This window comes from Ipomoea triloba, chromosome 7 (assembly GCF_003576645.1).
Source record: "Ipomoea triloba cultivar NCNSP0323 chromosome 7, ASM357664v1".
In the NCBI taxonomy this organism is placed as follows: Eukaryota; Viridiplantae; Streptophyta; class Magnoliopsida; order Solanales; family Convolvulaceae; genus Ipomoea; species Ipomoea triloba.
In genome coordinates this window covers 18360956-18433044 of record NC_044922.1, presented here as the reverse complement: position 1 = coordinate 18433044, position 72089 = coordinate 18360956, and the positions used below count along the sequence as shown (strand labels likewise).

Here is a 72089-nt window from a genome sequence, read left to right as displayed (position 1 = left end):
AAGCAACCAATCCAAACAAAGAAGACTTATATCTTAGCCCACTAGCCTAAGGCGGACTTAAACCAAAGAAGGCTAAATGGACAACCAGTTCAAAATATATTGTGGCTAGACTAGTTACCATTCGCATGAAGTAAAGTAATTCTAAAGTAGAGATTCTCACCTCTGGGAAAGCAGCTGACAAGCAAAGACACTTAATTACCTCCAAATGAGCAGTAAACCATCTGGGTATAGGATCAAACGAACAAAAAATAAAATATAACTGAGAGAAGCTTCTAAGTTTTGGAGCACTTATATCAATCTTCTCAATCCCATCACAAATTTGAAAAGCCAGTGTCTCTAGTTTAGGAATACTGTAGACCACATTTCCTTTAACATTATTATGCTTAAAGGAAACAGACTCCAAAACTAATGAAGTGACGCCAGGAAATATACAACCACCATTTACTGGCAAATCAATAAGGAAACCTTGAAGTTTGAGGTGTTTAATTGTGTGGCACGACACTATACAAAATGGCAATTTATATCTGTGCTGTCGAGAACAAAAAAAAAAAAGATAAGTTAAGTTCCTGGACACCATTTCTTGATAGTAAAAGACACCACCTATCTATGTCAGACTGCTGCGGATGAACACCAAAACGGGAGAGAGTAAATTTCTTGACGAGTCCAACACGGAGCAAGAGAATATTATTAATTATGGTGATAACAGTTGGGGAGTCATAAAGTTTGCATTTTCGAACCCATTTGTCGAATTCCCCATCGAACGCTAGCCGACCATGGCGCAACCAAACATCGTTCCAGTGAGTTGAGAGCAAAGCAATTCTGGCAACGTCTCGAGTGGGCAAACACTCCAAAATTCTTTCCTTTAAATCTACCGGCAGTTCACTTATTAAATCCGACCCGGTTTCCATCCGCTCACAATTAGCCATTAAATGCTAGCTTGTTCGTCAACGAGAAAAATTCACCGCCACTACTAGATCAGGAGATCGATACTTCTTATAATGGGCTCAACTAAGAAGGAGATAATTCCAGTTTGTGTGGGAGGTTCCGGCTGGCTGTTTCTGACCATGTCCTTGCTATAATTTCATCACACTTAGTTTCTTTGAGCCACCCATTTTCGAACCTATCTACATTTCTTTTTATCCATATATTTGAACTAACGGACTAATTGCAACAATAATAATAATTTTTTGAATATTATATATTCATTGATTAAAATCGTTTCCTACCTACTCCAAATGTGACAACTTAGCTTGTGGTTTCAAGTATTGCAATTAAATATCATGACAATAATCAAAATTTAATTGAATTAATATTATCAGGCTATGTGAATTGTGAAAATATATTAGTATAACTTGGTACGGGGCAAATTATTTTGTGGGGTATGGTTTACATAGCTGTGTGGATCATAAATATAATATATATTTTTAATATACTAAAAGTACATTATTTTTATACTGAATGTACATTATTTGTTACTATATAAAAATAATGTACTTTCAATACTCAAATAATATATTTTACATACACAAATAATGTACTTAGGGGTGTTAGCGAACAGAGCTTTCGGCAAATTACCCGTGTTCGTGTTCGGTAAGCGTTCGTTTAGAGCTCGGTTAATAAGCGAACAAGGTTTGAACAATGGTAAGCTCGTTTGCTAAGAGATCGTAAACAAGGTCGTTTGTGTTTGTTTAGTAATGTTTGCGAACAAGCTCGTTAAGTGTTCGTTTAATAATGTTCGCGATCGAACATGTTCACAAACATATATAGTTGTGTTGTTTGTTTGGTTATTGTTCGTGAACGTAAATTATGTCTTGTTCATGAACGAATTGTGTTCATGAACATATGCAGGTGTTCGGTAATTAAGTGTTCACGAACCTATTCATGAACGTACACAAATATGTTTTTGAACATGTTCAATTCGCTAACGTTAACAAACACTAATGAACACTTAACAAACGAACACGAACAGAATTTTCAAAAACCTTAACAAACGAACATGAACACTCCAAAATCCTTAACAAACAAACACGAACAACCTTCATTCGTTTATGTTCGGTTCGTTAATAGCCCTAAATGTACTTTTAGTATATTTAAAATGTACTTTTTATTTATGATCCATACAACTGTGTTGACCATAGTCTATGTAATAATGATTGCTTGCATGGATACTCAAACTAACAAATATACAGAGGGTATGAAATCAACGCAAAAAATCAATTCAATAGAAGTACAATAAAATTCTTAGTGGATAATAAATATTTTTGCTTTTGTGGAGGCACAAGGAAAATGCAAAAGATCCTTCTTGTAATTTTCAAAGTCCTCATTGTGCTCGCACATTTCTGAACGTGTAATGACAACCTCCTCAAGTGCAGGAAGAAAAGCAAGTAGCCCCTTGATGAAAACAATATCATTCTCGTATGCAACAAATTCCATCAGATTCAAATTGTGAAGCATTTCAAGTCCTTGAGCTACAGTATGAAATTGCTCAGAAAGTTTTCGCAAAACATCAGTTAACTTCATAGAAGAAAAAAAAAAAAGTTAAAAACATATACACAACAAAATTGTATTAAGGAATGCAAACAAAAAAAAAAAAAACAACTAAAACCAATAGAAGGATTAATACAGGGAAATTACCGATAAATCTATATCAAGTTGGCATAATTTTGGGCATATTTTAAGCAAATGAATGAATGCAGAAGAAATGCCATCCCCATAAAAAGAGTGTTCTGATACTCTCAAGCATTCCACATTTAGTGGAAGTGGTTGTGGTTGTAGTCCCCTTCTAGTACATCGTTTAACAAATTCCTTTAAAACCAAATAGAATGAAGTTAGATCAGTTCCTAAGTGCTAACAAATACTTTAAATAAATAATTATTCAAACAAAAAGTCTGGCTAAAATACTTTGAGAGCATAATTATCCAAATTAAGAGTACGAATAGATCTCAAATCCGAGTTAATAGAGAGTTTGAAAACACTGCAATCGTCGATTGTTAAACTTTTGAGTTTTTGAGCAGTAATATTAAAATTGGACAGGTTATCACAACTTATAAATGAGAGATTCTTGAGCATAGGAAAATCAACTGGAACCGGAAGATCAACACCATCAAAGTCAAAATTCTCAAAACAAAGTGAAATGACATTTGGTAATGTGCAGTAGGCATTTATTGATTCAACAGAGACTCCATTAAGATGCAATCTCCTTAGTGTTGGGCAAGAAAATATGCAATTTGGCAGCCTGTATTTATCTTCATCCATAAGAGTAAGATCGATTTCTTCAACACCCTTTCGTGTGACAAAAAGGAACCACTGGTCCAAGTAAAACGACTTCGACCTAAGTGTTTTCCTACAGTAACAGGATTCCCGAAAATCAATGACAAATTTGCGGATAAGACCATTGTGCTGATTGAGGACTTTGCTGATTACATACAAAGCCGCAGACAACCAAATATCACTTCTTTTCTTTTGCTCTTTTGTGGTTTGGGTCCTCAAACCAGGGGAATATTTTCTGATAATGTGGAAAAGAAACCTAGAGTTAAAGTTGAGTTCTGTAAGGCCGAACCACCTATCTCTCCAAAAAGTCGACAAAACAGCCATTCTAACAGCTTGTTCAATCGGCAAGAACCCCAAAATCTTGTCAACTATATCCGCCGGGAGTTCATCGATTCTATCTCCGCGTTGACGTTTTCTCTCCATAATCCAATCCAATTAACTTTAGTATATGCAAATTAAAGAACAAATAAATTAAAACAGTAAACAATGTTTCAACATCACTTTATTCAATTTCAATCGCTTTATAAACACATACATAACATGTATCCTTAAAAGTTAGAAAGATCGAGTTGTGTAAATCACAGTTTGAAGCAAGTTTCAGCAAGAAAATAAAAGAAAGCCGGAAGAATGTATACATTAATACATACAAACACGCTGGCGCACAATAGATTGGATTTGAGAGAAAGCAATTTGCTAATCGAAACGCCGAAACAGATAAGAGTTTGCGTTGGGAAAGGTTTTTGCAGTTTGCTAAACCCTGAGCTTCACCGCTCTTTTCCCCAGTTGGAAAAATTAATTCATATCTCCTAAGCTAGATTTACTTTCTTAATATCAGGGAATTAGATTTTTAATTGACTCAAATTTTCTTGAATTTTCTTGAGTTACAATTATTTTTCAACCTCTTCAATATCTAGCTATCAAAACTCAAAAGCCCTCTAAATCAAATTGTTAGGATCAAATTGTTAGGCTAGTACAAGTGATCAGACTAGCATGTATATCAATTCTAACTAAAAATTATCAAAAGTATATGAGTATTTAAGTAAGTTTTGAAACATACCGTAAAATGGATGAAAAGATTGACTGGTTAAAAAAAAAAAGTTTGTAGAGAATAAAGTTGAATAGTTTGGGATTGAAAGGTTGGACTATATATATTTGTAAAAAAAATCTATAGAAATCTATTCTGATAGGGTCTATAAAAGTAAATAAGTTTTTGAATAGCAGTAGATTTTAAAAACTTTTTAAAAATTTGAATTGGATACAATTATACTTTTAAAGATAAAGTAGATTTCAAAAAAAAAAATTTTAAAGTTTGAATCGAATACTAATTGATTTTTAAAAAAGTGTTTAAAAATCTAGATCGAATACCACCAAACTTTTAAAATCGTTAAAAGTTATTAAAATCGGATCCAGAAAGTGAAAATTCTCCTCATTTGTGACGTCCTATGAATCCCTAAAAAAATAAGGATGGGACAAGCATTTCATATTATTTAATGGACATATATCTAAAATCTAAAAATATAATAAGGGTGCGTTTGGTTCGCACATGGGAATCGGAATCGGAATGAGTATCAAATACTTGGTAAGGGTAATGGGTTTTGGTGAAAGTATTTAGCATGTTTGGTAGTTGGGTGGAATGAGAATGATTATTAATAGTTGGGGAAGAAATGATGAAGGAAGATGAAACCCTTATTTAATAAGGGTATGAGTTTTGCCATTAATGGGGTATTCCAAACCCATAATAGCATTCACAAAACCTATCAACCAAACACTAACAATCACTTTGATACCCATACCTTATGCCTAAACCCCCCAACCAAACACACCCTAAGTGTGAATGAATGTTATACCTTTCATTTATGTTCATTTTTTCCGTTAAGTTTTTTTTTTTTTATACATTATGCTATAAAAGTTGTACTTTACAATATTTTAGACAAATATACTCTTATCGTTATAACTTCTGATGGATAATACACTAGGCCTGGCCCACATGGATCGGCCCAAGAGAGCAACTGAATCGAGAAGGCCCAAGAAGGAGACCCAGCATAGAGCTACTGAAGAGTTCGATAAGGATTGGACTTAGTATTTGTATTATTAGTAGGATTATGGCTGATTCTTATTCCTTGTAGGACTCTAGGCCCAAAGTATGTATAAATAGACCCCCATTCATGGAGGATAGGAAGCAATTCTGAGCAATACAATACCTATATTCTCTCCACATATTTTTTCCTACATATTTTCTATATTCTCGCTATTCTAACAGGTAATGTTGGCCTGCCTTTGACTACCCAGAAGTCATAAAACCAACAACTTCTGTTATCTTTTCCACTATTGTTACCATGCACATGCATTATTTACCATATATTTTCTTATTTTCTTCAATAATAATAATAATATATACACATTATATATTGGAGTTATATGTTAGTTATTTCATAAAATATAAATATAAAATTTATAAAAATATTTTACATTATTATTATTATTATTATTTACAATAATTTAAATATCTAAAATCTAAATAAATTTAAAATTTTAACATAAAATATCAATATTGGGCACCTATTTTCTGTGCATCGCACATAAAAAAAAAAAAACTAGTAGTAACATAGTAAGAGATAATTATTTTATAACATTGTCACATCCTACAACTTTATCACATTTATTTCTCTATTACTATTATAATTCTCATTAAACTAACGTTAATTTCTAAAATAATTTGATATTTTACGTCTATGGGGGTATCATTTTAGACAATCATATCTTTTATTTTTTTATTTTTTATGAAGACGATGAGATCGAACTGTAGTGTTGTATTGAATAATAACAGTTACAAAGATACATAGGTTAGACTTTGGAGAGAGATATATACAAGAGAGAGTTACAATGAGGGTATGGTAGAGCACCATAATATAATTCAAATATATAGAAAATAAAATCTAGGACCAAGTAGAGCCTTGGTAGAAATGTCATCAAGTTGATCTTTGAAATAAAATTCACTTGAATCTCTCCAGATGCAACTCTGTCTCTAACAAAATGATAGTCAATTCACATGTTTTGTATGAGCATGAAATATTGGATTTGCACACATTTATGTAGCACCAATATTGTCACACCATAACTTGGGAACATATATATTGGCAATATGAAGTTCGCGCAAAAGAGATAATAAAATTGATATTACTTCAGCACATACATCTGCTAGAGCTTTGTACTCAACTTCTGTAGAAAATCTTGCAATAGTTCTTTGCTTCTTGCAAACCCAGGAAATAAGATTTGATCCAAGAAACACATCAAACCCACTAGTTGACTTACGGTCTTCATGACAGCCAGCCTAGTCAGAATTAGAAAAAGCATGCAATTCTCTAGACATAGATTTCCTAATACGAAGCCCATAAGTGATTGTCCCCCTAACATATCTCAGTACACTTTCAGTTGCTCCCAATGTGAAACAGTGATCATGCATGTGTTGGCAAAGCTGATTGACAGCAAATGACAAATCCGGGCGTGTGACAGTAAGATACTACAGTGCTCCAGCTAAACTCTTGTACTTAGTAGGATCATCATACAGATCTGTCTCAATAAGGATAGATTTCGAGAGAGAGATAAGAGTGGATAAAGGTTTGCAGTCTGTCATACCAACACGTTTTAAAAATATCTGTCATCTAACGCTATTGAGAAAGTAACATACCATCACCACATTTAACTGTTTCAATACCAAGAAAGAACCCAGGCTTCCCAAGATCTCTGATTTTAAAAGCAGCAGACAATTTGGATAATAGTGTATTCACTAGAGTCTGATCACTACCCATTACAAGAATCTCATCAACATAAACCAATATGAACATAACATCAGAATCCAGTGAATAATGAAACAGTGAGACATCTGTCTTAGAAGCTTTAAAATTAAACCAACAGATAAAAAGAAACCACGCAAACGATTAAACCAAGTTGTAGGAACATGTTTTAATATGTACAGAGAGCGTTTCAATAAACAAACATGAGTCCAAATCAATCAATCTACCTCAATTTTAAACAAAAAATCTTCAATAACCATTTCTTTATTAGAAAGAAATTCAACAATTATCAATATAATACTTACATCACATGCTAGTTCTCGAGAATTGGCGATTATAGATATTTACATTGCACATTAGGGAGCCTCAATAACCTCTCTAATAGGTTGACCGGATAACTGTTCAAGCTTTCCACTCTTCTAGAAACTTTAAGACCAAAAAGGGAAACACTATCTATCGCTCATAATAATCAACAAAGCCATAAAACTACATTGATGTATTTAGATTACAAGGAATGATAGACACATATAGATTATAGAGTTCTCTATTAATCTCGTTGATAATACCAAACACTATTCTCTAGAATGTAGAATTCACATCTAACTACAGAATACTCTCATAGACACACAACTATTTATACCCCTAACACTGTCATTATTAGATTTTCATCTGAAATCCATGCAACTAAGAAAAGAACAATAATAATCTTACATCAGCTAAGTAATAGAGCTACTCTTACATTACACATAATTTCTACAAAACAATATGGATGCATTAAAGTATATAATCTCTTCCAAATTCCAATATAAGGGAGATGGAAGATTAGATAATTCTACCTTGTTTATATCATTGAATGAGATCTCAGAAATTCAGAATGTCATGTATTTTGAATGTTGTCTCAGTAATATTCAGATTAAAAATTTGGAATGCATAAATCTAAGTTAACATAATAATATGCAAAATGGGAAGCCGAAGAAAGGAGCAGTTTCATCGGCTCTGTTTGGCAGAGCTTATAGCTTATTTTAAGCTACTAATAAGCTTATCTGTTTGGTAATGTTCTCAAAATAAGCTAGTAGCTTAAAATAAGAGCTTATTTTGAAACGCTATTTGAGGTAAGCTTTTCAAAAATAAGCTAGTAGCTTTTTAATTTTTTTCCATCTTTATCCTTATTATTTTAAATAAATGACATCTTTTATCCCTCTCAATTAAAACCCTTTTAACATTTTTCTTTTCATTATGTTTGGTTGTAATTTCAGTTTAACATTTGTTTTTGAACATTAATTTTTGTATGAACTAATCTTATGAGTTATAAATTTTTTTTTTTACTTTATATATTTTCAAATATATGTTCTTACTTTATATTTTATTTAAATATATTGATTTCATTATTTTATGTTTTAATATATAAACAAACATATTTAAATTTAAAATTATTTAAATTGTATGAAGATGCCCTTTTTAGTCTTTTTACATTTATCGTCTTATCAAAAAGCTAATTTTACCAAACACTTTAAAGCATAACAGCTAGCTTAACAGCTCTTTAGATTTCAGCTTCGAGCTTATAGCTTTTCAGTTTTCAGCTACTTTTCAACTTTCAGCTACCTTTTCAGCTATATTTGCCAAACATAGCCATCATCACTGAAAGCCGAAGACATTGTTTGGATTTTTTTTATAGGATTTGGGGTATCGGATTTAGGCTATATTTGACAAACCTAACTGAAAAGGTAACTGAAAGCTGAAAAGTTATAAACTCGAAGCTGAAATCTAGAGAGCTGTTAGGCTGTGTTTGGCAGAGCTTATTTAGGAGCTTATATCTTATTTTAAGCTACTAATAAGCTATAAGCTTTGTTTGGTAATGCTATCAAAATAAGCTAGTAGCTTAAAATAAGAGTTTATTTTGAAACGCTACTTCAGGTAGCTTTTCAAAAATAAGCTAGTAGCTTCTTAACTTTTTTCCATCTTTATCCTTATTATTTTAAATAAATGACATCATTTATCCCTCCCAATTAAAACTCTTTTGGCATTTTTTCTTCAATATGTTTCGTTGTAATTTTAATTTGATATTTGTGTTTGAACAATAATTTTTGTATGAACTAATTTTATGAATTATAAACATTTTGTTTTACTTTATATATTTTTAAATATATGTTCTTACTTTATATTTTATTAAATTATATTGATTTCATTATTTTATATTTTAATATGTAAACAAACCTATTTAAATTTAAAATTATTTAACTTTTATGTCGATGTCCTTTTTAGTCTTTTTACATTTATCAACTTATCAAAAAGCTAATTTTACCAAACACTTTTAAGCATAACAGCTAGCTTAACAGCTCTTCAGATTTCAGCTTTGAACTTATAGCTTTTCAGCTTTCAGCTACTTTTCAGCTTTTAGCTACCATTTCAGCTAGATTTGCCAAACATAGCCTTAAGCTTAAAAGCTTTTGGTAAAAATTAACTTTTTGATAAGCTGATAAATGTAAAAAAAAACTAAAAATGATACCTTTTAAAATTTTAAATAGTTTTAAATTTAAATAAGTTTGTTTACATATTAAAATATAAAATAATTTTAATAAAATATAACGTAAAAACATATATTTGAAAATATATAAAGTAAAACAAAATGTTTATAATTCATAAAATTAGTTCATACAAAAATTAATGTTCAAACATAAATGTCAAATTGAAATTACAACCAAATATATTGAAGAAGAAAAGGCCAAAAGGGTTTAATTGGGAGGGATAAATGATGTCATTTATTTAAAATAATAAGGATAAAGATAGAAAAAAGTTAGGAAGCTACTAGCTTATTTTTGAAAAGTTACCTAAGGTAACTTTTCAAAATAATCTCTAATTTTAAGCTATTAGCTTATTTTTATAACATTACCAAACAGAGTTTATAGCTTATTAGTAGTTTAAAATAAGTTATAATCTCCTAAATAAGATCTGTCAAAAGAGCCTTAGGGGGGTGTATTCAATCATGACTTTCATAGACTTTTAAAAACTTTTACTAACTTTAAAAGTTTGGCGGTATTCAATTTAGACTTATAAATACTCTTTAAAAGTCTACTGGTATTGGATCTAGACTTTTCAAAACTCTTTAAAAGTATACTGGTATTCGATTTAGACTTTTATAGAGTCTTTAAAAGTCTACTGGTATTCAAAAAGTTATTAACTTTCATAGATTATGTTAAAATAAGATTTGTATAGACTTTTTCTTCATTAATATAAATAGATGAAATCCGACCCTCTAACCCCAAACTTTTCAACATTCTCTACATACTTTTTTTCTCTATCTAAACCAGAACAAATTTTCATCAATTTTACGGTACGTTTCAAAATATTCAGAGAAAAAAATATTGCGATCGCAACAAAAAAAATTGCTGCAATCGCAGCAAAACTTGCTGCTGTTCGCAGCAAATTTATGTTGCGATCACAGCAAGGCTGTTCGCAGCAAATTTATGCTGCGAACAGCAGCAACAACTACATAAATATATTTTTTTTTTCAAAATACATAAATATTCTGATCTATTTAAAAATATAATTTATATTTTATAATTTTTATTTAATTAATATAATTTAATATAATTGTATGTTAATTAATTATTAATATATGTATTTGTGTTAAGTTGAATTTTTTGAGAGATTAATATAATCTATTTTTGACAATCAATATTTATGTTTTATTTTTTTACAATGCATTAATTTATTTATGATTTATAAAAATATATTTTTGTAAGAAAATTATAAATAATATATTAATAAAAGTTATGGAATGTTTGTGAGTGTGTATTCAATTTAGAGTTTTAATGGTTTTTGTAGACTTTTTAATATGAAAAAGTTTTTAAAAGTCTATAAATGTTTGTCCTACGGATATTTATAAACTCTTACAAAGTTGATAAGCGTTTAAAAGATTCTAAGAAAGTCTAAAAAACCTCTGCAAAATTCAATTAAAATCCATCACTTTAAAAGTCGTCTTTAAAAGTTTTGATCGAATACACCCCCTATTCCCCTTAGTGTCTGAATAGAGAGAGTAATGGCAATGTTGTAATTTGGTTAAAAATTGAGGGCAATTGAAATGAATTTTTTTTTCAAATGTTAGATTTTTCAACTACACAATTTAAGATCAATGGTTCATAGATGTTTCATTTTTTAGGGGCAAATGGCAACTCTCCATTAATAGTACAGGGGAGACGTGTACACCGTCTCTTTGCTTAATGTAACGCTCCATTAATAGTGCAGGGGAGACGTGTACAACGTCTCTTTGCTTAATGTAACGCTCCATTAATAGTATAGGGGAGACGTGTACAACATCTCTTTGCTTAATGTAACGGTGCTAAAGTAAATATTGTGATCTCCTCTTAAGTGTGTATGCAGTTGCTACGTTACCCCTTATCTCTTCATGTCGGTTTCTCTAGGATCTAGTGCATCTTGCCCAATTATCCTATCAGCATATTTACCAAACACCACTATTTATGTCATAAATCTTGATATTAAAAATTGGCTGATCAACCATTTATCAAACACTACATAAAAACTATCATTCTATCAACTAGTATTTGCGCACGTGCGATGCACGGCTATATATATAATATATAGAATATACAGTAAAAAAAAATAAGAGATAAATGGAATATATGAATATTTAATAAATTTGAAACGATAAACGTTGCAATTGTATTACACATTATTGAAAACTTCTTCGTACACAACATTTTAGTCGTACTTAGAAATGGTACATTTTTACCACAAATCAGAATTTTTAATCTCTTAAGACTACTAAATCTTGAGACTGCTACGTACATTTAACCACGATTCTTCAAAAATAAACCTAGGCTTGAGAGTGTTTGTCATTGACTTTTACATAAGATAGCATCAAAGGAAATTAAGACCTTTATTCCTACATTAATTCCACACATGATTTGGGCTATCAACCAAGTAACAACTAGCCTTGTACCAATGTGAAATTTGAGCAGCTAGGCATTTGTCATTAGTACTAGGGTTTAGGGCGTCGTATTTTAGTCAATCTCTAGGGCTTAGAGGGGGAAATATAATCGCTTGGGGAGGGGATTGATCGAAGAAAGCGACGAATAATGGAGGGAAAACGCGCGCCTTTCTCATACGCGCCGCCGTACGATTCTTCTCTGTGATACATGGAGCTACAGAATCTTCACCCGCCGATTCAATGTTATTCTCTGCGGAGTCCTTAGCAGTGTACCGATTTCACTCGGGTCGGAGCATAGAACTAGAAAGGTTCTCCTCTTCGCGGTTTCGATTACAGGTTTGTCTGCGTGTATGTATGTATTCTTCCGCCTTTCCTTTCTCTCACTGAAACTCCTATGAAGAATTAGAAAACCTTTTTTGTCTCCGATTCTCCGGTGCTTATTTCTGCAAAAACATAGAAGCTTTAGGAATTTCGTAAGTTCAAATATATTTTTGTTTCGTATCCAATGGCTAGTTCTCGTCGAAGAACATCAGAATCGAATGAAAGAAGGGATATTATAAGTCAGCTGCCAGGAGATCTTAAGGATAAAATTTTAGAGTGTTTGCCCACTCGAGACGCTGCTAGGATTGCTCTGCTATCCACTGAGTGGAGGGATGTTTGGTTGCGGCATGGGCGGCTTGTGTTTGATAATGCCTTCTTCTTCAAATGTGCCCAGAAATACGGAGGCTACAAACGCATGGTGAACATATTAGATCGCGTTATCATACACCGTGCTGCACCGGTTAAGAAATTTACCCTATCCAATTCCCAGTCAGATTTAATGCTGAATCAGTGTGATTTAGACAGGTGGTGTCTTTTTCTATCAAGAAATGGGGTTGAGGAACTTAGCATTGCTTTAGTTGTTTCGGGACAAAAATATGATGTGCCAATTTGGGTACTCTCCTGTCCTACAATTAGGCATCTGAACCTTGAAGGCTTCCTTATTGGTTGCCCGCGTAATGCTCCTTGTATATTTCCTGGTGTCACCTTATTGCGGTTCAAGAATGTGGAGTTTAAGCGTAGTGCTAATGGAATTGTGTCATGTATTATTCCTAATCTTGAGAAGCTGGCTCTCAGTGGTTCTTGTGGAGGGATCAATACTTTTGAGATCAGTTCTCCAAAACTTGAAAGCTTCTCTGCTATTGATGTAGTGTATGTGTTTGAATCGAGATGGCTTAAGTTTCATTTGAAAGCAATAAAGACACTTTGTTTGTCTGGCCTGTTGTTGTCGGTGAGAATCTGGACTTCATATTATCTTAATGCAAAAGGATATGTATGTAATACACACATCCATTATTTATACACACTGATTTAGTTTTTGTTGTTTATTATGTTTTTGAAGCGTAAACCTGTTGCAGCAGCCGTACCAACATTCCCAACTGCATTAAATCTGCAAGTAATGAAGCTGTATGAATTAAGTTTTGGTTGTGGGAAGCAGCTCACTGTTGCTATGCAATTGATTAAAAAATGTCCCAACCTATGTGAACTGGGGATTATGGCAGAAAAGGTTGAGTATATATTTGGCAATCTTCTGTTTTTGTTTTTCTTTTTCAAATTTCCTCAGAGTTGTGAGTGTTTTTCATTTCTTCTTGAGTTGCAGTCAAGTTGGAGGGATGACAAAGAAGCAGCTTCAAGACTACGAGTTTTGGAGGATCCAGATGGGTGCTTTAATATTCAGGATTTGACGAAGCTTAACACAATCAAGTTTGAATGTCATAGTGGATCTACACTCGAAATGCTATTTTTGAAAACACTGCTCTCAAAATCCCCTCAACTCGAGAAAGTATTTATTCAGAAGGGTAGTACGATGGAATGTGATATCTCAAGGGAGTTGTTGTGCTTCCCGCATGCATCTCCAAAAGCACAACTCGTCTTCAAGGAAGTCTGGTTGCCACATACCCTGATTGGTCACCCTGAGCTTTACGAATTTAGTTTGTCGACGCGTTGGTAGCTCCATGGGTTAGGATGCAATATATAGAAATGCAATCAAATAATCAATGGCTGTGGTGGAAGTTGAAACTAAACTTTTAGTTAATTGTACTTATATTTTACTTCAGATGATGTGGGTGCTTAGCCAAGCTAAGTGTTTCTTATGACTTCAATGCAATGATGTTTTAATTTGATTATAAGTTTGTATACTTAGACTACAGGAGCCCCAAGTCCCAACTGGCCTGGATGGCTTAGGCTTCTCACCCACTTATCCTTCTTTTGGATCTTTATTGGGTAAGTTAGCAGATGAGAGTGATTATGGAGTAAAAACATATTTTACTTTGGTTATAACTTATATAAGAGAAATGGCGGTTCGAAAGATACTGGCTCACATTTGTTTTTATATTATCAAATGAAATTATAGTTATATCAAAATGAAACTGTAGTTGTGTTGAAAGAAAACTGCAGTGTATATAAAATGAAACTGAATAACAATTTCACATATTTGAGTATATATTGTCCAAATAAACTGTAATTATAACGAAATAATATTGTAGTTATGTTGAAAAGAAACTGCAGTGTATTATAAAAGAAATTATAGTTGTGTTGAAAGGAAACGGAATAACAATTTCACATATTTGAGTGTATAATGTCGAATGAAATTGTAGTTATATCGAAAAAAACTGCAGTTGTGTTTAAAGAAAACTGCAATGTAACAGCGCGGAACGGAGCCGTTTCAGTTGTTTGTTTTCATTAATCAAAACAACGTCGTTTTGATGCATAGACCACAATCCATAAACCACACAAAGAAGACAGGTTAAGTTCCCCGACACCATTTGTTGATAGTAAAAGACACCACCTATTTATGTCAGATTGTTGCAATTGAACACCTAAACAGGAGATGTGGAGAGTAAATTTCTTGACGAGTCCAACACGGAGCAAGAGACTATTATCAATTATGGTGATGACAGTTGTGGAGTCAAGTTTGCATTCTTGAACCCATTTGATGAAGTCCCAATCGAATGCTAGCCGACCATGGCGCAAGCAAACATCCTTCCAGTGAGTTGAGAGCAAAGCAGTTCTGACAACGTCTCGGGTGGGCAAACACTCCAAAATTCTTTCCTTTAAATCTACAGGCAGTCCATTTATTAAATCCGATCCGGTTTCGATCCGCTCACAACTAGCCATTGAATTGAAAAAAACAAGAAAAATTCACAGCCACTATTAGGTTTCAATCCGCTCACAACTAGCCATTGAATTGAAAAAAACAAGAAAAATTCATCGCCACTACTAGATCAGAAGATCGATACTCCTTATTGTTTGAGTTGGGAAGAAATTAAAGAGATTAGGGGAGGAAGAAGTATCCTTTCTACAGTGTATCGCCTAGTTGTTTGAGTTGGGAAGAGTTCTAGTGTCTACCGCATACCGCTTAGGATGTGCATTGTTTAATTATTATTTTTTTTAATAAAGAGATGAATACATAAACTTGGTTTATAACTTCTAATTAAATTAATAATTAATATTTTTTTCAATCAACATCTAAAGTTTTCCATCAAAGTCTGAGCGCGCGGTTGTATTTAGACACCGGAAATATAAACTGCCATTTTGTATAGTCTCGTGCCACACAATTAAGCACCTCAAACTTCGAGGTTTTCTTATTAATTTGCCTGTGGATGGTGGTTGTATATTTCCTGGCGTCACTTCATTAGTTTTGGAAAATGTTTCCTATAAGCATAATAATGTTAAAGGAAATGTGGTCTATAGTATTCCTAAACTAGAGAAGCTGGCTTACCAAATTTGTGATGGGATTGAGAAGATTGATATAAGTGCTCCAAACCTTAGAAGCTTCTCTCAGTTGTATTCTAATTGTTTTCCGTATGTTTCTATACCCAGATGGCTTATTGCAATTAAGTATCTTTGCTTATCAGCTGATTTGTCAGAGGTGAGAATCTCGATCTACTCTTGAATTACCTATTTACTTCATGCAAATGGTAGGCCAACCTTTGGTAACCAGTCTAACCACAATATATTTTGAACTGGTTGCCCATTTGACCTTCTTTGGTTTCACTCGGTCTTAGGCTGCTGGTATGCTAAGTTGATAGGATGGTTAGATTATAAGTCCTCTTGGTTTGAATCGGTTGCCCATGGTTCTATGGATAATCTAGGTCAGTTTACCGTTTTTGTGATCCTTTATCACAACTTAGGCCTTCTGGCGATAGACAATCTAGGATGGTTTACCCTTACAATCTAGGGTTTTTAGTGGTTTAATTTTTCAGTGTATGATAGACAACTTGGGGTCGATTTATCCTCCTCATATGGTCCTTTATCCACAACTTAAGCTGGCCTACCATGGACAACCTAGAAAGCAAGGGTTTACCCTTCTTGTGGTCCTTTATTGCAACCTTGGCCTTCCGGCGATGGACGACCTAGGCCAGTTTAATCTTGTAATTTTTTGTCACTGGGGTCACATGGAATACACTAATTAAGTTGGTAGGACCGTAGGACAGTTAGTTTGGTAGCCACAAGCTTTCAAGTTTGACTCTCAATAGAATTGTTTATTGGCTTTCTTTGTTTAAATCGGTTGTCTATTTGGCCTTCTTGGTTCCATTGACAACCTAGGCTGAAAATACACACATGATAGAGGCAACTAATTGGCTGGAAAATTAGTTTGGTAGATCCAAGGTTCTAAGTTTGACTCTGTAGAGTTGTTTATTGACTTTTTTAGATTTGAATTGGCTGTCCATTTGATTTTCTTAGTTAAAGTTGGTCAGCTCCCACCTAAGGTCAAATGAAATACACATGTTGGGACAATATTATCTAAGTTAATTGTTATTGATTTAATATAATGTTTTTCATTCTGACTTGTAAGTGTTCTTTCATGTTTAAAATTTGCTCTTTATTGTTTCTTTTTCAAGACTGCAAAACTTGCAGAAGAAGCACCAACGTTAAGAAATCTGCAAGTAATGAAGCTGAATCGTTTCAGATTTGGTTGTGAGAGGCACTTAAAACGTGCTATACAATTGCTTGAAAAATCCCCCAATCTATGCACACTGGAGATTGCTGCAGAGAAACATGTGAGACACAATCTTATATATTTGCCAATCTTGATTTCTTTCTTTAATTTCTTTTCAGATTTAATTTCCTCTCTATCTATCAGTTGTATAAGGATTCATTTCTTGTAGGAGGAATGGATCGATGACAAAGAAGATCCATCAAGAATTTTTGAGGGTCCGGACATTATAAATAAGAATTTGGAGATGCTTAATACGGTAAAGATTGAATGGTTTAAAGGATCCAGACATGAAATACTTTTCTTGAAAGCACTACTCTCAAAATCTGTTGCACTAGACAAAGTTGTTGTTAAAGAATTACATAATAGGCACAATGCAACGGCTCTTATCAACTCAAGGAAGTTGTTGGACTTTCCTCGTGCATCCCCAAAAGCAAAAATTGTCTTCATCGAGTACAACAACTTTAACTATAGACTAAATGATCCCCCAGAATTTTAGGAATGAATTTAGATGCTTCAGTTTGGATGCAACATAGAAATGTTTTTTTCTTTTGTTTTTGTTTTTAATGGAGTACAATGCAACTTATCACTTTGTGTGATGCTCAATAGTTCTCATATGTAGCATTTGTTCGCTAAATAGATTTTAAAGTACTCCCTCTATTCCATTTTACATGTCTTATTTACTATTCATTGGTCAAATCAACTCTTTCTTTATTACTTATTTTCTTTAGTAATTTTTTTTTATTTTTAATTTTTTTTTGTGTTTAATAGTAATTTTAATATAGTTTCTAAATATATAAATTTTATATATTAATGCTAAACTTAATATTATGAAAAATTAGATTAAAAATAACTTCAGTATGTCAAGCCTCGTTAAACGAATTAGACAATCAAAATGGGACAAAGGTAGTACTATATATCATTTAAATTTTAAATTATAGACTAATTGTGAAATGGCCAGGTAACAATTTTTATATATAAAGATATATGAGAAAAATGTATAATAAGCTCCAACATAAATTTAATTTTTTTTTATTGTTTTCTTTGTCATAAAAAACAAATATATATCTAATCTAAAAACATAATAAATGTGGATGAAGGTTATACCCCTCATTTATGTCTGTTTTTTCCGTTTAATTTTTTTTTGTATATTATGTTATAAAAGTTGTATTACATAATATTTTGGACAAATATGCCCCTACTATTATAACTTCCGTTATCTTTTCCACTATTGTTACTATGCACATGCATCCACCATATATTTTCTTATATTCTTCAATAATAATAATAATATATACACATTAAATATTAGAGTTGTATGCTAGTTATTCTTTTTAAATATAAATATTTAATTATACATAATTTATTATTATTATTATTATTTACTATATTAAAATTTAAATAAATTTAAAATTTTAATACAAAATACTAATATTGGGCACCTATTTTTTGCACATCGCGCATAAGAAAAACAAGTATATATATAAGTAACAATTTGATTAAAAGTAATATTCTAAAAACATGCTTAACTTGTTGGGCCGGCCAATCCACGGTCCATATAGTAATGTGGTCCATATGAAATAAGTATCAATTTAATTATAATTCAGTTTCATTTGACAATATTTCACACGCACTAGTTTCATTATAGTAATACCAAAGTATCATTTTAATTCAACTACACTTTCATTTGACAATGCAATATACATTATTGTATGAGCTCTGTTTTGTAGTTTCATTTTTCATACACACTAGTTTAAGTGTAATTAATAACTAAAGTATTATTTTAATTACACTCCACGTTTATTTGATAACATATGTTATTGTATGATGCTGAATTTTAGTTTCATTTTCCACACCCACTAGTTTCATTTTAAGAACACTAAAGTATCATTTTAATTATACTACAGTTTCATTTAATAATATACGTTGTTGAATGAGCTATGTTTTTTAGTTTCATTTTTCACACACACTAGTTTCATTTTAACAACACTAAAGTATCATTTTAATTATACTACAGTTTAATTTGACGACCATGTTCCATATATCACTATGGACCATGGTCCACTGTATAACAATTAGAAATTTTGAGGCCCACTATTATTATTTTAAAAATGCAATTTAAAATTCCCTAATTCATATTTCCTAGTCCCATACCCAATAAATATGTAATTTATATAATGGACTAGGGTACACATAGCATTATGGACCATGAATTGAAACAACGAGGTACATAATTCATACTCGTAAGGTACAACAATAACACAAAACACAAAAATAACACAACACAAGACACACACCATAGCATTATGGACCCAACTAGAATAAAAAGACTAGGTACATAATTCATACTCGTAATAAGGTACAAAATTTCATAACACAAGACATAAAATATCATAACACAAGGCACATTAAGATGTTATATATTTACTTATTTTTGAAATTTGATTTAGGTTCATAATTTGTATTTATAGGCACCAAATTTCATAAAACACAGAAATTTATAACATAAAACACTGCACAATTACTAATTTGTTTCAGATACAAATTTTGTATTCATAATGTACAAAATTTATAACGCAAGACACAAAAACTCATAACACAAAACACAAACACATGAAGTAGGGTATATAGTGCAATGTAAACCCTGGTTCATGGTATACCGATTGCAATAAATTGCAATTGTCATACCATGGACCGGGAATAGTATATGATACCTAATCCTAATTCTTGATTCTATAGCATCCCCTCTCCCTTGCAAAAAACCAACCACAATGCCGAAACAACTTTGCCAACGCGGCCCTTTGACGCAGGTTTAACCTCAAAGAGCAGTTACACCGGCCTCATGGCTTAAGTAAGAGATTCCTTTACTTTGTTGGTTTTTGTTATTAACTTTTATATATTTGTTTCCAATTTCTTATGGTTAATTATATTTTTGGCATAGATGCCAAGCACCTTGTGTTCAGATGGTAGAGTAGTGACTTTCTCATATGGGAGGTCATGAGTTTGAGCCTCAGTGGAGGTGATACCACAATGTTAATTTGGTTCGGTAATATAGTAATATACCGAATAACTGGAAGAAAATAGATTCTTGTATACTAAATGGTTTGGTAAAATAAAACTGAACCGAATATTGTTTGTTTTTTTCTTTTTTCTTTTTAAAATAATAATAATAATTCTCTATTGTACGGTTACTTTGATCTTTTTCTAGCGTGGAGATGTTGTAGCAGTTGTGCTTAATTCTTCGACTGCAATAAATCTGCAATTAATGGAACTCCATGATTTGAGTTTTAGTTGTGAGCAGCAGATCGCCACTACTATGACATTGCTTCAAAAATCTCTCGACTTATGTGAATTGGGTATTGGGGCAGCAATAATGGCACATTGAGTTTATTTTTACCAATCATATATGATTCTTTATTTCTTTCAATCTGAGTTCTCTCATGGTGTTTTTCGTTTCTTGTTGAGTTGTAGGCATGGAGGAGCCAATATGAAGAAGATACTTTGAAGCATTTGGAGGATACAAACCATTACTTTATTAATCAGGATATGAAGATGCTTAGAGCAGTGAAGATTGAAGGGTTTAATGAATCTAGGCTTGAAGTTCTTTTTGTAAAGTCGATCGTCTCCAAATGCCCTGAATTGAATAGGGTTATTATTCACCTTGCATGGAGTATAACATATGCCTTAATGGAGATGTATATCCTAAGGGAGTTGGCATGCATCCCTCGTGCATCTCCTAATGCACAACTTGTACGTCTTCCTTGAGCACAAGTCTACGTATAACCTTGTTGGTTATAATGTAGATGGCATCTAATTTGATGCATATTGGCATACGAATCGAGTTACTCATGTCTTAACTAGGGAATTGGTCATTATGTTTGATTGTGCATGCGAAGTGGCTCCAAAGCCCTTTGTGTTGCATTCTCTGTATGTTCTAAACGTAGATCTTGCTAGTTGATGAATTGTTTGTTTAATTAAAAAAAAAAGGTTATGGGCTTTCTTTTTTAACCTAGTGACATTAATTATGAGGATCCTTAGCTTATCCCTATGGAATATAAACTATATATAAAGTAACTTGTGACTTTGTGGTATGCTCAATAGCTCTATTATATTGTCTGGCTCTGCTGTCGTCAAGGAAAATTTCTATGCTTATATGTCACTTAGAGCAACCTCAATAGTTGAGGTTTTTTCATCAGCTTTTTGTGGTCCCCAGCATCCACCTCATCATCCACTATTTCACTCAAGAGTTATTATACTATGAACCAAGGTCCACATTGCAAGATGGACCATGATCCTAACATGTAACAATTGCAGAAGAGAATTTGTGAGTACAATGCAGGGTCATCAAATCGTAATCTGCTAATATTGTGTGACTGTGATAAGCCGTGAATTAGCCTACAAGTGTGCTTAAATTGTACTAACTTCTAGGTTCTAGTCCAATGCCAAGCCGCAAGGAATGTATGAATTGAGTTAGGAAACTTGGGCATTGACGAGGCGTTTGGGAATCAACATTGTGTCAGATGATAGCATGGAGGAGAATATTAGAGTGACTTCAAGGGTTGATCAAGGTGGCATAACCGTAGGAAACAAGTGAGCTTCAAAGTGCCCTTAGAGGAGGTCATTGAAGATATAAGGGAGAGTGAGCTAGAGATCCCCGTTAGTGAAGAGTTGCAAGGCCCAGAGAAGGAAAATCAAGACAAGGGATATAGAAATGAATTTGAAGAAAAGAAGGATGAGGAGGTGGAAGTAGGGTTGGATGTTGAAGAACCTCATGGTGATACTTTTGAATTGTCATATGGTAAGACTCTTGATTCTAGTTGTAGTGTCACTACTCTTGGTAATAGTGGTGCTAAATCATGGGGTTATATGTGTGATGAGGAAATTACTTGTGATAATATATATTGGTGTACTTATTTGCTTTGATAATTCTAATATGGATTGTGTGGGTGTTTGCATAGAAAATATTGTTGTTGATGAGAGTTGTGAAATGGTGAATGATGATAAGGATGCAGAATTAGATATCTTAGAGGTTATGGAGGAACACATATCATTTGAGGAGAATAATTGCAAAATCAACGAAGAAGGGGAGGAGAGTGAAGAGGAGGAAGTTGAAAGGAATGAGAAAGAAGAAGAAGAAGAGAAGATGAAGGAAAAAGAAAGGAAGGAGGAATGTAAGAAGTTTGAAGAATATGACATATTATTGGACGTAGTTCATTACATACATTGTGAGGAAAATGTGCCTATTATGTGCTTTAAGGAGTTTGTGAACGCCTGCCACTTGAGGACATATCTTGAAGAAGAAGTGGCATGGGTGGGGAGAAAACACTAATTTATGTCAAAGTGTTCAAGGAGGGCCGGTTGTACTTCGCGTCAGGCTAAAGACGTTAAACGTGGCGCTTTTGGAAGCACCTCAAGCCCATTTAATGTATACAATGCCTAAATGGTGAAGGTTCTCATTTTCCTGCATTGGCATTCATAATTAACCCAATTCGCTAACAACTATCAACTAAGTCAACACGCTATCAACTATCAACTAACAACTATTTGCCAAACACGCCCAAAATATGTAATGGATCCGAACAAGTATCAAACCACCAGAGGCTAGGCCTTAGGTGCCTTTTAGCCTCTTAAGAAATATTATTGAATTCTTGGACAAGATACAATCCAAATTTAGGTTATTTAAAGGTCAATTGGATGTGTTTTGAAGGCATATTGACACAAAGATGTGTTCTAGGAGTCATGATAGGTTAAGAAAGTGAAAAAACAAAATGTGTAGGAAGTACCATAGCATGACCCGGGGACTATAAAAGGAATAAAGAAAATGAAAAAAATATGCATTTTGAAGTGAAGATCAAGCCTCACGCTAACACCCATGACTGTGAGTGTTAACATAACAAAATTCTACTTTGTTTTCTCTGTTAGGCGACATCTTAGTATAACCTTATCTCAGCATATGAAAATGTCCAAATCAAGTTATTCAAACAGTATTGGAAGATAATTAAAAGAGATACAACTTCTATGTAGACCACAAAATTTAATTTGGATTTATACACAAGGTGCAAAATGCATGGCTTAGAAACAAGAACTATTGCATAGAGTATACAATCACGACTTACCACTATTACAGTGATACAAGTTTACAATTGAAAATCCCTCTAAACAATAAGAGAAGAGTGAAGTAGAAGGATTACATCACATTCGAACCACTATAAAATCATTTCTCTCATTTTACTTTACACACTTTATATGCCATATTATCTTTGCTTTGGTTTTAATAATCTTTTGAAATATTATTAATTTATTAAAATTTGAATTAAAATTATAAACAATTTTAAAATAATGTCTCAACCACCCATCTTTAAACCAATTAGAATGAGTTTACAAAACCACATATGTTTCTATAAGTTTGAACCCAAACTTAAGAATCATCACACAAGATGAGCTTTAATTGGCCTACAGGTTCCCAAATACTTGTACAATTCATGCCCCAACTATGCAATTGCTAGCAAAACAAAGTATATTAATTAAAACTAGATTGTGATTAATATGCTAACAATTTTTATGTTGCTAAAGACACGATTAAATATGTGTAATTGTGTAAACTCCAACATATATAATTTAAACTTTTCATTAGCATCAAACTTTTTCTTTGTCATTAGGGTTGTCAATGTAGATCGAGCCGCCCCAATAGGCCTGCCAATTGTGGGATAGAAATTTGGCAGGCCGGCCTTCGAAGGTTGTGGGCCAAATTTCTTTGGTCTTAACATGCCTCATGCAGGTTGGCAAACCTTGTTGGCCTGCCCGTAAGCTAGCTTAAAATTTAAAAAGAAAGTTGTTTTTAAATAAAAACAAACTTATATTAGATTACACACTATATTTTAATATATAAATATGAAAAGTGATGTTTTAATGTTTTATTTAGGGAAAATTGCATCTTTGGTCCCTGAGCTTTAAGCAAGTTTCGACTCAGTCCCTGAGTTATAGCCGTATCCGAGTTTAGTCCCTCAGTTATGAACGAAGTGGCGCATTTGGTCCTTGGCCGTTAAAACTAACGGAAAAATTAAAAAATAGTTAAAATTTGAGGGGTAAAATAGGAAATTCACATTTTATTATCCTTCTTATATCGAAATCACTTTTATAACATCATTTTTCACTTCTTAGCCTCTTATGAGAATTTCACCAAAAAGAATAACTTGAGATTTTTAGTATGTAAAAAATATTTTGTATGCAATAGTTTAGTCAATTGTCGTCTTTTGAAGTTATAAAAGTTTTTAAAATTTTCATAACTGATTCTTAGGTTCCTCTTTCATTACTCTGATTTTAAGAAAACAGAGTTTTCTATCTCAAAAGTTCTAGTTTGATTACCTTTGTTGCTTAGTAAAGAAAATAAAAAATCATTAGGATAGTGTTTTCATATACCTAAACACAATGATCAAGTGTTTCTTTGTTTGTACTAGGCCTTAAGTTTGTTATACGAGAGTCAGACTCCTAACAAGTCATACTAAAGTTATTGAAATGCTTTTAGAATTGAAAAATATTGAAAATAAGAGGCTAAGAAGTGAAAAAATAATGTTATAAAAGTGATTTTGATATAAGAAGAAGAATAAAATGTGAATTTCCTATTTTACCCCTCAAATTTTAACAATTTTTTAATTTTTTCGTTAGTTTTAACGGCCAAGGACCAAATTTTAAAACTAACAGAAAAATTAAAAAATTGTTAAAATTTGAGGGGTAAAATAGGAAATTCACATTTTATTCTTCTTCTTATATCAAAATCACTTTTATAACATTATTTTTTCACTTCTTAGCCTCTTATTTTCAATATTTTTCAATTCTAAAAGCATTTCAATAACTTTAGTATGACTTGTTAGGAGCCTGACTCTCGTATAACAAACTTAAGGCCTAGTACAAACAAAGAAACACTTGATCATTGTGTTTAGGCATATGAAAACACTATCCTAATGATTTTTTATTTTCTTTACTAAGCAACAAAGGTAATCAAACTAGAACTTTTGAGATAGAAAACTCTGTTTTCTTAAAACCAGAGTAATGAAAGTGGAACCTAAGAATCAGTTATGAAAATTTTAAAAACTTTTGTAACTTCAAAAGACGACAATTGACTAAACTATTGCATACAAAATATTTTTTACATACTAAAAATCTCAAGTTATTCTTTTTGGTGAAATTCTCATAAGAGGCTAAGAAGTGAAAAATGATGTTATAAAAGTGATTTCGATATAAGAAGGATAATAAAATGTGAATTTCCTATTTTACCCCTCAAATTTTAACTATTTTTTAATTTTTCCGTTAGTTTTAACGGCCAGGGACCAAATGCGCCACTTCGTTCATAACTGAGGGACTAAACTCGGATACGGCTATAACTCAGGGACTGAGTCGGAACTTGCTTAAAGCTCAGGGACCAAAGATGCAATTTTCCCTAACTGGTTTGACCAGTTGATTGTATTAGCTGGTTATAAAAAAATGTTTGGTAAATTAGCTGTTTACTATTAGCTGATTGCATGTAAAATGACCTTTAAGGGTATGAGCATGTTATGTTATTTTGAGCTTTAATTAACTATAATTCTAAAATGATTTTATTGAAAAAATATTATTATTAATATGAATAACCTATTATTATTATTATTATTATTATAAATCCACCCACCCGTATCGCCGTACCCCTTCTTTTAAATTAAATGCTAAACCCAAAGCCCAAATTAAATAAAATCCCTAGACCCTCTACCCCAAATCAGAGAAGAAATAGCGAGAAGCCACAAAATGAGCGAGAATTAGAGGCAAGAAGCAATCGGAAATAAGAAGGGTGAGAAGCAATGATAGCAAGGATGAAGATGATTGATTTGGGTTAGTTTTTTTATTGTTTTTTTTCTTTTAATTTGTAAAATACAAAATATAGTTTATGTATTTGTTGTGTGCTCAGAATGTTGAGGATGAAGACTTTCGTGATAAATTGATAGTTTTTTTCCATTTATTAGTTACTTTTAATTTGTGGCTTTAGATGTGTGTTCTTTGAGTGTTGTCCATGGCTGTCAGTGAGAAGGGATGAAGGAGAGAAAAGAAGAATATTGCCAGTGAAAGGGGGAGAAGGGGAGAAAAGAAGATGGGTAAATTTGTCTTTTAGAAATTAATTGTAATCAGCCATCCAAAAACGTTGCTTCACCCAACGTTTCAAAAACTAGCTTATTGGGATGAATCAGTCGGAGGAAAAAGCCATTAGCCAAACACTCATTTCAGGTGATTGACCAAGTCAAACAGCTCTAAATGGTCAAATCAGCCAAAAATTGGCTGATAAGCCAATAACCAAACACCCCATTATCATGCCTTGTTGGTGTTTGTTCATAAATTTTGTATATTTGTGTCCAATTTATGTAGTGATTGATTCCCTTTTTGGCATATATTAGTGTATTAGGTATTTATGTTGTTGTTTATGGTTATTTGATTTGTTATCCATTATATTTGTGTTGGTTAATTGGCTTGTTTTGGACTAATTACACGTCAATTAGAGTTCCGGTCCTCTATGACGAGTGTCCAACCAATTTCCGTTTGTTGGAGAAGGCGACCTAGCTTGTCGCCTTCTTCAAACGCGACTGGCTACCGTTTGACAGTCGTCACTCGCTGGTATTTGACATTGCTTGCTGGAAATTACCTAGACGGTCGCCGGAATGACTAGAACCCCAATTTGCCTACAAGGTCACCAACAAGTTTTTAGGATTTGATGCTCCAAAATAACATTTTTGTGAGTTTAATTGCAACTTCTTAAATCTTATGGGCCTAATTGACTTTTTGAGTAAAGTTTAGGGATTTATTCGACCCTTTTGCCTAAAAAATAATAACATTCTCATAAAATATGCAAGTAATGATTTTATTAAATTAAATACTATAAAAGAAGTCTAACCTATTGGGACAGCCTACCTTGCTGCATAATACGACAGGGTGTGGATTAGGAAATTCGAGACCCGACAATAAGTAAGACACATGGGCTAGCCTAATATTATTATTTAAAATTTTTTAATTCTTCAATTCACCAGCCCCAATCCCGAATGCAATAAATAGTAAATACTACAAACCCTAAATCTCGATTCCATTGCCGCACCTCTCCCCCACTCACCGTCTACCCATTTCTTCCTTGCCATTTACCTCTATCTCCCTCGCAAAAAACCAACAACAACATTGAAACAACTTTTCCAACGCTGCCCTTTGATGTAGATTCAACCCTGGTGAGCAGTGACACCTTAGGGCTAAAGTAAGATATTATGTTGCTTTGTTGGTGTTTGTTATTAGCTATTATATATTTGTTTTCCATTTCTTGTAGTTGATTCTATTTTTGGCATAGATAAGTGTATTATGTATTTATGTTGTTGCTTATACTTATTTCATTTGTTTCAAATTATATTTGTGTTGGTGTGGCCTGGCTTTCTTTGCTCTAGTTTTTAAATTTTTTTTTTCATTTTATTTGTTTCATATTATATCTGTTGATAAGGTGAGTTGAGGTTTTTCTTCATCCTCCTCATTGATAACTCTAGTTAAGAGTAAATTAATTCTTAAACTTATATATGTTAGAAATTTCAAATTAAAGTTCAAAGAGTTAATGGGATTTGTAGGCTTGAACAATATAATGCAAAGAAGATCTTCAAAACATTTCAATGGCACATTGTTATTTATTTATTTTTGTATAATAAATTCAATGTATAAAAAATATATCATTCAAAATGTTTTATTCAAATATTTTAAATAATAGTCATATTAATAGATTTTTATAATGTCTTTTCAATATTTGTGCGATGGATCTATAGTATTGACTTAATAAACTTATAATAGTGACATAGTAGACATGTAGTATTGTTTGATAAACTTGCAAGAATAAGTTAATGAACTTGTAGTAGTAAATTGATGGATTTATAATAGTGACTTAACGAACATATAGTACTAATTTAATGACGAACCTTTAAAAGTGACTTAATGATTTATCATGTAATTGAGATTTCATAAACATGTCGTAATAGCGTAATAAACTTGTATGTGGTTTTGTAACCTATAATAGTAAGTTTATTATAGATCTACAGAAATCTCTCAATTAAGGATGGGATTAGACCTCACCCGTTTGTAGGGGCCTATGGCCTAACCTAATTAAGGTCTAGTTAGGCCTGACTTGTTTAGTAAAAAGCTAAGGCTAGGCTTGGGCCCGTTTCAACGTCTATTAAACTAAACAGACCATGCCTTTATATATATATATATATATATATATATATATATATATATATATATATATATATAATTTATTTTTAATATTAAGTAAGTATATATTCTATTTTATACCTAATATAACCCATTAACCCCAAGTATATATAATCACCAAACTCTAACCCTATCTCATTCTAAATTCTGATTCAACTATAAACATTGTTGCTAATTCTACTATACATGTTTTTATTGTTTAATTGGTTATTAATTGTTCTTATTGTTATAATATTTAATGAAGTGTCATGACTTAATTATGTGAGTTGATTGTTAACTATTTATGAAATTATATAGGATGACAAGCAATAATAAAATTGAATTTATTCCTAAACAAGTTAACGAGCATGCTGAAGTCGTGACTTGTTTTATTTTATTTTATGTTTTAATGCTATTATGTTTGCATTGTGATGATATACTTATATAGTTATGTATTAATCTTGCATTTGGTATATTTCTTAAATTGTTTAGCAATACATATTAAAGTTTTAGAAAAACTTACCATGTAGGTTTTAAATATGCTCAAAGTAAGACTTACTTTGAACCCTTTTTAATGGCCACATATTAAAAAGATAGATGTTAAAAACTTTTGTAAACTTTTAAAAACTTTTAAAATGATAGATTTTAATAAACTTTTATTGACTTTCATAGAGTCGTTCAAAACTTTTTAAAACTTTGTAAAACTCTATAAAAGTATGTATAAAAAACTTGCATAAACTTTTATCAACTTTTTTATTTTAAAAAGTCATTAAAATTCTAAATTGAATACATCCTTAAAACTTTCATAAGCAATTCATAACAATATTAAACACTAAAATTTATAGTTATAGAATTGTTCAAATACAATATTTAAAAATATAATTACTTTTTCTTGAGAAATTAATATTTAAAAAAATATAATTACTAGTTGCATAAAATAAAAAAAATTAATAATATATATATATATATAAATTATATTTGATATATTGCTAGGCATCAAGCAAAGAGCTATTATTTACAATAACAATATAGGACTGCTAATAACAACAAGGTGCTTCTCTTTGTAGCCTCAAATTGCTATTACGAACAATAGTTCACTATTCGTAATAGCATGTTGTTAAAAAGAAAAAAGATAAAATATATTACGAATAAACATATGAATATTATGAAATATATAGTAAAAATTGACGGTCATAGATAAAAAAAATTGACTCTGTTCATGTATATAGGAGAAAAAATTTAGAAGTTAAGGATAAAAAGTTCATAGAAAAAAAAAATCAAAATATACAAGCAACAATGAAATAAAAATAATATTATTTTTAATTTTTAGAGGAAGATTGTAAAGTTTAGGAGAGAGAAAAAAATTGGTAGAGTTTAGGGATGAAGAAAATATAGGATAATGAAGAAAAAATAATTTATTGAATTTAGGTATAAGGTTTATAAAGTTTAAAATTTTAATAAGGAGAAAAAAATAGAGTTTAAATAGAGAGAGAGAGAGAACCTTCAGAGTTGGTACTTGGTAGAAAGAAAATTTTGAAATCTTGGGGTTGGGGGTTGGATTTCAACTATTTATATTTGAAAAGGAAAAGTATATAAAAGTCTACAGAAGTTCTAAAATTAAAAAGTCCTTACAAATTCATAACTTTTTGAATACCACATGACTTTTAAAAACTCTTTTAAAGTTTTAATTGAATACCACATGACTTTTAAAAACTCTTTAAAAATCTTGATCGAATACCGCATGACTTTTAAATACTCTCTAAATGTTTGAATTGAATACCTCCAAACTTTTAATGTTTATAAAAGTCTTTCAAATTCTATGAAAGTCATGATTGAATACACCCCCTAAGTATGTTTTTAAAAAAGCTTTAGGTCAGGCCAATTATAGGCTCAAGCTTGAACCTAACAAAAAACCTACATACAGCTTAGGCCTAGGTCCAAGTCTTAGATTTTCGTAACAGGCCAAAGCTTACTTTTTTAAAGCTCCGCTCACCTCTCATTCCTAGTCTGAATGAATATGTAGTAGTAACTTAAGTTAAGTTACTACTACATATTCATTCAGACTAGGAATGAGAAGTGAGCGGAGCTTTAAAAATTGACTTTAAGCTCATTTATTTTTAAAGTAACACTAAGTTCATTTAAAAATTGAAAATAAAAAACAAAATCAATACGTGTGTCATTTTTAATGATAGTAATTCTATTTACAAAAAAAAAAAAAAAAAAAAAAAAAAAAAAAGAGAACAAAAGTTTTAAAAAATTTTAAGAGAAAAGTTTGAGGTTATATAATATATTTCAATATGATTTGAGTTCATACTGCTAATCTCTTTCTTCTTCCAAATTTCCTTTTCTTGCAGGTTGAAGAATGGAATGGTTTAAACTTTGATCTGATTTTGAACGACCCCAAACAAATTAAATGTACTTCCTCATCATTACTCCCAATTTAATTTAATGGCTACTAGTCCTCGATTGGAAACCACACAACATGAAACAAGGAATTTGATAAGTGAACTGCCAACCGAGCTAAAACACAGAATTTTGGAGTGTTTGCCCACCCGAGATGCTGCCAGAATGGCCATTCTCTCAACCCTCTGGAAGAATGTTGCTGCCAGAATGGCCATTCTCTCAACCCTCTGGAAGAATGTTTGGTTGCAGCATGGGCGGCTTGTGTTTGATAAGGCCTTCTTTCGAAGCATCCAAAATTACATAGCTGAAAACTCCACAAGTGCTCTGAACATAATATATAATATTCTCTTGCTCCGTCGTGGACCAGTCAAGAAATTTACTTTAAAAATCTACTTAGAGCCAAAGCTACAGCAGTCTGATATAGAGTGGGGGTGTCATTTTCTATCAAGAAATGGTATTGAAGAACTCACCTTGCTTTTTCTTGGAAGTACGCTTAAGCTGCCAGCTTGTATATTCTCGTGCCCCACAATTAAGCAGCTGAGACTCTGTTGTCTCATCGTAGATTTTCCAGCAAATGCTCGCTGTATATTCCCCGGAGTAACTTCATTAGTTCTCAATACCGTTGAGCTTAATGGAGTTTCCGCCACTATTCCTAATCTTGAGAAGCTGGCTTTCCTTGGAGGTTGTGAGGGGATGGATAAATTTGAGATCATTGCTCCCAAACTTGAAAGCTTGTCTCACATTAGTGCTTATTCTGGGTTTGAACCGAGATGGTTTGCACTTCAATTGAAGAGAATTAAGAGTCTTTGCTTGTCTGGCGGTTCCTTGATGGTAAGAATAGAATCCATCTAGCTTTATTACTTGCATTGCTAAAAATTAAATGGATGGAAGGATTTAATGTTAAAGTTCTTGTGTGGATGGGCTAATTAATTTGAATTGTTTTCTTTGATCTATTGTTACTCTTTTTGTAGCGTGGTGATGTTGCAGCAGCCGTGCTTAATTCTTCGACTGCAATAAATCTGCAAGTAATTGAACTGCATGATTTGAGTTTTAGTTGTGAGCAGCAGATCGCCGCTGCTATGACATTGCTTCAAAAATCTCCCAACCTATGTGAATTGGGTATTGGGGCAGCAATGGTACGTCGAGTTTATTTTTAGCAATCATGGTGTTTCTTTCGAGTTCGCTCATGGTGTTTTTCGTTTCTTGTTGAGTTGTAGGCATGGGCCCAATATGAAGAAGATACTTTCAATCATTTGGAGGATCGAGACCATTACTTTATTAATCAAGATATGAAGATGCTTAGAACAGTGAAGATTGAAGGGTTTACTGGATCTAAGCTTCAAGTTCTTTTTGTAAAGTCGGTCTTATCCAAATGCCCTGCATTGGAGAGAGTTGTTATTCATCCTGCAGGGAGTATTATATCACATGCCTTAATGAGGATGGATATCCTTAGGGAGTTGATGCCTTTCCCTCGTGCATCTCCTAATGCACAACTTGTCTTCTTGAAGTACATGGTTACGTATAACCTTGTTGGTTGTAATGTCGAAGATGACTACTAATTTGCTCTTAATGAAATGCGAATTGAGTTACTCATGTCTTAACTAGGGAATTGATTATTATGTTTGATAGTGCATGCGGAGTTGCGCGCTCCAAAACTCTTTGTCTTGTATTCTCTGTTTCATCATCAGAATAATTGAAGAAACCCTATTCTCCACTTTCCTTTGTTAACACTAAATTTTGGACCAAATGACTGAATTGCCCTTGAAAAAATGACATTAGATGTCCAATTGTAAAGGAAGGACCATAGGTGGCTAGAAACAAAAAGTAAGAGGACTAAAAGTGGTTGATTTAAAAGTTGAGGACTAAAAGTGGCAGTGCCATCAAAGTCAGAGGACTAAAAATGGTTGAAATGGTTAATTTAAAAGTTGAAGNAAAAAAAAAAAAAAAAAAAAAAAAAAAAAAAGAGAACAAAAGTTTTAAAAAATTTTAAGAGAAAAGTTTGAGGTTATATAATATATTTCAATATGATTTGAGTTCATACTGCTAATCTCTTTCTTCTTCCAAATTTCCTTTTCTTGCAGGTTGAAGAATGGAATGGTTTAAACTTTGATCTGATTTTGAACGACCCCAAACAAATTAAATGTACTTCCTCATCATTACTCCCAATTTAATTTAATGGCTACTAGTCCTCGATTGGAAACCACACAACATGAAACAAGGAATTTGATAAGTGAACTGCCAACCGAGCTAAAACACAGAATTTTGGAGTGTTTGCCCACCCGAGATGCTGCCAGAATGGCCATTCTCTCAACCCTCTGGAAGAATGTTTGGTTGCAGCATGGGCGGCTTGTGTTTGATAAGGCCTTCTTTCGAAGCATCCAAAATTACATAGCTGAAAACTCCACAAGTGCTCTGAACATAATATATAATATTCTCTTGCTCCGTCGTGGACCAGTCAAGAAATTTACTTTAAAAATCTACTTAGAGCCAAAGCTACAGCAGTCTGATATAGAGTGGGGGTGTCATTTTCTATCAAGAAATGGTATTGAAGAACTCACCTTGCTTTTTCTTGGAAGTACGCTTAAGCTGCCAGCTTGTATATTCTCGTGCCCCACAATTAAGCAGCTGAGACTCTGTTGTCTCATCGTAGATTTTCCAGCAAATGCTCGCTGTATATTCCCCGGAGTAACTTCATTAGTTCTCAATACCGTTGAGCTTAATGGAGTTTCCGCCACTATTCCTAATCTTGAGAAGCTGGCTTTCCTTGGAGGTTGTGAGGGGATGGATAAATTTGAGATCATTGCTCCCAAACTTGAAAGCTTGTCTCACATTAGTGCTTATTCTGGGTTTGAACCGAGATGGTTTGCACTTCAATTGAAGAGAATTAAGAGTCTTTGCTTGTCTGGCGGTTCCTTGATGGTAAGAATAGAATCCATCTAGCTTTATTACTTGCATTGCTAAAAATTAAATGGATGGAAGGATTTAATGTTAAAGTTCTTGTGTGGATGGGCTAATTAATTTGAATTGTTTTCTTTGATCTATTGTTACTCTTTTTGTAGCGTGGTGATGTTGCAGCAGCCGTGCTTAATTCTTCGACTGCAATAAATCTGCAAGTAATTGAACTGCATGATTTGAGTTTTAGTTGTGAGCAGCAGATCGCCGCTGCTATGACATTGCTTCAAAAATCTCCCAACCTATGTGAATTGGGTATTGGGGCAGCAATGGTACGTCGAGTTTATTTTTAGCAATCATGGTGTTTCTTTCGAGTTCGCTCATGGTGTTTTTCGTTTCTTGTTGAGTTGTAGGCATGGGCCCAATATGAAGAAGATACTTTCAATCATTTGGAGGATCGAGACCATTACTTTATTAATCAAGATATGAAGATGCTTAGAACAGTGAAGATTGAAGGGTTTACTGGATCTAAGCTTCAAGTTCTTTTTGTAAAGTCGGTCTTATCCAAATGCCCTGCATTGGAGAGAGTTGTTATTCATCCTGCAGGGAGTATTATATCACATGCCTTAATGAGGATGGATATCCTTAGGGAGTTGATGCCTTTCCCTCGTGCATCTCCTAATGCACAACTTGTCTTCTTGAAGTACATGGTTACGTATAACCTTGTTGGTTGTAATGTCGAAGATGACTACTAATTTGCTCTTAATGAAATGCGAATTGAGTTACTCATGTCTTAACTAGGGAATTGATTATTATGTTTGATAGTGCATGCGGAGTTGCGCGCTCCAAAACTCTTTGTCTTGTATTCTCTGTTTCATCATCAGAATAATTGAAGAAACCCTATTCTCCACTTTCCTTTGTTAACACTAAATTTTGGACCAAATGACTGAATTGCCCTTGAAAAAATGACATTAGATGTCCAATTGTAAAGGAAGGACCATAGGTGGCTAGAAACAAAAAGTAAGAGGACTAAAAGTGGTTGATTTAAAAGTTGAGGACTAAAAGTGGCAGTGCCATCAAAGTCAGAGGACTAAAAATGGTTGAAATGGTTAATTTAAAAGTTGAAGACTAAAAGTGGCGGTGCCATCAAAGTCGGAGGACCTCCACTGGTATTTACTCTTAGATCTTGCTAGTTAATGAAGTGTTTGTGTAATTTCAAAAAAAAAAAAAAAAAAAAAAAAGAAGAAGAAGAAAGAGGAGGTTATGAGCTTCCTTTCTTAACCTATTGACATCAATTATGAGGATTATTAGCTTATTTCCTAAAGATTTCAAGTTCTTATAAATTAAATAATATTCAAAGAAATGAAGAGATGCAAATATTTTATTAAAAAATAAAAGCATTCTCATCAAATATGCAACTAATGATTTGATTAATTGAAATACTATAAACAAAAGCCTAGCTAATCGATCTATTAGGCCCCTGCAACATAATAATGTAGGGTGCATGCTAGCCTGCATTATTATTTAAAAAAAAAATTGTAAATTCTCTAATTCACCAGCCTTAATCCCGATGCAATAGATAGTAAATAATACAAACCCTAAATCCCAATTCCATAGCCTCACTTCTCCCCCTCTCACTACCTATCCATTTTTTCCTTGCCATTTCCTTCACCCTCGCAAACAGCCAACAATAACACCGGAACAACTTTGCCAACGCTGTCATTTGACGTAGTTTCGACTTTAATGAGCAGTGTCACCACATGGAAAAAGTACGAGATTCTTTTACTTTAATTTGTTGGTATTTTTTATTAACTTTTATATATTTGTTTTTATATTCTAGTGGTTGATTCAATTTTTGGCATATAGAAGTGTATTATTATGTATTGATGTTGTTATGTTTTCAAAAAAAAATGTTGTTGGTTATACTTATTTCATTTGTTTTACATTATATTTTTGTGTTGGCGTGGCTTGCTTTGCTCAAAATGCATGGAGCCAATATGAAGAAGATACTTTGAAGCATTTGGTGGATCCAGACCATTACCAGTACTTTATTAATCAGGATGTGGAGATGCTTAGAACAGTGAAGATTGAAGGGTTTAGTGAATCTAGGCTTGAAGTTCTTTTTGTAAAGTCGGTTTTCTCCAAATGCCTTGCATTGGAGAGAGTTGTTATTCATCCTGCATGGAGTATAACATATGCTTTAATGGGATGAATATCCTAAGGGAGTTGACGTGCGTCTCTCGTGCATCTCCAAATACACAACTTGCATTCTTGGAGCACAATTCTACGTATAACTTTGTTGGTTATAATATCGTAGATGACATCTAATTTGCTGCATACTACCAAGCGAATTGAGTTACTCATGCCTTAACTAGGGAATTGGTCATTATGCTTGATCGTACATGCTGAGTGTGCCTCCAAAACCCTTAATCTTGTATTCTCTGTGTTCTGAACTTTGATGTTGCTAGTTAATGAAGTTTTTGTGTAATTTCAAAAAAAAAAAAAAGAAAAAGGTTATGAGCTCCCTTTTTTTAACCTGTTCGACATTAATTATGAGGATCCTTAGCTTATTTCCTATGGAGTATAAAGTAACTTGTGACTTTGTGGTATGCTGACAAATTACACCATGGCCGGACTAGGGTCAACCTTGCATTATTGTAGACCTTGGTCTAAAAATAACTTTCAGATTCTGTATTTGTAGTTGACACATTTTGTACTTGTAGTTGACAGTTTTTGTACCTGTAGTTATCATATTATATGTTAACAATTATAAGTTAACTGTACGTACAGAATGCGTTAACCGAAGGTATAGAATTTTCGTATCAGGGTTCACAATGCAATATGAACCCCAGTTCATGGTATAACTATTATGGTATGCTCAGTAGCTCTATTGTCTTGTCTAGCCCTGCTCTCATCAAGGAAAATTTCTATGCTTATATGTGAGCAACCTTAATAATTGAGATTTTTTTCATCATTTTTTTTATGGGCACCAATATCCACCTCATCACATACTATCTCACTCAATCACAAAAAAATTTCCCTCCATTAGGTTTTTTTTTTTTCAATTTTTTATGGACCCACTATTTTGCTATACTATATTTTAATTAATTATTTATTTATTTTAATTTTAAATTTATAATTTTAATGAAAATTAAATAAAATAAACATACCTACATTAAAATGATAATTACAAACATTTAAATTAATTTCCAATGTTGTTCTATTTATTTTAATCATTTTAAATTTTAATTGTAATTAAATCATTCAAAAATATATATTACATATTTAAATTGGCTATGATTGAAGAAGATTGCGCACTACTATGAAATTGCTTCAAAAATCTCCAACCTATGTAAATTGGCAATAATTATTCTGTGGACCGTGGTCCACACAGCTGTGTGGGTCACGGTTCAATTTTTTTTGGTAAATTTACAAGGGTCTTTCTCTCCGTCCGTGTAACGGTCCGGGGTCCACCCACATTCGCTCCGAGAGGCACAGGAGCTGGCCCAGGGGGAATCGTCACTTGTGGGAATCGAACCCGGGTTCTCCCGAAATTCCTCCCCACAAAGAGAGCTCACTTGCCACTTGAGCTACCCCACTTGAAATGAAGATTATATATAAAGATTTCAAGTTCTTATAAATTAAATAATATTCAAAGAAATGAAGGGATGCAATTTTTTTAAAAAAAAAAATAAAAGCATTTTCATCAAATATGCAAGTAATGATTTGATTAAATGAAATACTATAAAAACAAGCCTAGCTAACCTATTGGGCCGGCTTACCCTGCTACATATATAATATTGTAGGGTTGCGAGCTAGCCTGCCATTATTACTTTAAAAAAAATTGCAAATTCTCTAATTCACCAGCCATAATCCTGGATGCAATAGATAGAAAATAATATAAACCCTAAATCCCAATTCCATAGCCTCACGTCTTCTCCTCTCACCATCTATCCGGCCATTTCTTCTTTGCCATTTTCCTCATTCCCACAAACAACCAACAATAAAACCGAAATAGCTTTGCCAACGCTGTTGTTTGACGTAGCTTCAGCTTTGATGAGCGGTGACACCTAATGACAAAAGTAGGAGATTCTATTACTTTGTTGGTGTTTATATTAACTTTTATATATTTATTTCCAATTTCTTGTGATTGATTCAATTTTTGGCATATATAAGTGTATTATTATGTATTGATGTTGTTGGTTATACTTATTTCATTTGTTTCACAGTATATTTTTGTTGGGGTGGCTTGCTATGCTCTAATTGTTAAATTTTTTGTTCATTTTATTTTTATTTTTATAAAAATATCAGCAAGCAAGGTGCGTGCGCTGAGGTTTTTCTTCGACTACATTAGCCCTGCATTGACAACTCTAATTAAAAGTATTTTAAGTCTTAACCATATATATGAGAGAAATTTCAAATTAAAACGAACTAGTAGCTTGAGCAATGTAAAGAAGATCCTCCAAACATTTCAATAACACATTATTCTTTAATTTATTTATTTTTGAATAGTAAAATCAATGTATAAAAAAATATATATCATTAGCTCTTTATGAAATTGCTTAAAAAATCTCCCAACCTATGTGAATTGGCAATAGTTATTGTGTGGACTTTGGTCCACACAGCTGTGTGGCACGATCCAATATACATTTTTACAATTCATAATGTATATTATTTTAACATATAAAGTACATTATTCTATCGCGTAATGTACATTATCTTACCATAAATTTCATTATTCTAACTCATAATGTACATTATTCTAACACATAATGTAGATTATATATTATCCAAAAGTTTCATTATTCAAACACATAATGTACATTATTCTAACTCATAAAATTCAACGATGTCATTTTGGACCGCAGTCCACACAATAATTTTCTGTGAATTGGATATTGGGTCGGGGCAGCCACAGTTGAGTTTATTTTTACCAATCATGATTCTTTATTATTATTATTTTTTTCCTTTGTTTCTTTTGAGTTCTCTCATGGTGTTTTTCATTTCTTGTTGAGTTGTAGAGAGCGGAGAAGACCGCTACTTTGTTACTCAAGATATGAAGATGCTTAGAACAGTACAATGAAGATTGAATGGTTTAATGGATCTAGTAGACTTCAAATTCTTTTTATAAAGTTGGTCTTCTCCAAATGTCCTGCATTGGAGAGAGTTGTTATTCACCCATATAGTATAACGGATGTCTTAATGGGTATCAAGATCGTAAAGTAGGTGGCGTGGTTCCCTTGTGCATCTCATAATGCACAAACTAACAACAAACATAATTGGCTATGAGTAAACAACTAATTGTCAAATACCCCTAAGAGTTTCCCAAATAAGTCATCCATAGAATTGAAATGAAGATTACATATAAAGATTTCAAGTTTTTAATAAATTAAATAATATTCAAAGAAATGAAAGGTTGCAAATATTTTTTTTTAAAAATAATACCAGTATTATTCTCATCAAATATGCAAGTAATGATTTAATTAAATGACCGAAATACTATCAAAACAAGCCTAAACTATTGGGGTGACCTACCCTGCTACATAATAAGGTAGGTGTAGATTTGGAATTTTGAGATCCGCCAAAAAGTAAGCCACATGAACTAGCACTTCTAAGATGCGAGCTAGCCTGCCATTATTATTTAGAAAAAAAAAAGATTGTAAATTCTCTAATTCACCAGCCTTAATCTCTGATGCAATAGATAATAAATAATACAAACCCTTAATCCCAATTCCATAGCCTCACCTCTCTCCCCCTTTCACCATCGATCCATTTCTACCTTGCCATTTCCCTCACCCTCACAAACAACCAACAAAAACACCGAAACAACTTTGCCAACGCCGTCGTTTGACGTAGATTCGGTTTTGATGAGCAGTCACACCTTATGCAAAAAGTACGAGATTCTCTTACTTTGTTGGTGTTTGTTATTAACTTTTATATATTTATTTGTAGCGTGGAGATGTAGCAGCAGTCGTGCTTAATTCTAAGACTGCAATAAATCTGCAAGTAATGGAATTGCATGATTTGAGTTTTTGTTGTGAGCAGCAGATCGCCACTGCTATGACATTGCTTCAAAAATCTCCCAACCTATGTGAATTGGGTATTGGGGCAGCAATGGTACACCGAGTTTATTTTTAGCAATCATGGTGTTTCTTTCGAGTTCGCTCATGGTGTTTTTCGTTTCTTGTTGAGTTGTAGGCATGGGCCCAATATGAAGAAGATACTTTCAATCATTTGGAGGATCGAAACCATTACTTTATTAATCAGGATATATGAAAATGCTTAGAACAATGAAGATTGACGGGTTTAATGGATCTAGGCTTAAAGTTCTTTTTGTAAAGTCAGTTTTCTCTAAATGCCCTGCATTGGAGAGAGTTGTTATTCACCATACATGGAGTATAATATATGCCTTAATGGGGATGGATATCCTAAGGGAGTTGACGTGCTTCTCTCGTGCATCTCCTAATGCACAACTTGTCTTCTTGAAGTACATGTTTACGTATAACCTTGATGGTTATAATGTCGTAGATGATGATTAATTTGCTGCATAATGACATGCGAATCGAATTACTCATGTCTTAACTAAGGAATTGGTTGTTATGTTTGATAGTGCATGCGGAGTGGTGCGCTCCAAAACTTTTTGTCTTGTATTCTGTGTTCTGAACTTAGACTTTGCTAGTTAATGAAGTGTTTGTGTAATTTTAAAAAAATAGAAGTTATGGGCTTCGTTTCTTAACCTAGTGACATTAATTATGAGGATTATTAGCTTATTTCTTAAAGATTTCAAGTTCTTATAAATTAATTGATATTCAAAGAAATGAAGAAATGTAAATATTTTCTAAAAAAATTTAAGCATTCTCATTAAATATGCAGGTAATGATTTGATTAATTGAAATACTATAAACACAAGCCTAGCTAATCTATTGGGCCCCTGTTACATAATAATGTAGGGGGCGTGCTATGCCATTATTATTTTTTTTAAAAATTTGTAAATTCTCTAATTCACCAGCTTAATCCCGATGCAATAGATAGTAAATAATACAAACCCTAAATCCTAACATTCTCATCAAATATGCAAGTAATGATTTGATTAAATGAAATACTATAAAAATAAGTCTAACCTATTGGGCCGGCCTACCCTGTTGCATAATACGGCAGGGTGTGGATTAGAAAAATCGAGAGCCGACAAAAAGTAAGGCACATGGGCTAGCCCGGCTAAGGGGCGAGCTAGCCTGACATTATTATTTGAATTTTTTTAATTCTCCAATTCACCCGCCCTAATCGCGAACGCAATAAATAGTAAATAATACAAACCCTAGCTAAATCACGATTCCATTGCCGCACCTCTCCCCCCTCACTGTCTACCCATTTCTTCCTTGCCATTTATTTCCCTCTATCTCCCTCGCAAACAACCAACAACAATATCAAAACAACATTTTCAGCGCTGCCCTTTGATGTAGATTCAACCTTGGTGAGCAGTGACACCTTATGGCTAAAGTAAGATATTCTCTTGCTTTGTTGGTATTTGTTTTCAATTTTTTGTGGTTGATTCTATTTTGGGCATAGATAAGTGTATTGTGTATTTATGTTGTTGCTTATACTTATTTCATTTGTTTCACATTATATTTGTGGTGGTATGGCTTGCTATGCTCTAATTTTTAAATTTTTAGTTTTCATTTTATTTTCTTTTTTAAAAAATTATCTGTTGACAAGGTGAGTTGAGGTTTTTCTTCATCCACCTCTAGCGTGCATCGATAACTCTAGTTAAAAGTAAATTAATTCTTAACATTATATATGTTAGAAATTTCAAATTAAAGTTCAAAGTATAATGGCACATTTCAATGGCTTGAACAATATAATGCAAAGAAGATCCTCTAAACATTTCAATGGCACATTATTCTTTATTTATTTTTGTATAATAAATTCAATGTATACAAAATATATCATTCAAAATGTTTTATTCAAATATTTTAAATAACACTCATATAATAGTGAGGCAGTACAGTATACATGCAGTAGTGATTTGATAAACTTGCAAGAATAAGTTAATGAACTTGTAGTAGTAAATTGATTGATTTATAATAGTGACTTAACAAACATACGGTAATAATTTAATGACGATTAAATTATTACATGGTTGCACAAGGTCTGATCTCACGATCTTACCTAAACAAGTGATTTCATATGATCTAACTATATATATATATATAAAGTAGCTCAAATGCGACCGTGAGCTCCCATGCGATCGTGTGGCTGCATCTGTGTCGTCCGATTGGAATAATCTAACGGTGGTAATATAATCTTAGTGTTTAGGAAATTGCAGTTCGTGTATATTAAGTGGAGGGTGTTATGATAATTTTAGTATCTATATTACATGAATTGAACTGGTGCATTTTAGTACATGGTGTGGTGCGTTTTAATAGCCGCATATAAGAAGCAGGCCGCACATGAACTCTCATATATATATATAAATATTTAGTATATATTCTATTATATACCTAATATAACCCATTAACCCAAAGTATATATAATTACCAAACTCTAACCCTCCATCTCCAAAACTCAATATAAATTTTGATTCAACTATAAACATTGTCGTTAATCCTACTATAAATATTTTTATTGTTTAATTGATTATTAATTGTTGTTACTGTTATAATATTTAATGATGTGTCGTGACTTATTTATGTGAGTTGATTGTTAATTATTTATGAAATTATATAGATGACAAACAATAATAAAATTGAATGTATTTAATTTCTAAACAAGTTAACAAGCATGAAGTCGTGACTTGTTTTATTTTATGTTATGTCTTAATGCTATTATGTTTTCAGTGTGGTGATATACTTATATAGTTATGTATTAGTTTTGTATTAGGTATATTTCTTAAATTATTTAGAAATACTTATTAAAGTTTTTAAAAAGACTTAACATGTAAGCTTTAAATAGGCTCAAAGCAAGACTTACTTTGAATCCTTTTTAATGGCCTACATATTAATTAGTATGGCTAAGCCAATTATAGGCTCAGGCTTGAACCTAACAAAAAGTCTACATACAGCTTAGGCCTATGCCCAGACCTTAGATTTTCATAACAGGCCCAAGCTAAATTTTTTAAAGCTCGTTCGCCTCGGTCTATTCCCATTCGTAGGGCAAATTATTGCATGGCCATGGTCCACACAGCTGTGTGGACCAAAAATAAAAAGTACATTATTTTTGTACTGAAGATACATTATTTTTGTACTGTAGGTACATTATTTAATAATGTACCTTCAGTACAAAAATAATGTACTCTAAAATAATGTACCTACAGTACAAAAATAATGTATCTTCAGTACAAAAATAATGTACTTTTTATTTTTGGTCCACATAGCTGTGTGGACCATGGTCTATGCAATAATGATTGCATTCGTAGTCTGAATTGAGGTTATATAATATATTTGAATATGATTTGAGTTCATATTGCTAATCTCTTTCTTCTTCCCAATTTCCTTTTCTTGCAGGTTGAAGAATGGAATGGTTTAAACTTTTGATCTGATTTTGAACGACCCCAAACAAATTAAACATATATACTTCCTCATCACTACTCCCAATTTAATTTAATGGCTACTCGTCGTCGAATGGAAATCACACAACACGAAAGAAGGAATTTTATAAGTGGACTACCAATAGAGCTAAAACAAAGAATTTTGGAGTGCTTGCCCACCCGAGATGTTGCCAGAATGGCCATGCTCTCAACCCTCTGGAAGAATGTTTGGTTGCAGCATGGGCAGCTTGTGTTTGATCAGGACTTCTTTCAAAGCATCCAAAATTACGTAGCTGAAAACTCCACAAGTGCTGTGAACATAATCAATAATATTCTTTTGCTTCGTGGGTGACCAGTCAAGAAATTTACTTTAAACATCAACATAAAGCCTGTGTTGCAGCAGTCTGATGTAGAGCGGTGGTGTAGTTTTCTATCAAGAAATGGTATTGAAGAACTCACCTTGCATTTGTTTGTTCTTCGAAGTATGTTTAAGCTGCCAATTTGTATATTCTCGTGCCACACAATTAAGCGGCTGAAACTCGATAGTCTCATTGTAGATTTCCCAGCAAATGCTCCCTGTATATTCCCCGGAGTAACTTCATTAGTTTTCGATAGCGTTGAGCTTAATGGAGTTGCCTCTACTATTCCTAATCTTGAGAAGCTGGCTTTCCTTGGAGATTGTGAGGGGATGGATAAATTTCAGATCATTGCTCCGAAACTTGAAAGCTTGTGTCACATTAGTGGTTATTCTGGGTTTGAACCGACATGGTTTGCAGTTCAATTGAATAGAATTAAGACTCTTTGCTTATCTGGAGGCAGTTTCTTGTGGGTAAGAATCTATCTTGCTTAGCTTTTATAATATAATGTTAAAGTTGTTGTCTGGCCTGGGCTAATTAATTTGTTTTATCTATTGTACGTTGCTCTGATCTTTTTGTAGCGTAGAGATATTGTAACAGCCGTGCTTAATTCTTCGACGACTGCAATAAATCTGCAAGTAATGGAACTGCATGATTTGAGTTTTAGTTGTGAGCTGCAGATCAGCACTGCTATGACATTGCTTCAAAAATCTCCCAACCTATGTGAATTGGGTATTGGGGCAGCAATGGTACCCCGATTTTATTTTTAGCAATCATGGTGTTTCTTTCGAGTTCGCTCATGGTACGTGTTTTTCGTTTCTTTTTGAGTTGTAGGCAAGGGCCCAATATGAAGAAGATACTTTGAATCATTTGGAGGATCCAGACCATTACTTTATTAATCAGGATATGAAGATGCTTAAAACAGTAAAGATTGACGGGTTTAATGGATCTAGGCTTGAAGTTCTCTTTATAAAGTCAGTCTTCTCCAAATGCCCTGCATTGGAGAGAGTTGTTATTCACCCTGCATGGAGTATAATAGATGCCTTAATGGGGATGAATATCCTAAGAGAGTTGGCGTGCTTCCCTCGTGCATCTCCTAATGCACAACTTGTCTTCCTGGAGCACGAGTCTACGTATAACCTTGTTGGTTATAATGTCATAGATGAATACTAATTTGCTGCATAATGACATGCGAATCGAGTTACTTACGTCTTAACTAGAGAATTGGTTGTTATGTTTGACCGTGCATGCAGAGTGGCGCGCTAAAAACCCTTTGTCTTGTATTCTTGTGTTTGAACTTAGACATTGCTAGTTTTTTTTTTTTTTTTTTTTTTTGAAAGATAGACATTGCTAGTTAATGAAGTGTTTGTGTAATTTAAAAAAAAAAAATTATGGGCTTCCTTTCTTAACCTATTGACATTAATTATGAGGATTCTTAGCTTATTTCCTAAAGATTTCAAATTCTTATAAATTAAACAACAGTTAATTATATTTTTGGTCCTAAATTTATAAGTGGCAATACACAGTCCTTTTTTATGAATATTCACTTTAATTTGGTCTAGTATTATTGTGGCATGACCATTTTTGGTCCTTTATCATCAAAATAGTTTAAATATCCTAAAATATAAGGACATTTCAGTCTTAAATTATAATTTTTTTTTAAAAATAAACATAAAAACTATAACTGTTCAATCTACTTTTTTGAACCCTACCTTGTTCTTCCTAATTTGGAACGGTTGCCAACCCGAGTGCTACCTGACTTGCAGATCAGAGTTGTTTTGCTCACAACCCGCTCCAAGGATGTATGGTTGTGGCATGTGCATCTTGTGTTCGATTCGTATTTCTTTAACTCTAAATGTAGGGCATTTGGAGAGTACCGACTTTAAGAAAAGGACTTCAAGTGCAGATCCTCTAAAACATTCTATCTTTACATTTTAAGCATAATCATTTCCTGATCAATAAATTAAAGCCATGGTCCGATCCTCCAAAAGCCTTCTTGCAACTTCTTTGTCATCCTGTCTCGTCTACAACTCAACACGAAATGAAAAACATCATGAGGAAATTCAAACGAAGCAATGAAAACAAAAACAAAAACAAAAAATAAAAATAAAAATTAAGAAGCATGATTGTCAAATATAAACTCAACCTGCCATTCTACATTAAAATACAATTCACATAGGTTGGGCGATTTGCGAAGCAATTGCATAGCAACCATGGCATCAGCTTAGTCTCGCTCTCGATGCATAGAGTAAATTTCTTGGCAAGTCCCTCATGGAGCAAGAGTAGAATATTGTTTATGATGTTCACGACACGTTTGGATCTCTCACTTTCGTATTTTCGGACGCATTCAAAGAAGTCCGAATCAAATTATTTGGTTGAGAGCAAGAGGATATTGTTTATGAGAGCCTCATAATTACTCCGATCCCAATTTAATTTAATGGCTACTCGTCGTCGAATGGAAACCACACAACATGAAAGAAGGGATTTGATAAGTGAACTGCCAATAGAGCTAAAATAAAGAATTTTGGAGTGCTTGCCCACCCAATATGCTGCCAGAATGGCCATTCTCTCAACCCTTTGGAAGAATGTTTGGTTGCAACATGGGCCGCATTTGTTTGTTCTTTAATAACAAATTATTCTTTAATGGGGATCAAGATCGTAAAGGAGTTGGTGTGCTTCCCTCGTGCATCTCCTAATGCACAAACAAACAATAAACATAATTGGCTATGACTTAACAACTAATTGTCAGAAACCCCTAAGATTTTCCCAAATAAGGTATCCATAGAATTGAAATGAAGATTACATATAAAGATTTCAAGTTTTTTATAAATTAAATAATATTTAAAGAAATAAAGGGATGCAATTTTTTTTTTAAATAACAGCATTCTCATCAAATATGTAAGTAATTATTTAATTAATAAATGATCGAAATACTATAAAAACAAGTCTAACCTATTGGATCGACTTACCCTGCTACGTAATAAGGTAAGTGTAGATTTGGAATTTTGAGATCCGCCAAAAGTAAGCTACATGTGCTAGCCCGGCTAAGAGGCACGCTAGCTTGCCATTTTATTTATATAAAAAAATTGTAAATTCTCTAATTCACCAGCCTTAATCTCGAATGCAATAGATAGTAAATAATACAAACCCTAAATGCCAATTCCATAGCCTCACCTCTCTCCCTCCCACCATCCATCCATTTCTACCTTGCCATTTCCCTCACCCTCACAAACAACCAACAATAACACCGAAACAACTTTGCCAACGCCATCGTTTGACGTAGATTCAGCTTTATTGAGCAGTCACACCTTATGGCAAAAGTACGAGATTTCCTTACTTTGTTAGAGTTTGTTATTAACCTTTATATATTTGTTTCCAATTTTCTTGTGGTTGACTCAATTTTTGCATATATAAGTGTATTATTATGTATTGATGTTGTTGGTTATACTTATTTCATCATTTGTTTCACATTATATTTGTGTTCGGGTGGATGGCTTGCTTTGCTCTAATTGTTAAATTTTTTGTTTATTTTATTTTATTTTAAATTATTGGTGGGCAAGGTGCGTGCGTTGAGCGTTTTTCTTCGCTTGCCCCTAGCCTACATTGACAAATCTAATTAAAAGTAAGTTAAGTCTTAAACATATATATGAGTGAAATTTCAAATTAAAGGTCAAAGAGTTCAAGGAATTAATTAGTAGGCTTGAGAGATGCAAAGAAGATCCTCCAAACATTTCAATAACACATTATTCTTTATTAATGTGTAATATATGTAATATAATTAAGTATATTACACCCCTTGACACCCCTAGGAGCGCCCATAACTATTTCTCATGTCTTTTTTCTTTCTTTCTTTCTTTNTTTCTTTTTTTTTTTTTTTTTTTTTTTTTTTTTTTTGTAAACCACCCGATGTTCTAGGTATTTCTCCGTATGTTTAACAATTCGGATATATCAGAGAGGCATAGGAAATTGTTACTTGTGAAAATCTGACTCTAGTTATCCCAATAATCATTCCCACAAAGAAGCCCATGTCTTTAGAAAAGAAAAAATATTACTATTCCACAAATAGTGAGTAATATAAGTGACTGCACGACATATAGTAATACAATATGCAATCCAACACATTTTTCTTAAAGATAGCATCACACAAGTAATGATATGACCTTTGTATTTTTGGATTAATTGAAAGAAGTCCCAATCATATGTTATGTACAGAATTCTATACTTTACCTCTCCAACTTAGTTTGATTTGTGAAAAAGAATTGATGAATTTCTTGGAAAACAAATTTCTCAAAATATTGATTTCATTATTTGGTTAGAAAGAAATAAAATAAATTGTCAAAAATAATTAGTGCAAAATCTCAAATGCCCTTATCTAATAAAAGCATTTGAAGGCAATATAGGAACTTACGTTGTATCTTTTCTCCCAAAATATATGTAAAATAAAAAAGAAAACAATAAATTCATTTTCCTCAAACTTGAAGAATAATTCTCTTATAACCAAAGTAAAATATATTTTTACTCCATAATCATATCACTCTCATCTGCTGACTTACCCAATAAAAATCCAAAAACATAATCAATAGTCAAAGTATACAAACTTATAATCAAATTTAAACATCATTGCATTGAACTTATAAGAAACNAAAAAAAAAAAAAAAAAAAAAAAAAAAAAAAAAAAAAAACAGAAGATTCATGCATGATTGCAAAGAATATATACTCAACCTCTTCTGCCATAATCCCCAATTCACATAGATTGGGACATTTTTGAATCAATTTCATAGCAAGAGTGAGCTGCTTCCCACAACCAAAACTTAATTCATACAGCTTCATTACTTGCAGATTTACTGCAGTTGGGAATGTCGGTACCGCTTCTGCAACAGGTTTACGCTTCAAAAACATAATAAACAACCAAAAAAACTAAATCAGTGTGTATAAATAATGGATGTGTGTATTACATACACATCCTTTTGCATTAAGATAATATGAAGTCCAAATTCTCACCGACAATAAGAGGCCAGACAAACAAAGTGTCTTTATTGCTTTCAAATTAAACGTAAGCCATCTCGGTTCAAACACATACACTACATCAACAGCAGAGAAGCTTTCAAGTTTTGGAGAACTGATCTCAAAATTATTGATCCCTCCACAAGAACCACGGAAAGACAGCTTCTCAAGATTAGGAATAATACATGACACAATTCCATTATCATTACGCATAAACTCCACATTCTTGAACCGTAATAAGGTGACACCAGGAAATATACAACGAGCATTACGCGGGAAACTAATAAGGAAACCTTCAAGGTTCAGATGCCTAATTGTAGGACAGGAGAGTATGCAAAATGGCAGATCATATTTTATTCCCGTAGCAACTAAAGCAATGCTAAGTTACTCAACCCCATTTCTCGATAGAAAAAGACACCACCTGTCTAAATCACACTGACTCAGCATAAGACCTGACTCGGAGTCAAATAGGGTAAATTTCTTAACCGGTGCAGCACGGTGCATGATAATGCGATCTATTATGTTTGCCATGCGTTTGTAGCCTATGTATTTTTGGGCAAATTTAAAGAAGAAGGAATTATCAAACACAAGCCGCCCCCGCCCGTGCTGCAACCAAACATCCCTCCACCCTAGCAGCGTCTCGAGTGGGCAAACACTCTAAAATTTTATCCTTAACATCTCCTGGCAGCTGACTTATAATATCCCTTCTTGCATTTTATTCTGATTTTCTTCGACAACAACAACAAGCCATTGGATACGAAACAAAAATATATTTGATGAACTTACGAAATTCCTAAAGCCTCTACGTTTTTGCAGAAATAAGCACCGGAGGATCGGAGACAAAAACTTTTCTAGTTATAATACATACATACACGCAGACAAATTAAACCTGTAGCCCCATGTATCACAGAGAAGAATCGTACGGCGGCGCGTATGAGAAATTTTTGAAAAGCCTCTAAGCGTTAGAGATGGACTAAAATACAGCGCCGTAAACCCTAACTCTATTTGGTAAGGTAGAGCTTATTTACGAGGATATAGCTTATTTTAAGTTACTAATAAAGTTTTAGTTTTGTTTGGTAATGTTTTCAAAATAAGTTAGTAGTTTAAAATAAGAATTTATTTTGAAAAGTTATTTTAGGTAACGTTTCAAAAATAAGCTGGTAAGTTTTTAATTTTTTTTTTCAACCAAATATATGGTATTTCTAAAAAGTATTTGAATTTGGTTGTCTCGCTTCTCCATTATTTTAATTAGAGTTTATTATCAAAATGGTCACTCGACTATTGTGAAATTACCAATTTGGTCCTCAACAATTTTTCGTGACCAATTAAGTCCCTCGATTTTGAAAAATTTAACCAATTTGGTCCTACGTTTATTTTTTGCGTTTAACATCCGTTAAATCTGGACCAAAACTCACTTCACCGCTGTCGCACCCAGAGCTCACGCCACTGCCGTCGCACTCCAGATCTCAGGCCACCGCCGTCACACCCAGAGTTCACGCCACCGCCATCGCACTCCCGTTTGCTCCAGACATCACGCCACCATGCAACTCTGCAGCACGTCTCCACCGCATGCTGCGAATATGCTCGACTGCTCCTCTGCCAGTCACGCCACCGCCGTCGTCGCAGGTCGCCACTCCACGTCTCCACCGCTTACCGATTTCAATGTTTCATATAAATTAATTCATACCTTTTGGTTGTGATTATATTTGTGAAGTTATCATCTGAATAAATTTTGTTATTTTAATTTTGTAATGTAAGATTGTAAGGGACTCATGGTCCTTAGGGGGACTGGGAGGTGGATTTTCATTTTTAAAAAAAAATTATTATTGACCCGAGAAGCCCGCAAACACGCATGGGACGGGCTCGAGCTATGTACCTCTCGGCCCGCTGGCTTCTCAGGCCGGCCCGCAAAATAAAAAGTCTGCGATGGGGCGGGCCGCGTTGACAACCATAAGTTTATTGCTCCAAAATGTTAAAATTCAAAAAGCTGCTTAAATAGTTTTTTCAATAAGCTCTTTGAGAAAATAAATTATACTCTTAAAGGTCAGTTTGCATGTAATCAACTAACAACTAATTTATAAAACATCTCTCTCCTGCAATAAGCTAATGCTATAAGCTAGTCAAACGCACTAACCCAATCAACTAACAATTATTTGTCAAACACCTACGGTATATCTTGAGGGGAGAGAAAAACCAATATATTGAATTAAGAATATTAATAATAAGACAAGGAAATATGAAAGTACTTAAGAAAAATAGAGGATACCTCATATTCCCTTAATTATATTATAGTTTCTGAGAAAATTACATAATCTAAACCAAACATAGAATCTTAAGAACCCGTTTACTAACTGAAAAATTTTTCTAGTTTTCTAGAAAATTGAAAAATTGGAGAACAGGAAACAGAAAACACGTTTACTAGCACAGTTTTTAATTTTTAAAACATTAAACAATTTATAGTTTTCTAGAAAATTGAAAAACATTTAAAAAATGTTTTCTAAACAAAAAACAAATCATCTATCATCTATTCGACTATATGACACTATAACCACATTCTCACCATTATATACTTACATATTTATTTATTACTACTATTACATTCATTATCATCTTCTTTTACGTATCACTATCTTCTATCTTAGCTTTTCTACTTGCATTACTTATTTAAACATAACTTATTTGTTTACGCTTAAAGTTAGACATTACTCACATTATCCTAATTAAAAATTGAATTCTATACCATGTTTTAGATTTTGATTGAACTCTGATTATTGGTTCAAATATTTTTAGTTATGTTATATCGTAATACAGGTTTGATCCGCATATCGGATATTGAAATTTCACATATATTAAATTCAAACTAAAAATTAAATGTGGGAATGAATATATTCAAAAATATTATAATCTAAACTAAATTTTATATGAACTTAATAGTTTATTGGTTCGCATATATTTTTAGTTATGTTATATACAAATATAAATTTGGTTTGAATACCAAATGTAAAAGTTTTACATATACTCCCTCCGTCCCATTTTACCTGTCCTATTTACTATTCATTGGTCAAACCAACTCTTTCTTCATTGCTTATTTTCTTTAGTAATTTTTTATTATTTTTAAATTTAATTTTTTTGTGTTTAATAGTACTTTTGATGTAGTTTCTAAATATATAAATTTTATATATTAATACTAAACTTAATATTATGAAAAATTGGATTAAAAATAACTTCAGTCAAGCGTCGTTAAACGAACCAGACAACCAAAATGGGACGGAGGGAGTATTAGATTTAAAAGCAAAATAATATTTATTCAATTTATACCATCTCATATCTTGAAATATTTTAAATTTTAAAATCTAGAAAGCACTCGAAGTGTTCATTTTATAACATTAATCTAAAAGAATAACTGTTAATAAACAAGTTTTCTAAACAGAACACACGAAAAATAATAACTAGAGAATAAAAACTAAAACAGAAGACAAGTTTCCGTTAACAAAATGCCCTTATATTTCCTAAACCCTAAACCCTAATTATACCAAGCATCCCCAATCTGCTCACCCTGCGACCTCAGACCCGCGTGCCATTCTCTCGCCGACTCGCCCACTCCGGCAGACACCAGAACAGGTATGACCTTTTAAGCCTTTTAAGGCTTTAATATTTTAATCTGCAGAATTTAAAACATCTAAATTCTTGTACGTTCAATTCACCTGTAACAGATTGTTCATACTAATGAGTTCATATTCTGGATTTGCATGAAGAATGTTCATCAAACTATACATACTTTAATGTATACCTTCAATTTTCCTATGACAGACTTTACTTTTTATATATAGTGACTCTATTTGATAAATTTCATTGAAATAGAGAGAAGCTAGCAATTCTTGCAGAAATTAATGACAGATTAAAATTTTCAGGATATCAGGATTGTGGTTTTCTTTCACTCCACCAATGATTCGAAAGAAGCGTAATAGGCAACCACGGGTAATATATTAATTTTAATTTATATTCATAAAGCTTTGAATTGGGGGTTGACAGGGATGTGGATTCCCCTTCCCTGCCTAATTCCCCCCAACGGGGAATTTTTTGATTTCCCTGCTGGCCACGGGATAGCGAGGATGGAGACGAGGAGTATAGTCTCCGTTGCATTGCCATCTCCAATAGAGAATTTGCAACCTCGTTTCCTAAAATGTTCCTCATAAATTGAAGTATATCTTCCTTGTCCCCCTGCCCCAACTTCACTATTTTGCAAATAAAATATGAAAACTAAAGAAGGTTATAAAGAAGAAACAAAAGAAATTACTAAAATACCTATATATTAAGTAAAACCCTAACCGTGTTTAGCTCTACCGCTCCAAGGAGGACTAAAACTAAAAACTTATTTGTAAAGTTACGGGGTATATTGTAATGGCAAAAGTTCAAGGACTAAAACGACTAGCAAATAACGTTTAAAAGACTAAGAACAAAAATTCCTCTATTAGATATAATTAGAATGTATTAAACATAAGTTGTAAATTTCTTTCTGCTTCATCAATAGAACTTTGTTAATATTCGTTGCGCACTCTATTCTACATCACTACGTGTTGCTCAGTTTCTTCCACTGGGTTAGTATAGGCTTTCCGTTAATTTTCCATCTTGCATATATGGTGAAGAATTTTTTCTTGGTTGTTAGTTCCTAGTGAAGAGCACAAATAGTGAAAAAATAGGCATGTGTAATGTGTGATATATATTTAGTCAATTAAGTTACGGTTTACTTATTGCAAACTCCAAGTACGATGTTCATATTCATATATACTTGGCATCTTCTTGAGACTTGCACCTTAACTACTATTGCAAAGTTAACCCACATTAGGATTATGTTTTAATTTAAATTTTATTTCTCTTTAATTTGAACGTGTTAAGTTATCTAGATTTATTTTGGATGGGAGAGATCGAATCAGTGAACTTCCGGTGGAAATACTTGACAAAATTTTGGGATACTTGCCAATTGAAGAAGCTGCTAGAACTTCTGTTTTGTCTACCACTTGGAGAAACATTTGGTTCAGTCTTACATATCTCAACTTTGATTCTCGCTTCTTTTTTTACATTTGGAAAAAATATCACAACAGTTACAACGACTTATTATCACCTAGTTTGTATGTAATCAACAAAGTTCTTCTGCAGCATAGTGGGCCTATTAGAAAATTTGTCTTTGAGTTGGATGATTTCTCAACACATGCAACATCCAGGTCTTGGTTGTTTGACTTCGATCAATGGTTACTCTTTGCTACACGAAATGGTGTTGAAGAAATCTACATTGGTTTTGAGTCGGATCCATATAGGCTGCCGGATTGCATGTTTTCATGCATAACACTCAAGAGGTTGCATCTTGTCGGAGTCACTTTCGGACCAATAAATGCCCCTTGCATATTACCCAATGTCTCTTCACTTTCTTTTGAAAGTGTTGATTTTGGTTCTACATATCTTCAAGATTGTGCTGCTAAAGTTCCTATGCTCAAGAATCTGTCATTTATGTTATGTACACACACATTTTATTGTAACATTACTGCACCAAAGCTTTGTAGTTTTTCAATCACTTGTTGTGAAGGTCATGACTATGAGGTTGATGCTTTTCTACCGGTTTACTTGGACTTGAGATCTGTACGTACCATTGAATTGAATTGTTCTCTTGAGGTATGTTAGTCGTACTTTTTTTTTTCTTATACAAATTTTTATTTATTTACAATACTTTTAGAAATTAATCCAACTTTGTTTCCTTTGATTTCCAAGGATTTTGTTAAGGAAGTTAGAGCCAGAGGACCACAACCACCTGTGCTAAATGTAGAATACCTTAAGTTATCACTTATTTTTTTTCCAGATGATGGTGCATGCTCTGCGCTCATTGATTTGCTGCAAATATGCCCAGAGTTATGCAAACTTGATATGCAATTTTGGGTAATCATCGTTTACATGAATGAATTATGCATATGCTTTCCATTATTGTTTTTTCTTTCCTCATGTGAGATGGTGTGTTAATGACTAATTAAATGAGTTGTTTTTCCTTTTTTTTTTAATTCCATTTTTGAAGTACAATGGTGAGGATAATATTTTGAAATTTTTGGAGAAACTTCCTAGTGTGGCTCAAACGCACAAAATGTTTCATACTTTAAAGCTTGAAAGATTTGAAGGGATGTGGTCTGAAATGCTTTTCATCAAGGGGATACTAGCTTGCTTTCCATCTCTTGAGAAGGTCATCATTGTACGCCCCGAAGGGATTGCCTACAACTACAATGAGATAGAAATTGTGCAGAAGCTATTGCGTTTCCACCGTGCATCTCCAAAAGCTGAAATTGTTTATATCTAAGAATTTTATTGCATTTTTTCCAATTTAGTTAATGAGACTTTATGCTTAATATCTATATTTGACCGATACCTTTGTTTATCTTTTTGATTCAATCATGTTCATTATTATTTTTTTCCCAAATTTCACTCATGTGACCAACTGAGCTGTCCATGTGAGTATATTCTTCATTATTCTTAAATTAGTAATTGGTAGCTTATTAAATTCATGTTTGATGCATGTATTTGAGATAGAGATTTCCTTTGCATTTTTAGATTACCACATGATCTGATTTAGAGGAGTAGCATACAACTCTAGAGATGTGATGACATTGATTTTCGGCGTTCTGTGTTAAAGTCAAATCATTCAATGCAACTCACAAATCTTTAATGCTATCTCTAAGTTAATTTAGAAGAGGTTCTTATTAATTAACTTAAGAATTAGTTGTTAATACTCTTGAAAAAGATATTAGCATAAATTAGGAGATCTTGCAGTTTTAAACATTTTCAATTGTAAAGAAATAACACAAAGAACAAACACTTGATACAATTTATATTACCAACACAATTTCCATTTCAATTAATAACTAACAACTCGGTTCTTATTAAATTTTATTTATATTTTATATATATACATAATAATTTTTTTAACAACAGGCTCAAGTGAGAACTAAAGAGCACCCAACCATGATGGAAATATGTTTTTTTTTTTAAAGAAAAGCTCACCTAGCCTCTACTCTCTTTTGATATAAATTTGTGGTAGTGGGGAACACATTAAGCATAGCTCTCCAAAGAAAGGTCCTCCGATTCACTTAGGGGACCCCGAGTATCAAATTCCCCTATCATTTCCCTATATCCTTCCTTGACAATATAGCAACCCCTAGAATTCACATACCAATTTCACGAGTTTTCATAATTTAAACTTATAAGAACCCGGGTGCATAAATAAAATTTGTGCATTATAGTTCATAATAAGGTGCATCATTAAAGAGTTTTGTACACAACAAACAATTATAATTTTATTAGCATGGATAACACCATTAAATGATAAAAACAAATTCATTCTTAAAAAAGTTAAAATAAAGCATATTCTGGTAATATGGAAGGGGGTGGGGCTGCATTCGATATCCACTTTTGCATCCTACCATAATTTTTTATATTTATTACCATATTTGTTTGGATCTGTAATATGCGATAGATGGCTAGGGTTTTTTTTTTATACATGAGGCTTATTGAAGGATAATGCCATATTTAGAAAAGTGTTATGCATCGTATATCAAAGAGTGCATTGTAAAAATAAAATTTGTGCATTAAAGTTCATAATAAGGTGCATCACTAAAGAGTTTTGTACACAACAAATAATTATGATTTTATTCGCATGGATAACACCATTAGAGCATCCTTAATAATGGAGATATTTCACGGTTATTGATGAGTTTTTGTAAGTGTGATTAGGAAAGAGAAAATAGGAGTGAAGAAAAAAAATAAATATGATTTTTTTAAAAATAATAATAAATAACAGAGATGTCAGACGCAAAAAATGGTACATCATCTCAAATGTCATTGTCAAACATGTCCAAACGAACTATAAAGTACTTGATCACAAATACAATTACACATGATAGAAGATTTTATAATTGACTTAAAAATTAACAAAGATGAATACAAATTAACCATCATTAAACATTATTTATGGTAATTATTGTGTCCCGTGTAATACTAAAATCATTATGTAGGATTTTATAATCTATATCTATACTATATATAAAAACATTATCCTCCTCCAAAATTTCCCGCCCAAACGTAGGGGCATTTTAGTAATATGGTTATTATTATTCTAATTATAATTAATTAATATTATTCTATTATAATATTAGTAATTATGGTAATCATAATATATTATATATAGTATAGATTGGTAATTAGTTATTAGTAATTATGGTAATTCCTTATTAGTAATTATGGTAATTATTATGATAGTATATTTGTATTTTATAGATTAATACATATACGTGCATTATTGTAATACCACTGAAAAATGTTTATGGTAATTAATTATTATGATAGTATATTTATATTTTATAGATTAATACATATACGTGCATTAATGTAATACCACTTAAAATTGTTTATGGTAATTAATTATTATGATAATATATTTGTATTTCATATAGATTAATATATATATATATACATGCATTAATGTAATACCACTGACAAATGTTTATGACATATATTTATTTATTTATTTATTATGGTAGAATAAGAATCTATATCTATATCTATATCTATATAATAATATATAAAAATATATTAGTTATAATTGTATGGAATTCTATTAATTATAATTGAATTCCATATATATTATATTCCAATACCTATTTGTTTACAATGCCATTTATTTATTACCAAAGTAACAATTATTACCAAAAGATATGTTATTATTATGTTAATGGTCACAATTATTACCAAAAGATATGTTATTATTATGTTAATGGTCAAAACATATGAATGGTAATCAAATGAATTACCAATTACCAATTACCAATTATTACCAATTAACAATAAATTACCAATTACCAATTACCAATTATTACCAATTAACAATAATAGCTCTGCATCTTTCTCTTTATGGCTATCAATTAACAATAATAGCTCTGCATCTTTCTCTTTATGGCTATAAATACAAGAAGAAACTCAGTCCACTTTCTCTTTATGGCTATAAATACAAGAAGAAACTCAGTCCACCACCACCACCAATTTTAATCTCTCTTAGTTATGTTTTTTTCGTTTGTGAAAACATTAATGTACATAGGAAGAACCACCCTTCTCCATAAAAAGGTGACATATTTACTGCTTTTTTTACTGTTCTTATCTTATCTTTTTTTTTTTTATTTGTTTGGTTACCTTCATTGTAGGTTCTTATATTTTACAATCACAAGCGCTGGGGTTAATTGTTGGTAGCTTCAATTGTCGAAAGGTAAGCAAATTTGTCAAATGTGCATAGGAAGAACCACCCTTCTCCATAAAAATGTGACATATATACTGCTTTTTTATTGTTCTTATCTTATCTTTATTTTATTTTTTTTTAAATTTTTTTGGTTACCTTCATTGTAGGTTCTTATATTTTACAATCACAAGCGCTGGGGTTAATTGTTGGTAGCTTCAATTGTCGAAAGGTAAGCTAATTTGTCAAATAACTACAACTTTTATTCTAAGTATTAACTATTCTTTTTTAATTGATTTTTTAACTATTCTTTTATATTTGAAATCTTATATTTCTAGCTCTCTTGATTCTTTAATTATAAATGCAGATATTTGGAGCCTAATAAGCAATGTGATGCAAAGGATAATGGATATGTTAAGAGATGGATGTGAAAGTTGAGAAGCAATTAATAAAATATTTTCCTGTTGAAATCAGAGACATTTTATGTTTTTGGACATTAAATATTTNATTTTTTTGGTTACCTTCATTGTAGGTTCTTATATTTTACAATCACAAGCGCTGGGGTTAATTGTTGGTAGCTTCAATTGTCGAAAGGTAAGCTAATTTGTCAAATAACTACAACTTTTATTCTAAGTATTAACTATTCTTTTTTAATTGATTTTTTAACTATTCTTTTATATTTGAAATCTTATATTTCTAGCTCTCTTGATTCTTTAATTATAAATGCAGATATTTGGAGCCTAATAAGCAATGTGATGCAAAGGATAATGGATATGTTAAGAGATGGATGTGAAAGTTGAGAAGCAATTAATAAAATATTTTCCTGTTGAAATCAGAGACATTTTATGTTTTTGGACATTAAATATTTCAAATTTTAAATTTGTGTAATTTTTTTTTAAATCTTAACATTTCATGGTTTTACATTCATTTGAATATGTAGTAGTTTTATTCGTTTATTCATACCATGTTCAGAGATGAAATTATAGTTCAAAAAAAAAAGAATATTTAAAAAATAATTAATTGGAAATTAAACGGCACGAAATTTAGCCCATTTTAAAAAGTAAATTAATATTAATATTTGATTGAAAATTGAACAAAAAAGGAATTGAATTTATTTTGACAATTAAATTATTATAATTATATTAATTATATTAATATTTATGAAGGAAAAAGAAAATGAATATATTAATATTTCATTGGAAATATAATTGGCAATTATATGTTTATATTTTTATAATTATATTACTTATTAATTATATGGAAATGAATATTAAAATCTTTTTATGAATGAAAAAGGAAATAAATATTACACACGGAAATCTGTTATTAATATTATGTTACTAATGTTACTAATTGGCACAGGAATTAGGCCAAATGAAAAAGGAGATTAATAATAAAAATTCACTATAAATATAACATAGCTTTCCCTATGCAAAAATTAGTAACCACCAAATGAAATATTAGCAAAAAATTATGAAGGAAAAAGAAATGGAAATGAATATATGAAGGAAAAAGGAAAAGGAAATGAATATATTCATATTTCACTGGAAATATAATCGAAAATTATATTATAATTATAATTATATTAATTATTTGGAATGAAAATAAAATGAATTTATTAATATTTCACTGAAAATATATTAAAAAATTATAATAAATTTTTATGAATGAAAAGAAAATAAATATTACACGGGAATCTGTTATTAATATTTTCTTATTAATTGGCAAGGAATCAGGCCAATTAATTGGCAATTATTATGAGGAAAAAGGAGTGGATGGAAAGCAATATTAATTCTTTTGATGAAGGAAAAGAGAAATGAATATACTAAAAAGAAAATGGAATATTAAGAAAACTAAAATGAATATATTAATATTTCACTGGAAATATAACACAACTTTTCACTACAAAAAAAATAGTAACCACCAAATTAATGACTAGGAAAAAATTATAAAGGAAAAAGGAATGTAAAATAATATTAATTCTTTTTATGAAGGAAAAAGGAAATAAATATATTCAAAAGGAAATAAAATATTAGAAAAAACGAAATGAACATATTAATATTTCACTGGAAATATAACATAGTTTTCTCTATAAACAAGTTACTAACCAACAAATGAAATATTAGGAAAAAATTATGAAGAAAAAAAATGGGAATGAATAATAATTTTTTTATGAAGGAAAATATAAATGAATATATTTAAAAGGAAATGAAATATTAGGAAAAACGAAAGAAATATATTAATATTTCACTGGAAATATGACACAACTTTCCATTTGAAAAACTTAGTAACCAACAAATGAAATATTAGAAAAAAAATATGAAGGAAAAAAGGAATGGAGATCAATATTAATTCTTTTTACGAAGGAAAAATGAAATGAATATATTTAAAAGGAAATAAAATATTAGGAAAAACGAAATGAATATATTAATATTTCACTGGAAATATACCATAGCTTTCCCTACAAAAGAATTACTAACCAACAAAAATGAAATATTAGGAAAAAATTATGAAGGAAAAATGAATGACAATAAATAATTCTAATTATAAAGGAAAAAGGAAATGAATATATTCAAAAGGAAATTAAAATATTTGAAAAAATAAAATGAATATATTAATATTTCATTGGAAATATAATCGGCAAATTATATTATTATAATTATATAAATTAAATATTAATTAATTAATTATATTAATTATTAATTATATTAATAAATAGTACTCCATAATAATTAATACTTATTAACTAGAAGGTTGAGCAATCCCTCACCAACTTTAGATGTCGTTGATCAAATTAATTTGTACACGTGTGACATGAACACTGCAGAAGGTCGAACATATTTAATATATAATAATAATAATAATTTTTGTATATACGAATTGATATTTTTATTAACGAAAAATAATTAATTTAGTGTAATTGACTAATAATTATTATCGTAATTAAGCTAAATATTGGTCGTTGAATTTATTTTTATACTATGTAATAATTAAAGTTAAATTATTTCTCATTTTTCCATATTTATTTTTGTAATAATATAATTACTTAAGTTATATTAAATATAGATCTTTTTAAGATAATGGTAAACAAACAAGTCATATAGTATTCAATTAATTGAGTGATACTTTTGCACTAATCTTATAATCAAATAAATGTACATGTTCAATATTATATTTTTTTAAAATAATTTTATCATTAATTTTATTATCTAAATAAATAATACAAAAATTTATCCGTGAATCACACGGGTAATTGGACAATTATTTGCTCTAATTCAAGCAAAGAAAACATCAGAAAACATAATCAATCTAACAAATTTCATCAATTGCGCTATATAATATTCGATGTTATAATTTATATAATTGTATATCGATCCAAATATTCTTAAAATATTATAACAAATTAATTCCGTGCAACGCACGGGCGAAAATACTAGTTAAGGTATAATTTAATTAAATCGAAATTATTAAAAATAATGTGTCCACAATACAAAATAAATTATACTTGCCTTAATAATTAATTATTAATAATTACCTAATTTAAATCTACAATTATTAATAATTATTTATGGAAATTATTAGGCATTAAAAAAGAGATAAAAAAAAATAAGAAGAGGAAAACATATAAAAGATGTCATATAATATCTTACGTGAGGCAAATTAATATAAAATTTAATAATTACTTCGAAATCAAATACAGAAAATATAATATTGCAGGAAACATTGATTTCATCCACACGAACCTCGATCTTCTTAAATTTGTGCTCCTTTGTCTTCTTTTGGTTCATCCACACGAACCCCATTTTCTAGTTCTGCCCCCACTTCTACGTACTCGACATGTGGATTTCCTTCTGTAACTACATGGATTTCTCCTTGCACACCGCTACATTGGTGAATACCTTGGCGTTCTCATGGTAGTTTACAGCGGCTTCTTGCTACGACAATTAATTATTACCATAAAGTAATATTGTAATATGATTTAGACAATTATATTATTATTAAGATAAATATAGAAAAATAAAGAAGAAATAATTTAAAAAGTAAATATAGTGTCAACTATTATATAATAATTCATATTACATGTCAATTTATAAAGTTGTAATATGATTTCTTACTGGGCTGATAGTGAATATAACTCGAGTATACTGCCCCACGAAGACTATATGTATGCCTAGCGTATTATACCGCGTACTATACGTTATTAGCATATAAAAGGGACCATAACCCTTCAATTAAGGGACTTTTCTCCTCTCTTGGCTCTCTCACTAGAAAGACTCATGTGATTGCTCCTAACCCTCTCTACAATATTCAATAAGAACAATGAATGAGGAAGGCTTTGGCGGCTCATTTTCGGCTATCTGCTTTCTATTCTTCATGTGATTTTCATACTCATCCTCATATACATACAAAATACACTAAAGGATTTAATCAATCATGGGCAATAGAAGAAGAGAATGTAAGAGTCACCGACATGGGAAGATGAGGGAGATAGTGCAAAATGAAGAATGTATTTATAGGTAGAGAAGTTGAAAATTATAAATTTGTAATATTAATTTTCTTTTCCATTTTATCTTTACTATTGTTTGGACGGGAATTTTACAAATGATTTTATTTTTATTAATAGTAGTATAAATTTAGAAGTGTAGATAAGTGTTCGAATTATTTTGTTTTTAAGGTAAACGTAGCTATTCCATTAATTCATAACATAAAACGTTTACATCAATTATCAATGAAATGGTAAACCATTCTTTACAGTTAGACATAGAAACAACTTTTCTAACTATGCTATAGAAAACTTGAATCGCAGACTGTTTCATAAATATGAAGTTATGTTCCTTCAGGGAGCTTAAAGCTTCATTAAAGATCTGGGTCTTCGTCATCATTCTTTTTTGCTCGCCCAGGATAAGATCAACACTTGTCGAAACCAAACTAAACGATTTATGCTAATGAAAATGAAAAGCTCGTGAAAGTAACGAGAGTAAAAATGCTCGTGAAACTAACGAGAGGAAAACACAATAATAGAGAAAATAAAAAGTGGGTAAAGTCAAAGTAGGGTTGGGAGTTCAAGACTACCAACACAAATCCCAATACCTACCTACTATTATCTTATTCAAAGGGAGAGAAAACGGAAGAAGAAGATCTATGACGGTGGTCGGAGGCGGACGGAGCTCCGACGGTGATCGGGCCGGAAGAAGAGCGAGAGCAAACATAGAAGGTGACCAAAACCGCCGGCTCAAAGCTCCATTAGAGCTCCGGCCGGAGGCCGGCGGTGGAAGCCGCAGTTGAGCAGCAGAGAAAGGCGTTTGATTTTAGAGAGAAAAAGGAGGCAGCATCAGGGTTTGTTCGAATTATTATTATTGGTGTAAATAATAATAATTAATAAATTATTATTTCTTATAGAATTATGCAGAATTTTTCAAAAATTTTCTTATTTATTACGCACAATTTGTTTTCATTATTCTGACAATTATAATGGTTTAATTATTTTTAGAATTTGATAAATAAAATTTTGTTACCAATTAAGCTTTATCAAATTTTTTTACTAATTAATTAATAATATTAATTTGGACATGAAAGTTGAAGAAAAAGGTTTTACTTTGAAACACAAGAGTCAATACTGATTCCAATCAAGCTCAAACCCACCACCTCCATATAAAGGGAAGGGTTTGATGCCACTGGACCACAAGGTCCTTGGCTACTTTTATTAATAATATATTGATATTGATTGATTAGTATTTCCAATTTCTAATTTTCATTATGTTTATTTTATAATTTCCATGCATATTTTTAATATTTGCAAGTTTCCTTAATTTTCTATTAAAACAGTTTATAGTTTTGAATAGGGAAAATGACACTTTTCTCCCTATGTTATGTGCTTATGACACTTTTCTCCCCTGTGTTATTAAAGTGGCACTTTTTCTCCCTGAAATGTTAAATTGACATTGTTACCCTTAAAAATAATTATTTCATTTATTTTTCTTCTCCAACAAATTATTACTTATAGGTATGGATGATCACGATTCGATTCGAACCTAACCAAACACTGTAGCAATCATACCGAAATAGTATAGACGGTTCTGGTTACGATTCATAACCGAAAAATAAAATTAAATAATTTTTGAACCGTGAACCGGAACTTAACAACAGTCATATATAGTAAAAATGATCAAACACTTATTTTGATAAATCGGTACGGTTCGGTTCCAATTTCGATTTTGAACCGCCAATCAAAACTTATTTATTTATTTATTTTTATAATTTTATTTCTAATTTAAAAATAGTCTAAATTCAACAATTATTTTATTTTATTTTTTCGGTTCTGAATCGTAACCGTAACCGTCTATACTATTTAAGTTCAATTGCTACAGTGTTCGATTATGTTCGTATCGAACTGTGATCTTCCATACATATTAGTAATAATTGGTTGGAGAATAAAAATAAATGAAATGGTTATTTTTAAGGGCAAAAATGTCAATTTAATATTACAATGGAGAAAACTACCAACTTTAAAATAACTGAGAGGGAAAAAGTGTCACTTTAATAACACAGGGAGAAAAAGTGCTATAAGCACATAACAGGGGGAAAGTGTCATTTTTCCTTTTGAATACAATTTGAAAAAGTTGTCATTATTCCGATAGTTTCTGCTTCCATCAGACGATAGAGAGAATAGGTTTCCGACACTTCTCACCCAATCTCTGTTTTTTTTTTTGTTTGATAATACCCAATCTCTGTTTTCTTCCCAGATTCTTCCAAATTTCCTTTTCTTCCCGAAATTTGCAAGCAATCACTCCCAATTTAATGGCTGGTTCTTCAATCAAAATCGTACCGGATGCAAGAAGGGATTTGATTAGTGAACTCCCCGCAAAGGCCCAAACCAAACATCAGAGGTGAGGGTTTCTGTCACTTTTTCCCCTTTTCTTCCCAACTCTTCCTAATTTCGTTTTATTTACGAACTACAAAATCTTGCAGTTGAAGAATAGAACAATTTTAGCTTTTGATTTCGACTGACGCCTCATTGTTCTTTCAATTTAATGGCTCGACGTCTGCTACTCAGAATCGTACCGGATGCAAGTAGGGATTTAATAAGTGAGCTGCCGTTAGAGTTAAAGGTCAGAATTTTGGAGTGTTTGCCCACCCGAGACGCCGCCAGAACTGCTCTGCTCTCAACACACTGGAATCATGTTTGGTTGCGGCTTGGGCGGCTTGCTTTCGATTTTGACTTCTTATACGATATCCGAAAATGCAGTGGTAAAAGTATCGTGCCTTATAAAATAATAACTTACATTCTGTTGCATCGTGTTCAACCCGTTAAGAAATTTAGCCTACACCTCTGTGCCTTATTTGATCCTACTGTGGAGCAGTCGGATTTGGATGAGTGGTGTCTTTATCTGTCAAGAAATGGCATTGAGGAACTTGACATCTCTTGTTCCAGCCACTGTCCATTTAAGCTGCCATTTTGTATAGTCTGGTGCCCCACTATCAAGCAGCTGGAACTCTGGGGTTTGGGTTTTGATTGCCCAATAAATGCTCCTTCTATTTTTCCCGGTGTCACTTCATTAATTTTCTTGGAGGTTGTTTTTAATCACAATGTTAATGGAATTGTGTCTAGCATTCCTAATCTTGAGAAGCTGGAATTCTTTCGATATGAAGGGATCAGTAATTTTAAGTTCAGAGCTCCAAAACTTGAAAGCTTGTCTATTTTTGGTTTTATACCTGGAGTTGAATACAGATGGCTTGCACTTCATTTGGAATCAGTTAAGGTTCTTTGCTTGGATCTTGATAGCATGTCGGTAAGAATCTCTCTTCCTTCATATATCTAGTATTGACAGATTAAATATTCTTTGCCTTCTGGTTTGATAGAGTTCTTTTCAAAACTTATATTCTTTTTTTTTTTTTTTTTTAAAGAAGTGGGAAAATGTTGAAGTAGCCTCCTTCCCAACTGCAATAAATCTGCAAGTAATCAAACTGGATTCTATAAACTTTGCCAATGAAAAACAGGTCATGGGTGTTTTGAAGTTGCTTCAAAAATCTCCCAACCTATGTGAACTACACATTACAGTAGTAAGTATTGTAAGACAGAAACCTATATAGAGTATATATTTGACAATCATGATTTTTGTGTTCTTAACATCTTCATGGTTGTTCATGTTTTTTATTTATTTATTTTCTATTTGTTGTTGAGTTGTAGATATTCTTGGATGATGACATACAAGATGATGACATACAAGATGTTTTACTACTTTTGAAGGATCCAGACAGTTGTATTGTTAATCAAGATCTAAAAATGCTTAAAACAATCAAGATTAGACTGTTTACTGTATCCACAGTCCAAATGCTTTTTGTGAAAATGTTGCTCTCAAAATCCCCTACATTAGAGAATGTTGTTTTTTTGGAAAAGTATTATTGTCATCGGCAATACAATGACTACTCTATATATTTGTCATCACATTATCCTACACATTTCTAATTATTTCACTTCATTATTTTTCTCGGCTGTTGAATTTAGATGCATTGTTAATGGAACTGCCTCTAGTATTACTATTCCTAACCTTGAGAGGCTGAATTTCTTTGATTGTCAAGGGATTAATAAATTTGAGATTAGAGCTTCAAAACTTGAAATGTTGTCTGTTCGTCTTATTGTGCATGATGTGGTTGAATCAAGATGGTTGACACCACATTTGAAAGCAATTAAGGCTCTTTGGTTGTGTGGCTATTTTTTGCCGGTGAGACTAATCTGCCTCATTTTACTCTATGCAAATGGATGGCAGATTTAATTTAATTTAATTAGTTTCATTCTGGTTAATTTTTTTCTTTCTTTATTACCATTTTTCAAGTATATAGATGCACCTTTGTTTGCAACTGCGATAAATCTCCAATTACTAGTGTTGTGTAATTTATGTGTTGGTTGTGGGAAGCAGCTCACCGTTGTTATGCAATTGCTTCAAAAATGCCCCAACCTATGTGAACTGGGAATAAATTAAAACGTTGCGCAGAAGTTAACCGTTTCAGCCGTTTGTTTACCTTAATCGAAACGATGTCGTTTTGATGCATGATCCACAATCCATTGTGGGCCACGGTCCACAATAAAATTTGCGGTAAAAAAATCAACAAACTAAATTTAGACACCTGAAAGTTCATGATTAGTAATAGAAGGAGAATTAATATAAAATTAAAAAAATATATATGACTAGCCTAATCTTATGATAAGAACTAAATCTAAGAAGTAAAAAAATCAACAAACTAAGTTCTATCCCATAAAAATCTCTAAATATGGGATAAAATTTTTGTAGGCCAGGTCCAGCCAATTGTAGGCTAGGTTTAGCCTAACAAAAAGCATACATACAAGCTCCAGACATAGGCTATGTTTGGCAAATCTTGCTGAAAAGGTAGCTAAAAGTTGAAAAGTAGCTGAAAACTGAAAAGCTATAAGTTCGAAGCTGAAATCTGAAAAGCTGTTAAGCGCTGCTTAAAAGTGTTTGGTAAAAATTAACTTTTTGATAAGCTGATAAATGTAAAGAAACTAAAAATGACATCTTCATAAAATTTAAAGAGTTTTAAATTTAAATATATTTGTTTACATATTAAAATATAAAATAATGAAACCAATCTATTTTAATAAAATATAAAGTAAGAACATATATTTGAAAATATATAAAGTAAAACAAAATATTTATAATTCATAAAATTAGTTCATACAAAAAATTAATGTTCAAACATACAAATGCCAAATTGAAATTACAACCAAACATATTGAAAAGAAAAGGCAAAACGATTTTAATCGGGATGGGTAAAAGATGTCATTTATTTAAAATAACAAGAATAAAGATGGAGAAAAAATTAAAAAGCTAATAGGTTATTTTTGAAAAGCTACGTAAAGTAGCTTATCAAAATAAGCTCTTATTTTAAGCTACTAGCTAATTTTGGGAACATTACCGTACCAAACAGAGCTTATAGCTTATTAGTAGCTTAAAATTAATAAGCTATAAACTCCTAAATAATCTCTGTCAAACAGAGTAATAAGCTTTAGATTTTTGTAATAGGCCCAAGCTTAATTTTCTAAAACTCCACTGGGCTCGGCCTATTTCCCCCCTAAATCCTAACCTGAAGTGAGGGTTTCCGTCACTTTTTCCTCATCTCTGTTTTATTTACGAAACACAAAATCTTGCAGGTGAAGAATGGAACAATTTTAGGTTTTGATTTCGACCGAAGCGATGTACTACTGTATTATTATGATTATAGCTCATTGTTCTTTCAATTTTATAGCTCAACGTCTGCGACTCAAAATGGTAGCGGAGGCAAGTAGGGATTTAATAAGTGAGCTGCCGTTAGAATCAAAGGTGGGAAAGACAAGTAGGGATTTAATAAGTGAGCTGCCGTTAGAATCAAAGGTGAGAAAGGCAAGTAGGGATTTAATAAGTGAGCTGCCTTTAGAATTAAAGGTGGGAATTTTGGAGCGTTTGCCCATCCGAGACGCCGCCAGAACTGCTGTGCTCTCAACACAGTGGAATGATGTTTGGTTGCGGCTTGGCCGGCTCTCTTTCAATATTGATTTGTTATTGTGGCATATCCAAAGATGCAGTGATAAAAGTATCGTGCCTCATAAAATAATAACTTACATTCTCTTGCATCGTGTTGAACCCGTTAAAAAATTTAGGGTATACCTCAGTTCCTCAACTGATCCTACGCTGAAGCAGCAGTCGTATTTGGATGAGTGGTGTCTTTATCTGTCAACAAATGGCATTGAGGAACTTGACATCTCTTATAATACCTACATCTACCGTCCATATAAGCTGCCATTTTGTATAGTCTCGTGCCCCACAATCAAGCACCTGAGACTCCGCGGTTTTGATTTCCCAATAAATGCTCCTTCTATTTTTCCCCGTCTCACTTCATTAATTTTCTCTGAAGTTGTTTTTATTCACAATGTTGATGGAGTTGTGCCTAGCATTCCTAATCTTGAGAAGCTGGAATTCAATCATTGTTACGAGATCAGGAATTTTAAGTTCAGAGCTCCAAAACTTGAAAGCTTGTATATTTCAGGTTTTAGACCTGCAGCTGAATCCAGATGGCTTGCATCTCATTTGGAAACAATTAAGGTTCTTTGCTTGAATCATAGATGCATGTTTGTGAGTATCTCTCTTCCTTCATATATCTATTATTGTTCTATTTAAATCTTATATTCTTTTTTTTTTTTAATAAGTGGGAAGATGTTGAAGAAGCCTCCTTCCCGACTGCAATAAATCTGCAAGTAATCAAACTAGATGGTGTAGAGTTTGCCAATGAAAAACAGGTCATGGATGTTTTGAAGTTGCTTCAAAAATCTCCCAACCTATGTGAACTAGACATTACAGTAGTAAGTATTGTGAGACAGAAACCTATATAGAGTATATATTTGGCAATCATGATTTTTGTTTTCTTAACATGCTCATGGTTGTTCATGTTTTTTATTTATTTATTTTTTATTTGTTGTTGAGTTGTAGACAGGTTCTGGAAATGGCATAGAAAATGATGAAGTTTTACGACTTTTGAATGATCCAGACAGCTGTATTATTAATCAAGATCTCAAAATGCTTAAAACAATCAAGATTTATCTGTTTCGTGGATCCACCGCCGTAATGCTTTTTGTGATGAAAATGTTGCTCTCAAAATCCCCTACATTAGAGAATGTTGTTTTTTTGGAAAGTTATTATTGGCATCAGCAATACAATGACGTGGCAAAATTCCAAAGGGAGTTGTTGTGCTCGTTCCCTCGTGCATCTCCGAAAGCACAAATTGTATGGTGAAACTCCATGGGTTCAATTTGTATGCAACTTAGAAATGTAAGCGACGGTTGTGGTGGAAGTTGCAATGTCTTGTAAGATGAGGATGGTACCTTAGCTTGTTTCCTAAGGTGTTGATTAGACCCCAAGAACCGAATATCCTTCTTTAGTTTTTGCTTCTGTTAATTGTTCTAAATTTTACTTGAGATGGTATGATGTGAGTTCTTACTGCTTAGCCAAGTGTTTCTTATGACTTCAATGCAATGGTGTTTCCAATTTGATGGCCCTATTTCCTATGGAATATAATGCAACTTGTGGATTGTGTGGTGCATTGTAGTTCTAATTTTTTGTCCGATGTCTTAGTATTATTATTGTATTCTAGTTAATATGTCAACCATATTATTATTATCAACCTTCTCAAATAGCTAAGTTTTAACAATTTGATTAAAAGTATGTTAGTTCTTAATCTTACATATAAGAAATGTTTTGAAGAATTTAGATGTTTTGTACATGTATGTCATACCAAGATCCAACCCTCTAAACTGCTCAACATAGGAGGTTTATCATATAAGCTGCCATTTTGTATACTCTCATGCCGGACAATTAAGCAACTGAGTGCATCCCTTTATTATTGATTTGCCGGTAAATAGTGTTGGTGGTATATTTTCTAATTTCACTTCATTATTTTGCTCGGCTGTTGAATTTAGACGCACGGTTAATGGAACTGCCTCTAGTATTACTATTCCTAACCTTGAGAGGCTGAATTTCTTTGATTGTCGAGGGATTAATAAATTTGAGATTTGAGCTTCAAAACTTGAGATATTGTCTGTTTGTCTTACTGTGCATGATGTGGTTGAATCAAGATGGTTGACACCACATTTGAAAGCAATTAAGGCTCTTTGGTTGTGTGGCTATTTCTTGCCGGTGAGAATCTAATATGCCTCATTTTACTTTATGCAAATGGATGACAGATTTAATTTAATTTAATTAGTTTTATTCTGGTTAATTTTTTTCTTTCTTTATTACCATCTTTCAAGTATATGGATGCACCTTTGTTTGCAACTGCAATAAATCTCTAAGTACTGGGGTTGTGCAATTTATGTGTTGGTTGTGGGAAGCAGCTCACCGTTGTTATGCAATTGCTTCAAAAATAACCCAACCTATGTGAACTGGGAATTATGGCTAATCAAGTCGAGTATACATTTAATTTGGCAATCATGCATATATGATTCTTCTGTTATTTCTTTCTCAAATGTGCTCAGAGTTGTGCATGCCTTTCATTTCTTCTTGAGTTATAGGCAACATCCAAACCTGATAAAGAAGCTACTTTAAGACTTTTTGGAGGATCCAGATGGTTGCTTTATTGTTCAGGATCTAAAGATGTTTAACACAATCAGGATTGAATCATTTAGTGGATCAACAGTCAAAATGCATTTTGTAAAAATGCTACTCTCAAAATTCCCCGCACTAGAGAAAGTTGTTATTATGGAATCTCGTGCTATTGACACATCTGTAGCTGTCAAAAGCATTTTCCTAGTGCATCTCCAAAAGCTCAAATTGTTTGCACGGAACACTATGACTCCATGTTTGGTTGGGCCATGGGCAAATTGTGGTCAATCAAGATTTGATAGAATGTGTCGAAAGATGCAAAGGTGATAAAAGCGTAGCTTTTTGTGAACATGAATAATGACATTCGATCTTTTGCGCTATGCCGGTCGCTAGGGGTGAGCAAACGGTCGGTCGGTTACATAACCGACCGAAAAACCGATTGCAAAATTTGATCATCATAACCGACCGAAGTAAATGCCCTAACTGATCGAAACCGATGATCGGTTTTCGGTCGGTTATCTCGGTTAACCGAAAAATCGAACAATTTTTCTAGTTAAAAACGTAATCATGCAATGATGCAAACCTAGTAAGACATTGTTTGAAATTTTACTCCAATATTAATTTTCTCAAAGTCTCAAAACCATTTGTTTGTTTGTTTGTTTTTTTTTTCTAAAATTTACATAAAATAGTAATCAACAATTAAAGAAAACTTTAAGAATTTCAAACACAGTAAACACACTGCCCAAGTGTCCAGACTCCAAAAATTAATTTTGAAACACTAACAACATACGATTTTGTAAGAAATATATACAAATTTAATATATGAAAATATGAAATAAAGAGAGTTGCAACAATTACATCATATAATGTAAGAAATCCCTTTTAATTTTAATATGTAAAATTAAAAATTTACTTACAGCCTCAGAGTTATTGTAAGTCGGTGACTCAGTGAAGCAGACTAGCAGAGGGATGATTGGCTGACTGAGGCTCGAACCTACTCCCCTCCACGTGAAAGTGTAAACCGGGTGTCACTAGACCACAAGGTCTTTGGCATGCATTCCCTTTTCTTTTTTTTTTTTTTCTTAATTTTCTCATGGTTGTACTTAATTTTCATTTAATGTTGAGTTGTAGACATTTTTATATGATGAGATAAAACTTTTGGAGGATCTTATTGATTAGGATCTAAAAATACTTAACACATTGAAGATTGAACTAATTTAGGGTATCCAACCTTGAAAAATTTTTTTTTTTTTTTTTTTTTGGCGAAAATGTTGCTCTTTAAATCCCTTGCTGGGAGAATTGAAAACTGTTATTCAAGAATCATATGATGCTACATACATCT

At 32.1% G+C, this 72089-nt stretch overlaps 6 protein-coding genes across 10 annotated transcripts; 5 read left to right on the top strand and 1 right to left on the bottom strand.

Moving 5' to 3' along the window:
- Nucleotides 1–2241: 2241 nt before the first annotated feature.
- On the bottom strand, nucleotides 2242–3693 carry LOC116024271 (F-box/FBD/LRR-repeat protein At1g13570-like). The gene is made up of 3 exons (XM_031265161.1): nucleotides 2902–3693; nucleotides 2635–2805; nucleotides 2242–2514 (listed from the first exon to the last, which is right to left on the bottom strand). Exons 1-3 carry the CDS (start codon nucleotides 3691–3693, stop codon nucleotides 2242–2244), a joined length of 1236 nt encoding a protein of 411 aa, XP_031121021.1.
- An 8436-nt stretch (nucleotides 3694–12129) lies between these two features.
- Nucleotides 12130–14171, top strand: LOC116025845 (F-box/FBD/LRR-repeat protein At1g13570-like). Of its 3 annotated transcripts, none has more exons than XM_031267213.1 (4): nucleotides 12130–12348; nucleotides 12728–13282; nucleotides 13394–13558; nucleotides 13652–14171. In XM_031267213.1, the coding sequence occupies exons 1-4, from the start codon at nucleotides 12253–12255 to the stop codon at nucleotides 14000–14002; spliced, it is 1167 nt and encodes a 388-aa protein (XP_031123073.1). In that variant the 5' UTR covers nucleotides 12130–12252; the 3' UTR covers nucleotides 14003–14171. The 3 variants fall into 3 exon arrangements, with proteins under 3 accessions (XP_031123073.1, XP_031123074.1, XP_031123072.1); XM_031267214.1 differs by having other exon boundaries at nucleotides 12130–12364; XM_031267212.1 differs by having other exon boundaries at nucleotides 12130–13282.
- Nucleotides 14172–30670: 16499 nt separating this feature from the next.
- On the top strand, nucleotides 30671–31477 carry LOC116024270 (F-box/FBD/LRR-repeat protein At1g13570-like). Its single transcript, XM_031265160.1, has one exon. The coding sequence runs from the start codon at nucleotides 30671–30673 to the stop codon at nucleotides 31475–31477; it is 807 nt and encodes a 268-aa protein (XP_031121020.1).
- Nucleotides 31478–32800: 1323 nt separating this feature from the next.
- On the top strand, nucleotides 32801–33565 carry LOC116024269 (F-box/FBD/LRR-repeat protein At1g13570-like). Its single transcript, XM_031265158.1, has one exon. The coding sequence runs from the start codon at nucleotides 32801–32803 to the stop codon at nucleotides 33563–33565; it is 765 nt and encodes a 254-aa protein (XP_031121018.1).
- Nucleotides 33566–43236: 9671 nt separating this feature from the next.
- On the top strand, nucleotides 43237–44569 carry LOC116024268 (F-box/FBD/LRR-repeat protein At1g13570-like). The gene is made up of 4 exons (XM_031265157.1): nucleotides 43237–43353; nucleotides 43441–43869; nucleotides 43978–44145; nucleotides 44231–44569. Exons 1-4 carry the CDS (start codon nucleotides 43237–43239, stop codon nucleotides 44567–44569), a joined length of 1053 nt encoding a protein of 350 aa, XP_031121017.1.
- Nucleotides 44570–64317: 19748 nt separating this feature from the next.
- Nucleotides 64318–66144, top strand: LOC116026067 (F-box/FBD/LRR-repeat protein At1g13570-like). 3 transcript variants are annotated; one of them, XM_031267512.1, is made up of 4 exons: nucleotides 64318–64546; nucleotides 64714–65449; nucleotides 65565–65720; nucleotides 65848–66144. In XM_031267512.1, the coding sequence occupies exons 1-4, from the start codon at nucleotides 64458–64460 to the stop codon at nucleotides 66124–66126; spliced, it is 1260 nt and encodes a 419-aa protein (XP_031123372.1). In that variant the 5' UTR covers nucleotides 64318–64457; the 3' UTR covers nucleotides 66127–66144. The 3 variants fall into 3 exon arrangements, with proteins under 3 accessions (XP_031123372.1, XP_031123373.1, XP_031123374.1); XM_031267513.1 differs by having other exon boundaries at nucleotides 64629–65449; XM_031267514.1 differs by having other exon boundaries at nucleotides 65842–66142.
- Nucleotides 66145–72089: the final 5945 nt, after the last annotated feature.

Excerpts from the sequence above, each read along its gene's own strand:
- LOC116024270 (XM_031265160.1), top strand. The coding sequence starts at position 30,671 with ATGGCTACTAGTCCTCGATTGGAAACCACACAACATGAAACAAGGAAT.
- LOC116025845 (XM_031267212.1), top strand. The coding sequence starts at position 12,518 with ATGGCTAGTTCTCGTCGAAGAACATCAGAATCGAATGAAAGAAGGGAT. Across the intron at positions 13,283-13,393 it reads TGTCTGGCCTGTTGTTGTCG|CGTAAACCTGTTGCAGCAGC; the intron begins GTGAGAATCTGG and ends ATGTTTTTGAAG. Across the intron at positions 13,559-13,651 it reads TGGGGATTATGGCAGAAAAG|TCAAGTTGGAGGGATGACAA; the intron begins GTTGAGTATATA and ends CTTGAGTTGCAG.
- LOC116026067 (XM_031267512.1), top strand. The coding sequence starts at position 64,458 with ATGGCTGGTTCTTCAATCAAAATCGTACCGGATGCAAGAAGGGATTTG. Across the intron at positions 64,547-64,713 it reads GCCCAAACCAAACATCAGAG|AATCGTACCGGATGCAAGTA; the intron begins GTGAGGGTTTCT and ends TCTGCTACTCAG. Across the intron at positions 65,721-65,847 it reads GTGAACTACACATTACAGTA|ATATTCTTGGATGATGACAT; the intron begins GTAAGTATTGTA and ends GTTGAGTTGTAG.
- LOC116024268 (XM_031265157.1), top strand. The coding sequence starts at position 43,237 with ATGGCCATGCTCTCAACCCTCTGGAAGAATGTTTGGTTGCAGCATGGG. Across the intron at positions 43,354-43,440 it reads CTGAAAACTCCACAAGTGCT|CAGTCTGATGTAGAGCGGTG; the intron begins GTGAACATAATC and ends CCTGTGTTGCAG. Across the intron at positions 43,870-43,977 it reads CTGGAGGCAGTTTCTTGTGG|CGTAGAGATATTGTAACAGC; the intron begins GTAAGAATCTAT and ends ATCTTTTTGTAG.
- LOC116024271 (XM_031265161.1), bottom strand. The coding sequence starts at position 3,693 with ATGGAGAGAAAACGTCAACGCGGAGATAGAATCGATGAACTCCCGGCG. Across the intron at positions 2,806-2,901 it reads TGGATAATTATGCTCTCAAA|GAATTTGTTAAACGATGTAC; the intron begins GTATTTTAGCCA and ends TTGGTTTTAAAG. Across the intron at positions 2,515-2,634 it reads AACTTGATATAGATTTATCG|TTAACTGATGTTTTGCGAAA; the intron begins GTAATTTCCCTG and ends TCTTCTATGAAG.
- LOC116024269 (XM_031265158.1), top strand. The coding sequence starts at position 32,801 with ATGGCTACTAGTCCTCGATTGGAAACCACACAACATGAAACAAGGAAT.